General features: G+C 46.5%; 2 protein-coding genes and 1 pseudogene across 2 annotated transcripts in view; 2 read left to right on the forward strand and 1 right to left on the reverse strand.

Annotated features, from left to right (window-relative positions):
* Positions 1–859: 859 nt before the first annotated feature.
* On the reverse strand, positions 860–4,190 carry LOC130113055 (myosin-9-like; annotated as a pseudogene).
* A 369-nt stretch (positions 4,191–4,559) lies between these two features.
* stn1 (STN1 subunit of CST complex) lies at positions 4,560–29,169 on the forward strand. Its single transcript, XM_056279777.1, has 6 exons — positions 4,560–4,570; positions 19,667–19,817; positions 25,168–25,236; positions 27,073–27,195; positions 27,329–27,401; positions 28,888–29,169. Exons 2-6 carry the CDS (start codon positions 19,698–19,700, stop codon positions 29,070–29,072), a joined length of 570 nt encoding a protein of 189 aa, XP_056135752.1. The 5' UTR covers positions 4,560–4,570; positions 19,667–19,697; the 3' UTR covers positions 29,073–29,169.
* A 30,796-nt stretch (positions 29,170–59,965) lies between these two features.
* Positions 59,966–72,089, forward strand: part of sh3pxd2aa (SH3 and PX domains 2Aa) — a 193,069-nt gene continuing 180,945 nt past the window's right edge. Inside the window, exon 1 of the mRNA XM_056279980.1 lies at positions 59,966–60,069. Coding sequence (XP_056135955.1) covers positions 59,974–60,069 — 96 coding nt within the window. The 5' untranslated portion in view covers positions 59,966–59,973. The remainder of the gene's footprint in view (positions 60,070–72,089) is intronic.

Raw genomic sequence — 72,089 nt, forward strand, 5'->3', positions numbered from 1 at the left:
AAATTAGCTACATATTGCGAAATGACTCTTGTCTTCACATACCCGGTTATTGATTTTAACTTTACATAGGGAAGATAGCTCACAGTTCCTTTTTTTCTAAATTAAAGAAGTATTTAGTGAATTTTTCACCTTGTTCTAGCCACCTCCTCCTAGACCTGACAAAAGCACCTCTGGCCTCATCCTCATAAATTTTGTCCAAATCGAGTTGTAAAGATGACAGTCCTCTCAGTACTTCTCCAGATAAGCTTACTTTCCCTGATAGTGTACTATTTTAGTAATTATTTGGGATGATCTCTCCCCGTTTGCTTTAGTAACATTTTCCAAAACTGTTAATTAAATTTGCCTTCCGCCGCCGTCTTCCCACACCAGAAGCCAGAAGGAGTCACATGGTGTCTTTGTGGATTTAGAGAAAGCATATGACCGGGTGACGAGAGAGGAGGTGTGGTATTGTATGAGGAAGTCGGGAGTGGCAGAGAAGGTTTGTAATACGTCAGTTATCAATCGAGTCAACAATAATGTGGTTTTAAACACGAGTAGAGCCTGCTAGTTTAACTTTAGTAGATTCAAATAAAAATAACCTTGTCCTCTTTCATATCAAGTCTGTGTAAGGTGATTGAAACAGATTTCTGTACCAACTAATGACAAAAGACTCAACAAAGTCAAACTGCACTTTAATGATGTTTATTACCGCTTTTGACATTTTTATTCATCAACCTTAGGTGTGGGAAGATGGCGGCGCGAAACTCACGTTTGCGGCGGCCTGACCCAGGGCCGACTATGCAGCGTCTTTGTCCTCGTCTGGGTCTAACTTTGTGTCTTCATGTGAAGCTTTTTAATCCGTGTATTGTTCGTTCTTTCATTATTCCGTTTCAAAACTGAATTGGGAAAACAAATAAAACGAGTTTTAATTTAAGAGCAGAGAACCTAACCGTGGACAAAATTGCTGATAAGGAATTTTTCTGGTAAGGAGTTATGTATTTGTTTTGGATTCAAATCAAATCAAATCAGTTTTATTTGTATAGCCCAATATCACAAATTACAAATTTGCCTCAGTGGGCTTAACAGCAACGCAACATCCTGTCCTTTGACCCTCTCATCGGATAAGGAACAACTCCCTAAAAACCCTTTAACAGGGAGATGAAATAGGAAGAAACCTCAGGGTTGAGCAACAGAGGAGGGATCTCTCTCCCAAGACGGACAGCGTGCAATGGATGTTGTGTTCACGCAATTTACATAATACATAATAATGGATTGACAGAAATAATGCGAGATGAGTTGACAGAATGCGGGATATGAAATGAGAACCGAGCCTAACGTTAGCTAAGTTAGCTAGCACAGTGATGATGCACGCAGGGCAAAACAAAACAAAAAAAACTGTTTTTTTTTTGTTTTTTTTGTTTTTTGTTATTTGGTTTTTCCGTTTTGGTTTTAAAACAGAATAACAAAAAAACCTCACTCAGTTTAATTGTTTTTCCAATTCGGTTTTGAAACGGAATAATGAACGAACGAACATACACTGATTCTTTTCGTCGAATTTTTTTTTTCTTTTTCGTTTAATGACTAGGAGAGCTGGCGTTGGATCGGCTGTACTTACTGTACTTAGGCAGTCCGGCGGCGGTCTGGCCTAGCGTCGACTGTGCAGTGATTTTGTCTGCGTTGTCGTGTTGCGTTGTCAAAGGTATCTGGCTGGGAGAGCTGGCGTTGGATCGGCTGAGGGAACCTGGTCTGCTTTTCCTCATCGCTTTCAATACCGGCACAGCTAACAATCCGGTGCATGGTGAAGGGAAGATCCTCACGCCTGAGCTTGCTCTTGCGGGTGCTAACTTCACGGTTCATGGCATCCACTGACTCTGTGGCATCCTTCAGCTCCCGCTGCAGTTTCCTACGGTTTGCATTTGCTCTCTCTGCCTTTTCCTCAGCCTCTTCCAGCTTCCACTTCAGTTGCTTCATACAAGAGTTAAAATTTTCTGCCTGGTCTTTGTACTGCTCTGTGTTGCGTCTCTCATCCTCCACCTGCAGGATGACCTCATCTGCTTCTTGGTACATCTGACCAACTTGGAGGTGGCCTGCCTCTCCCTGGTCTCTATGTCCAGTTGCTCCTCCAGGTGTGTGATTTTGGCCTCTAGGGTGGATATACTGGCCTTGTACTTGGACTTGATCATTCCCGCCAGCTTCTGCAGCTTCAGCTTCAGCTCCTTCTTCTGCCGCTCCAGCTGGGCTCGAGCCCCCTCAATGCACTGGGAAGTGCTGCGCTCGGTAGTAAGCTCCACGTTCATCTGGTCATTCTGCAGCATGGCTCTCTTCAGCCTGTCCTTGACCAGTTCTGTATTGTTCTTCTCCTCCTCCAGCTCCTCCTCAAGCTGAGCAGTGCGTGCCTCAAGCCTTCTCTTCGCCTTCACAATTTGAGCATTCTTGCTGGCCTGGCTGTTAATCTCATCCCGTAGCTCGTCTCTCTCCTGCTGGGCCTGTCTTTTCACACACTCCGCAACTGCCAACTCCTCCTGCATTTGAGTCATGTCAGCTTCCATGCCCTTCAGCTTTTTCTTGGTCTCCTTGGCCTGAGCAAGGCTCTTTTCCCTGGACATACAAGTGTATTCTAGCTCCCTGATAAGTTCCTTCATCTGGGCCTGGAGTTTCTTCAGCTGCTTAAGGGCCTCATCACGGTTGTTGTTGGCCATATCAATGGCTGCCTCCAGTTCCTTCAGGTCCAGTTCAAGCTTCTTACGGGCTGCTACGGTGACAGAACGCTGCTTCCTCTCAAGCTCCATCTCTCGCACCTGTTTAATCAGTGCCCTCTTCTCCTCTTCACCCATCTCATCTCTTCCTGCCAGGTCTCTCTCGTAATGGGCCTTCATTGCCTGCATGTTGCCCTCCAAGCGCAGCTTGGCATGTACTGTGGCCTGCAGCTCATCCTGCAATTCTTCCAGCCGGGTCCTCATCTTGTCCAGCTGCTGCTCCATGCCACGCTTGGATTTCTCCAGCTTGTGGACACTCTTGTTAACATCATCCTTTAAAGATACCAGGTCCTCCATTTCAGCATGCAGCAGTTTGTTGCTGCGGTCCAATTCATCCTTCATGTCCATCAACGATTCAAGCTCATGGGTCAGAGCCAGGGCACGAGACTGCTTCTCCCTTGCCTCAGCCTCAGCACGGTCATGCTCCTCTGCATATCGCGCAGAGATGTTCTTCTCTTCAGCCAGCATCTGGTGAAACTTCTTCTGCTTCTTTTCCAAGTTGGAGACGATCTGTCGGAGACGGTCCTGGTCCACGAGCAGGTCATCCAGCTCCTCCTAGACACGCATCTTGGTCTTGTCCATCTTCTCAAAGGCATCACATTTCTCTTCCCATTGCTGGTTCACTTCCTCCAGCTCCCTCTGAAGCTTTTTCTTCCCTGCCTCAGCATTCTCCAGACAACCAGCTTCTGCCTCCACTTTCTTTTTCATGTCAGCAAGCTGAGCCTGCACACTGAAAAGCTGTTTCTCTACAGATTTATTGGCCTGTTCCTCCTCCTCCAGCTTCTCTCTCAGGCTGCTGTGTTCATCCTCCAGCTGATGCAGACGTGTGTTGAGAGACAGCTTCTGGCGTGTCTCCCCATGCAGCAGTTCCTGGACATCCTGTAGCTGGGACTCAACAGCAGAGCAATCTTTTGTTGCCTTGATGGACTTGCCCTCCACCTCACTCAGCACGCTATTGACATTGTCCAGCTTAGCCTGTAGCTTCGTCAACTTTTCAGCCAGCCCCTGGCACTGATGCTCAGTCTCTGCTTGTTTGCCTAGCAGTTGCTGAACCTGGGCTTCAGCCTTCTTCCTGCGATGCTCAGATTCTCCCTTACCCTGCATCAGTGTCTGCAACTCTATGGCCAGCTCATTCCTCTGAGACTCCAGAGCCTGCTTGGCCTTGTCAACAGACACCTTGTTCCTTTTAGCTTGCTCAAGCTGCTTGCTGAGCTCATCAAAGGCCTGGCTGTGTTTCTGTCTCATCTCGAGCACCTGCAGTTCATGGACCTTGGCCTCATCATCCAGAGCCTTTTTTAGCTGAGCTACCTCAGTCTCACGCTTGGTCGTGAGCTCCTGCTGGGCGCCAGTGGAGTCCAGTGTGTCCTCCGACTCTGCCTTGAGGGCCTCCAGCTTTTCTCCCAGGTCTCTGCAGTGCTTCTCTGCCTTGGTGCGAGCTTGTCTCTCCAGCTCCATATGTTGCAGTTTTTAACGTCAATAAATTGCTTCTCTTGTTCATAAGCTGTACGTGTATTACTACACTATTATTTGGCTTATACCATGACAGTGTCATGAAACAAAAAATTAATTGCAATTATTTGTGTGACAATCATTAACAATAATTTCATGATCGTGTCAGCCCTATCTGTAATAAGTTTTTGCTCATCACCGAATACTTCCAGCTGGAGCAAAGTCCACTGATGATGCTCAGGGAAGCTTCAACCCTGTTACTGAGCTGAAGAAGCTGAGACAGGCCCAGCAGAGCAGCTGCCGGCTGGAGATTGGAGAGCTGCTGCGAATCAGAGGACCAGTGAAGACCTTCAGACAACAGAGAGAGATCACAGCCTCTACTTTCTGTAAGTGGAGAAATGACCTCTTTTGCCATTTGGTGGCTTCCAAAATCAGCCTTCTACATAGACAGGAATCAAAAACACACCTGTATCACCTGAATCAGGGACACACTTACGCAACCTATATAATCCTCCGTTGGCACCACATGAAATCCAGAATAAGTTGCTTGATATTGCAATTTATCTTTAAGGCTCTAAATGGCCCCAAGTACAGCTGATCATTTGCATACATACATCCCTGGCCATTCTCTCTGCTCCTCTTAGACCGGTCTGTTCTCACCTTCCTCACAACAAACTGTCTCACTTTTAGTAATGGAGCTTTGTGTTGCTGCCCCCGACTACGGAACAAGCTTCCCCTATCTATGAGGACGCCACCACACTGTCAAAACCCATCTTTTTAACCTCTCTTACTCCTAGTGGTCTGTCATCTATGTTGTATTAACTTGACATTTATCTGCTTGTTTGGTGCGGGTTTAATATTTTCCTTTAGAAATGTTTGCACAAATTCTCATGAGATAGTAAATGGAAGTTGTGTGCAAATGCTGCCCAAGAAATATGACTGCAATTGGTCTGATGGGGGCGCTATAACTTAAAGTTAACTTTGAAAAGTCGTAACTCCTCTGCCGTAAGTCTGATTTACACAAAACTTGTTACAGACATCTATCCTCACTTTACAAATTTGCTTCAAGAACCACTGAAGTCTGCCTGACTAGATTTTCTGCCGTTTTGAATGTTTTTGAAAAACACATTTTTGACATCTCCTTCTAAACCATAGCTTTGAATGCTACCAATTTTTTTTTTTTTTGTGTGGATAATTTTTGGACCAAGCTTATCAAAAGTTGCAAAAAGCTTGATGCTATCTTATGTAGTTTTCAAGATATTGACCAATGAACGTCAAAAGTTCAGCACATGAATAGACCAAAGTCACCAACCGATGGGCAAGTCATCACCAAATCTGCAGGATATGTCCACAAAAGTACCTGAAACATACCCTGAAAGTTTCATTCAAACGACCTCTAGGGGACACTACAAATGCAAAAAAAAAAGAAAAAAGAAGTGGGCATGGCATTACACAAATCAGGCTGTAAATCAGAACTGATTTGTCCAGTCATTACAAAACTGGCAGGATATGTTTCACAACAATGTTAAACCACTTGTGTAAAACTTCTGAAATCGCTCAAAAGGGGAAGCCACCATTTCCAAACACGTGCATGGGCCTGGCACAGATTTGGCCATAAATTAAGTTCAAGTTCAACTTTATCATCATATGTATTGGAATACAATGGAATTCTTGTCCTCTGGCTCTCTGTGTCTTAACACAAATGACAAAAGGACAAAGGACACAAGGACACACCATCCCTACACCAGACCTACGTATGGGTGTGTCAGCTGTTCAGCAACCTGACTGCCTGTGGAAAGAAACTATTACTGAGACGGGTGGTGTGTGATTTGATGCTCCGGTAATGTTTTTTAGATGGAAGGAGAGAGGAGAGAACAGAACATGAGCGGGGTGGCTGGTGTCCTTAATGATGTTTTGGGCTTTCCTTTTGCAGCGAGTGGTGTAAATATTATGAAGTTGTGGTAGTTCCACGCAAGTGATTTTTGCTGCTGTCTTTAGTCCTTTGCAGCAGTCTGCAGTCCTGAGTAGTCAGGTTGCCAGACCACACTGTGACACAGCCTGTCAACACACGCTCCATGCTACTGCCATGAAAGCTCATAAGAGCTGTGGTACTCATACCAAAACTCTTGACATACCTCAGAAAATACAGTCTCTGCTGGGACTTCTTCAGGATGCAGTTGGTGTTGAGAGACCACGTGAGGGTGACTGTGATGTGTAAACGGAGAAATTTAAAACTGTCCACAATTTCAACAGATGACCCATTGATTGAAATAGGAATGTGATTTCCTCTGATCTTTCTAAAACGTCAACTATGATTCATTTTGTCTTACTGCCATTTAGAGAGAGATTGTTATCGTGGCATGAGTGTGATCGTACTGCCAGGGGAGGTCATTTAAAGGATGATGAATTAAAAGCATCACAGAATTTAACTGCAGAGCTAGTGTTGAGAATGCAAGAGCATGTAGGATAGTGACTTGGAATAGCAAGCTGTAGTGGGACTTTGAAAATGACAGCTTTATGGTCAGATACCGGCACAGCCACCAGATTAAGACGCTTGAGAGAGAAACCAAATGAGAGTATAAAGTCTAAGATGTGGCCTTTAGAATGTGTGGCCCCTTTAACAGATTTAACGAGGTTAAAAGAGTCTGTAAGATCCAAAAAATGTGAAGTCAAGGAATGGGAAGGACAACACACACGAATATCAAAATCACTAAGAACAAGCACCCTGTCATATTTTGGCATGACAATAGATCGGTCAGAAAACTGAGATAAAACTAACTGAATTAGGGGGCCTATAAATTAAGATGCAGAGTAAGGGGGGGGCTGTGATTAAAAAACAAAATATGGGAATATGAAAATATGCAAAATCAGGGGGCTAGCCTCAATCAGGGCAACAGTATCCCCTGGTGACAGCCATGTCTCAGTAATCATAAAAAAGTCCAGATTATTAGAAACAAAGTCATTAATGATAAAGGACTTATTACCCAGAGATCTCACATTCAAGAGGCCAAAATTGTTTGGTGTCAAAGCAGAATTAAAACCAAATGGGAGGACAGCAAATAGGATGCAAATTGCAGATATTTGCTCCAGATATTCTGGTTTTTTTTATACTATTAGATACGTCATGTGGATGAGAGGCTCGGTGCCTAATAATAGGCTGTATGGGGAAAACTCCCGGCGAGAGGATCAATGACAGATGAAGCCAGGCAGAAGCAGAGGCTCCAGGAGGGAAGCGTGGGATGTAAACAGTCAGTCGTGTGGAGAGGGCTGTACGGCGTGCTGCAGGTTGGCCGCTAGCATCTGGCTACCCAGCCTGTTTGGGTGGACCGTCGGATCTGAAGGAGAGACGAATCCCAAAACAGATTAAAATGATCAATAAAACCAATATTGTGAGCTCTGCAAACAGAGATGAGCCATGTGTGCAGGCTGAGGATTCTGCTAAAACACCCCTTTACACAGGCCAGTGTCAGAATAGGACCTGGGATAAAAACAGACTTTCCGCAAGTACTTCAAAAGCTGAAAAGGTCAACAAAATCCTTTTTGGTTAATCCAGACTGCTGATGATCTGCATTGTTTGTCCCCACATGAAAAATCACTCAATTGGTGGGGGACAGGACTGAGCGGATCAACCCCGGGATTTTATTCGGGATATCAGGGACTGTGGCTCCAGGGAAACAGTGAGTGGCTGCGTTGAGAAAATGGATGCCCCTGATTGTGGAATTCCCAACTATTAATGTGGCTGGGGGCAAAAAGGGACGAGGGGATCTTTGCTGTGGGTGTACACGATCTTCACTGTGTGTTGAAATCGCTGACTGGGGATATGGCGCCCGAGCAAACAAGCGTTGTGATGAAGTAGCGACATCAGCACTGAGAATGGATTTCTCTGCCAGCTGGGGGCACAGAAGACTGTGAGAGCATCTAATCACAGCCTCTTTCAGGATCTTATGACAGGAAGAGAAGGTCGTTACCCAGGTTGAGGGCTGTTGTTTTGGCTTCATAGTAGGATGGCGAGCCACCTGAACACTACTAGCCACCAGCAGGGTAGCTGCAGTGTTGGCAGGTGCCATTTCTTAGAAGGGCTCCCATCAAGATGTGTCGGAGCCACAGGAACATCAGTTGGGTGGGCCGGAGTGTCATCTGACAGGGTCGCGTAGCGGTTGGAGAGGCCTAGGCGAGGGCAGCCCCTTCTGAGCCTGTCTTGCGACTGCAGACCCAGGACGACTGGTGGTTAGGCGTCGAGCAGGAGGAAAGCCATAGACAAGTGGAGGGGTCTCACAGAACTGTGTCCTGGATGGTTGCACTGAGAGCGGCAATGCATTTGGACTGGCCAGAAGCTGGTTAAGAGGGAATCTTTCTTATGGAGTTCATCAGAAAGCCATTGAACATCCTCTTCAAGGTCAGCGTTTTTTCTACTTGCTTTCTTTAGTAGCACACAGTCCTCACAGGGCAAAGTTGGCATAATTGTTTGGTTTGCTTAGCCACAAGCTAGAAACAGGCCACACACAGCCCTAGTACTATCGAATCGGAGGCTTCAGTGGGATCAAGTTAGTGCAGGAGCTGATGATCGAATAAAATCCCCCAAGGGTTTAAATTGTTAGTTATTAAAGTTAAAAGTTAAAATGAAAGTTAAAAAGTTAGAAACAAGCAGGGCAACAGACAAACAAACTATCGGCTGGGAACCAATGGAAACACACACAGACACAGTTCAGTGTACACCCAAAGCTGGGGAGAGAGAGAGAGACAGGCTTTGATGGCTCTCTTTAAGTCATACCTGGATATTTTTTTGTTGCATTCCTTGTACCCTGATTTAAAAACATTGGTATGCTCTCTTAACCTTAGGCAAATGTTGCTGTTTAATCCAGGGCTTCTGGTTGGAGTAGGAGCGAATAGTCCATACTGGGATACAGTTATCCACACGGTATCTGACATAGCCAGTGAATGGGGCATCTAGGTAGCATAGCGGTCTATTCCATTGCCTATAAATATGGATCGCCAGTTTGAATCCCTGTGTTACCTCCAGCTTGTTCGGACGTCCCTATCGGCACTATTGGCCGTGTCTGCAGGTGGGAAGCCGGATGTGGATATGTGTCGTGGTCCCTGCACTAAGCTCCTCCTCTGGTCGGTCGGGGTGCCAGTTCAGGGGGGAGGGGGAACTGGGAGGGAATAGCCTGATCCTCCCACATTACGTCCCCCTGGCGAAACTCCTCACTGTCAGGTGAAAAGAAGTGTCTGGTAACTCCACCTGTATCAAAGGAGGCATATCGTAGTCTGCAGCCCTCCACGGCTCGGCAGAGGGGGTGGACCGTGGAGCAGCGACCGGGATGGCTTGGAAGAGTGGGGTAATTGGACGGGTACAATTGGGGAGAAAAAAAAGGAGGGGGGGTCCAAAAAAAAAAAAAACAGCCAGTGACTGAGTCACCATACTCATCCAAACTTGAGGCTGAATGCTCAAAGATTGACACATATGTTGATTCAAAACATCCCTGAAGTTTGGATTCGTGTTCTATAGACCAACACTGTGTTGTCCTCACACACTTCACTTTCAGATTGTAGGCATGAAGCAAGGGCACTGACAGGAGGTCGGATTTCCCAAAGTGAGGTCGTGGGATAGACCTGTAAGCTGCCTTGATTGTGAAGTAACCTGGTCAAGAGTCTTATTGCCTTTGGTTGGGCAGGTGACATGTTGGTAGAACTTTGGTAGCACAGATTTCAGGTTAAAGTGGTTTAAGTCCCCTGCCACAATTAAAATGGCCTCAGGGTGCAAGTTCTCCTGCCTGCTAATGGCTCCATACAGTTCGTCCAGCGCCGCCACGGCAGTAGCTTGCAGCAATATGTAGACAGCAGTTAACAACATGGAGGGGAATTCCCTTGGGAGATAGAATGGTCTGTACCTTATTGTTAGTTGTTCCAACACTGGCAAACAGGGCTGAGACACTATTTCCATGTCAGTTCTCCATGAATTGTTAACAAAGAAGCATACACCACTTCCCTTTACCTTGCCAGTAGTCGTCATGGAACGGTCCATGCGGTGGACAGAAAACCCTCCGGTTGCATAGCCTGATCAGGTGTATTAGGGCCCGTTCAAGTCTATGTAAAGCAGAACACACAACAGTCCTTCATGCCCCTTTGAGAGTTCATCCAGCTTGTTGTCGAGGGACTGAATGTTAGACAGCAGTATGCTGGGAATCGGGGGCCGGGTAGGACGCCATCGTACCCTCACCAGGGCACTGCCTTGTTTACCTCACCTCCAGCAGTGCTGTCTGCGACCATTAATCCATGGTGGTACCTGTTTGTTGTAGGTAATCTCTTCAGCAAGTCCCATGGTTTCCAGCTGTCAGGAACATCTAATCTTACGTCCAGTAAAGTCTGGCGATCATAGGTAATTGTGCAAGACGCAATTTGTGCAGCAAAAGTGACATATAACAGGAAAACAAAAAACATAGCAGGAGTAGCTCATAGCGAGTCCCCATAGTCATCTTCGATCTCAGCACGTGATCACCTGTCACCTGGGGCTATTTAATGACAGTTTGTCCAAACATCACCAAACTTGGTGGATATTTTTAATTAAGCTGTTGAAGCATTGGACTTCTAATGGTCTGTATGGCTTGAATCCCGGAATCACCGCTTGAGGCTGTTTTTTTTTTTCTTCTTGTCTTTACTGTATGGCTTCCTTTATGCCCCACTCTTTCCTTTGAGTTTCTATGCACCATATGAATCAAACATAATATCATGATTATACATTTTTGAACCTAAAATATGTCTAGCAAAGACATTCCTCTTCCTCGCAGAGTAAACGCATACGATATCCTACAGGGAGTCATGTCTAATAATCCTGTGTATGTTCAACTGTGTTTTAAGATAAAGTGGAGGACCCAGTCATGGCGACACAGATAGCCTGGATGATGGAGGCTCCTCAGCTTTACAGACAGTGTTATGACAAGCCACTCCAGCTACAACCAACTACAAGGTACAGACAGTCACCTCAATGTACCCTCAAAATGAACTGCAGTCCGAGCCCCAGTTTGAAAGACAGCCTTTGATAAAGTCCAGTGTTTGTCCCACAATGTTTTCCTGGTGAAACGGGTAGACCTTTGTGTGAACAGGTTAGAAATAATGAAACTTAAAGCTTCAGTACTCAAGTTTCACATGCAAACAAATCTCATCAATGATATCACAGAAAGTTGAACCAGTTCATCTGGACACAACATTTAATGATAATAATAATAATAAATCAATCTTATATAGCACTTTCCTAGTACTCAAAGTAGCTTTACAATAAATGGAGTGAAACAAGACGACAGATGAACATAACACAGACATACAGGGGTGGATGGGAAGGGGGGCTACGAGAGGGAGAAGCGGCAGCCACAGACGACGCCAGCAGTACTCTCCGAATTGGACAGATATAAAGGGAAATAAAAACAAACATCATAATTCACATAAATCACAGATGCAGGTCAAGCGCTCAGTCCCCAGCCTGCCCCAGACCAGGGGTGTATGAGCGGATGGGGGGGGGGGGGGGGACGAGAAGGCAATGGAGAAAAGGTGTGTCTTGAGATGGGATTGGAAGAGTGGGAGGGATTCTGAGTCTCTAATGATTTGGGGAAGTGAGTTCCAGAGTCTGGGAGCTGCTCTGGAGAAGGCTCGGTCACCAAAGCCGCAGAGGTTGGACCTGGGGGTAGAGAGAAGGGAGGCTGAGGTGGATCTGAGGGGCAGAGAGGGTCGGTAGGGGGAGAGGAGATCAGTGAGGTATGGGGGAGCGAGTTTGTGAAGGGCTTTATAAGTAAGAACCAGGAGTTTGTAATTGATCCGGTGGGAGATGGGTAGCCAGTGGAGGTCTTTTAGGACTGGGGTGGTGTGGTGCCAGGATTTGGTGAAAGTTAAAAGTCGGGCGGATGCATTCTGGACCAATTGGAGTCTCTTGATAGAGCTAGCACTGATGCCATAGAGGAGTGAGTTGCAGTAATCGAGGCGGGAGGAGATGAAGGCATGGATCAGTATCTCAGCAGCAGGGCATGTGAGAGAGGATCTTATTTTTGCAATGTTGCGAAGGTGGTAGAAGTAGGATTTGACCATTTGGCGGATATGTGGCTCAAGGGAGAGGGTGGGATCAAGGATCACACCAAGGTTGCATGCCTGGGGGGAAGGGGAGACAGTAGTGCCATCGATCGTGAGTGCAAGGTTGTTGATTTGGCTGAGAGTGGACTTGGAGCCAATGAAGAGGAGTTCAATTTTGTCACTGTTGAGTTTGAGAAGGTTTTGCTGCATCCAGATTTTAACTGCAGACAGAAAGGAGTCGATGTGAGATAGAGGGGTGGATTGTGAGGGGATTTGGTGCTGAGGTATATCTGGGTGTCATCAGCATAACAGTGGAAGTCCAAGTTGAAATGGTGGAGAATCTGACCAAGAGGGATGATGTAGATAATGAAAAGGAGTGGGCTGAGTACGGAACCTTGGGGGACACCTTGTGTGACTGTGGATGGAACAGAGGAGTGGTTGTGAAGTGAGATGAAGTGTGACCTGTTGGAGAGGTAGGACTGGAGCCAGCTGAGTATGGTGCCTTCAATACCGACATCTTCAATACCGACATCATTTATTGGTTAAGTGTGGTTATTCTAACTGGGTGTTTGTCAAAGCTAGAAAGACACACAAACAGTGCACCAGCTGATTAAAGTGGGAGAAGGACAACAGTTGTCTAAGTGTAAACCAGTGGTGAATCTGTATGTGGCGGGAGTGTCAGAACAGTTGAGACATGTAGTATTTTCCAACACCCCGTCTCAGTTGCTTTCAAACTTCAAAACACGCTGTGCCAGAAATTGGTCCACCCCAAGGATCGGGTCCCCCAGAACAAACGGAGCAATATAGTGTACACTGTTAAGTGCCGGGAGGATTGCCATGAATTGTACATCGGACAACCCAGACACTGGCGACGAGGATGGCACAACACAGAAGAGCTAACACGTCAGGTCAGGACTCCACGGTCTACACCATCTACAGGCCAGTGGCCGCTCTTTCAAGGATGAGGATGTGCACATCTTGGATGGGGAGGAACGCTGGTTTGAACGGGGAGTCAAAGAGGCCATCTTTGTGAAGAGGGAATGACCATACTGAAACAAGGGGGGGCCTAAGAGCACATCTGTCGCCATCTTACAATGCAGTGATTGCAACTATTCCCCAATCCTCTGTGAATAGTACACATGGCCATTGTAACTCTAGTTAATGCTCACGGCGATTTGCATATGAAAACAATCATTAGTTGGGGTCATAACTGTATTGTATATAAGGGTGGGGATACCTGCAGTCAGTTGAGACTGAAGAGGTCACTTATGCCCCTTTTCCACTACATGGTACCAGCTCAACTCGACTCGACTTTTTCGTTTTCCATTACTGGAAAGTACCAGCATTTTGGTAACTGTTACCACTTTTCTGGTACCACCTTTATCGAGGCTCCAAAAAACTGGAGCGGGTACCAAAATCAATGCAGACCAGCTACACTGAGGGGGTACTGTTACGGTAATAGAAAATGACACTCGTCAAGTCGAGTTGAGCCAGTACCATGCAGTGGAAAAGGTCATTAGATGAGTGATGAAACATTTCTCCCAGTAAACGCTGTGTCCAGATGAACTGATTCAACTTTCTGTGATGTCCTTAGCTGGATCATTGAGCATTTATCAAGACACTCATCAATAATACTTGCTATCACTATCGTGTTGCTAATCACTGAATAACCTAATTATAAATATTCGTAATTGCTAATTTTAATGGTTATTGTCGGAAAGGACTAAGGAAAACTGATACGTCACGTATTGTTTTATGTCTTTGCCATAGCAGCTAAATGCAGGGGAGTAAGGCAAGTAGTGGTGAGTTTGAAGAGGGAGAAAAGTTGTTGTGGCTAACAAGCAGATATTGGAGACTAAGCCCCTAAACTCTTAATCGAACAGAAACCACAACTTTAATACCAAAAAACAGTTGAACCATATTATTTTGGTATGTAATTAAAAAAATAATAAAGAGGATGCATTCATTTTCAATGCAGTTGCACATGCAAGAAAAAATACATGATTCACAACTCATTGACTAAAAGAAAACAATCATGCTTTAACTTGGCAGTTTTTACTGTCTAAGTTTAGCTAGACTCAATTGTATTGTCTCAATCTGGTTTCAAACAGATGATTTATTTTAAAACTTACTGGTTTTTATATAGCACTCTGTTTCCACTCTGTCAAATGTATTACAACACATAAAAGTGCTACACCAATCGAAATAAAAAAACATAATCATCTCCCAAGTACACAGTGATATTAAATTAAAACTACATAAAGTGAAAAAAGAAGACCCTTAAACTTAAAAAGGATGAAAATAGTGTTAGGAGCAATGCCATCACATGAAAAGAAGTCCAGAAAATAGAAAAGAATTCATTTTAGGGTGGCATGGTGGCTTAGGGGGTAGCCCCGTCACCTTGCAGCAAGAAGTTCCTGGGTTAGATTCTTTGATTCACATTTCCGCTTCCAGTGTGGGAAGATGGCTGCGCGAATTCGCGTTTGCAGCGGCCTCACCCAGTGCCAGAAGATGGCGGCGCAAATTCACATTTGTGGCAGCCTCACCCAGTACCGTCCATGCAGTGTCTTTGTCCTGGGAGAGCTGGTGCTGGATTGGCCGAGAGTGAGGCAGGCTAAGCTAACTGCTAGCCCATGCAGACCGGCAGTTCCGATAACACCGAGGGCGGTCTGGCAGCGGCCTCACCTGGTGTTGGCTGGTGTTTTTGATGTTGTCGTGAGGAGTGTGGGGAGGTGTGTCGAGGGTGTCTGGCTGGAGGAGCTGGCGCTGGATCGGCGGGGAGAACTTGGTCTGCTTCGTCCGGTGGCCCCGGGGACCACGGCCCCTGCATGGAGCTGCACCCGAGGAGGAAACGCTGAGGGTGGTCTGGCAGGACGTGGATGCGGGGCAGGCTAAGCTAACTGCTAACCCATGCAGACCGGCTGTTCTGAGAGTCATCCTGGCTGGTGTTTGTTCCCTTGGACAGGGATTTTTTTTTGTATGTGTTAGTTTGGGTATATGTGTTCTTGTAGTTTTTGGATGTGTTTTTGTCTTTGTGTTTTACTGCTGTGGGCTGGTGGAAACGGCATCTCATTTCATTTCATGTACGCAAGTGCATGAAGTGAAATGACAAAGTGTCCCCGACTCCTGATTCTAGTCCATCTGTGTGGAATTTGCATATTCTCCCTGCATTTGCGTGGGTTTCCTCCCATAGTCCAAAGATATGTATGCTAGGTGTAGTAGCGGCCTGTCCAGAGTATCTCCCTTCCAGCGCCTGCTATGCCTGCTGGGATATACTCCCTCCTGACCCCAAATTGTATTAAGTGGTTATACGTGATAGATGTATGGAATTTACTTTAAAAGGTTACATGGAATATTCCCACTTAAAGTCCTCTGTCAGGTTGTTTCAGAGCCTGTTCTCAATCTATGTTTTTAGCAGAGGTGGGGGACTCAAGTCACATGACTTGAGTCAGACTCGAGTCACAAATTTGATTAGTTGAGGAATTGTTGACTAACACTGATAAAATACACGACTTGACTTTGACTTGGTATTCATCAATTGAGACTTGACTTGAGACAGATGACTCAAAAGGAATTGACTTTTTTTATTAAATATTTGCATTTTCTAGAGATTGAGAAGTTATGTTTTGTTTTTTGAAACATGATTGGGTGATTTTCTAGTGCAATGTGCGCAAACATGGCAACCTACTAGGACGCGGCACACCAGCAGAGGCCAACGCACAAGGCAGCTATCGTGGAGGGGGCTAGTCCAAAAATAATAAAATTTGGATTCAAGGATTATATGTCGATGACGGTAGAAGGAAGAGAAGGTATGCAAGGTCTGTAGCTCAAAAATCAGTGCCATGACCACCACAACATCCAACTTCATCCGTAACTACAAAACCGACAAAGAAATCTATGTGAAGGTGTCTCCCTAGTTAACTTATTGGCTGGACAAGCGTTAGCTAGAAAGCTAACGTTAAGAAGACATTGTTAATGTGAAAGACAATCAGGGGCATCCGCGTGGCGTGGCGGTCTATTCCGTTGCCTACCAACGTGGGGATCGGCAGTTCGAATCCCTGTTACCTCCGGCTTGGTCGGCCGTCCCTACAGACACAATTCAATTCAATTCAATGTATTGTCATTAAAAACAATGTGCAGGCACATGTTAAAAATGAAATGAGGGCTGTGGCTTCACCAAACGGTGCAAGACAAACACAACAAACATAGTATAAGATATACACACATGAAGACCAAGAGCAAGAGTACAAATATTTAAAAATATCTACAGACATTCAGTGGGTGGCCAGGCTCAGGTGGGCAACAGCTTGGGGAAAAACTGTTTTTGAGCCTGGTAGTGTGGGCTCTGACACTCCTGTAGCGCCTCCCAGAGCGCAGGGGGGAGAACAGTCCATGGTTGGGGTGGGTGGGATCTCTGCTGATGCTGAGACCCCTTCGAAGGCAGCGTTTGTGATAAATGTCTTTTATGGCTGGGAGCTGGGTACCGGTGATATGCTGGGCCGCCTTGACGACCCACTGCAGAGCTTTGTGTTCTACTGAGGTGCAGTTGCCGTACCACACTGAGATGCAGATGGTCAGGATGCTCTCTATGGTGCAGTGGTAGAAGTTGGTGAGAATTTTGGGGGATAGACGGGCGCTCTCCTCAGGAAATGCAGGCGTTGTTGGACCTTTTTCACAAGGGCCTGAGTGTTTAATGCTCAGGAAAGTTCCTCGCTGATGTGGACTCCAAGGAATTTAAAGCTGGCCATGGCCATGTCTGAAGATGGGAGCCCGATGTGGGTATGTGTCCTGGTCGCTGCACTAGCGCCTCCTCTGGTCGGTCGGGGCGCCTGTTCGGGGTGGGGGAATGGCATGATCCTCCCATATGCTACGTCCCCCTGGTGAAACCCCTCACATTCAAGTGAAAAGAAGCAGCTGGCGACTCGCACATGTATCGGAGGATGTATGTGGTAGTCTGCAGTCCTCCCTGGATCGGCAGAGGAGGTGGAGCATACAATTGGAGATACAATTGGGGAGAAAAAGGGTGGACCCCCCCCCCCCCCAAAAAAAGACAATTAGCCGCTCTGATAGCCGAGCGGAATAAACCGCCGTTCCTGCGATCCGCTCATCATGTGGCTGGGAGGTTCGTATCCCAGACTCGCCGTAACTGGTCACGGCCAGAGTGTCCACGGGGTAAGGTAGGCGTAGATCGGTGTAGTGTTCGGGGACTCGTCGTTCTCCAGCGACCCCTCTGGCCCATCCCTGCAGCCAAGCAACCGAAAGCATTCTCCATACGCCTCCTTCGCGGCCTGAGGGTAATGCAATCCATGCGAGGCTTCAGCGTGTAAAGTAGCGAGAGCAGCCGACACGAGTTTGAAGGAAGCTGGTGTTACGACTATCTCCTTCCTGTGGAAATGTGAGCCAGGGGAGTTATTCGACAAGATTCCGGCCATATGCCATTGGGTTAATCGATGGGATAAGGGGAAAAGCTAGAAATAAATTTATTTAAAAAAAAATTTTTTTTAAAGACAATTGGGGGACTGATTCGGTGCCACATAACCAGTTAAAGATTATGGACGCGTTACTAGCTAACCCATCTGTGTGCTCATGACTAAAAGGTTACAGGTGTAATGTTAGTCTTCTCATGACATGATTGCCGTTGTACCCTTTTCTCTGCTGTTTTATGCTCCTCTTTTGTACACCATTAATTTGAATTGTGTGCCCGCTCTTTTACAGTCACTGTGCTGCCAGTGTTGTTATAGCTGTGCAAAAAACCTACCCACTCGAGACCTAGCGTATGCCTATGCTTATAATGCATCATGGTCACTGTCATATAAGAAACTATTAGAAATGGCTTCCCTGTTAAAAAGGGAATTGTAAATGAAGGGAAGGTCATTACGTCACTGTGTAGCATGTGAACACAAAGCGGTGCCACATTTGAACGCTCTCGGCGCAGTTAGGGTAGTGGTGAATGGGCAGGCCACGCCATCTTTCCCCTCTCAGTTTCACAGGTTATCCATCTGGGTGGTGCTGGCACTGGTATTTTGGTGTGTTCTTATTTAGCTAATTTTTCTCATGTTTTTTTTTCAAGGTACATTTCAGTTGATTTGTATGTTAATTCAATCATTTATTTGTATAACACGTATGTTTAATGTTATGCTAGATTTCTAACAGACTTGAGCTTCTTATGCACAGGTGATTGAGGTTAGTAACAGACTAACATTGGTAAGTTAGCTAAACTGTGATAATACCCGAACTAAATGTACTCCGTTAGCTAATGTTATGTAATGTGATCTGCAGTTTTTGATACGGTGACCAGGCATCAGGTTTTTATATACTTGCTTCTCCTGGATCGCCACCTTGCCATGGTGGAGAAGCTTGCGTGTATTAATGATCCCAAGAGCTATGCCATCCAGAGCTTTGCTCCTGGTAGGGTCACCCAAGGCGGATAGGTCAAGGGGGAGGTTCCAGATGAAGCACGATCCAACAAAGACCTCAGCAGCGGAATTGGTGGAAGACAATGGCTGTGAAGGTGGATGAAGGCTGCAACAGAGGGTGTTCCCCAGTCGTCTTGGTTCTCCATGCTGTTGGACTCTGGCCACCCCCTGCTAAGGACCATGTAGTGGCTGCAGGTGCATCAGCTACTCCACATCAAAAGTTGTCACGTCCTCCCGCAAAGATACCCACGAGGGCCTAGAAGGAGGACAGTCATACTCGACCCCGAGTAACCGCTGATGATGATACTTGTTTTTATTTTATACACTATTCAGCTGTATTTGGCTTTGCTGCAAAACTTTTTTGAGCACAGAAATAGTTAAGTAGGAAAACAATTACAGTGTCACGAGAAGCACCTTACCCTAGTAGGCCAAGGAGAAATGGTGTGACCCTCCTGAAGGGGAGCCAGGGCAGGACATTGTGATGTAGATTTTTGTGTCGTACTTCTGTTTTCACTTTAGACCCTTTAGAGCTATAGGGCTAAAATAATATTTCAGAGCCCCACTCTCCATTGTTGTTCATTTTAGGAGGCTTGTTGTCGATTGCCACAAAATGTCAAACATCAGTAAGATTTATACACGCTGTAAAGATGCTGCAGTAATTTTCATTAATGCTGAAACTAAAACTCAACTTTAATAACCAATGTCTTTTAACTAATTTAAATGTGGAAATTGGGGTAGATCATCAGAATTTCATGATTTGACTTGTGACTTGATTTGACTTGTCTTGCTTGACTTATACTGGGGACTTGCCTGATTCTCACCACAGTAACTTGAGACTTGCTTGTGACTTGCACATGTGTGACTTACTCCCACCTCTGGTTCTTAGCCTAGAATTGCTTGGGGCCAGATCTTACCATGCTTTGAAAGATATCTGCAAAATCACCACAGTGTCAACAGAATTTACCTTACGACGGTGGAAATATTAACGTGTAAATTTTTGATTCACAGTGGGTCTGCCGTTAGCCGCTGCACACAGGCGATGTGTGTCCTGAAGAATTTTTTTAAGGAGAAAGCAGTGACCAAGTTCAGACCCTATGAAGTTCAGGACCTTCTACAGCACCTGGTCTCCAGTCGTTCTTCAACATCGTCAGCTAATCAGGTATTACATAAAGTTAGGGAATGGACTGATTTTTAAAAAAAAATTTATTTATGCGAGGATTCCTCATCATACTCCTGTGAGCCAGACCTATTGTACAGGCTGAGCCTTGACTCCCTCTCATTGAGAGGGCAGTCTAATCACACTCACGTAACATGCGACTCGTGTGGCTTCCTTCGCTCACTCTATGATTCGCTGCTGCTGTTGTTTTCAGCTACACTGCCTCGCTTCTCTACAAGGCTGCCCCTTCGTGTCAGTCTCTGAAGTTGTGACTGACCAGCCAGATTAGACAGGCCTACCTTTTTCTAACTAGCTGTTAGTGAGTGGGAGGCCTGAACCAGTCTCACTAAAGGTCAGTGTGATTGACCCACAAGGTTGTTCTGACTTGCAAGGCCAAGAAGTCAGGACCTTAAGACAGTTCCAGCCTGCTAATGGAGAAATCTCACAATGGTGCCAAACAATATTTAGCAATGTTGTTTTGAAAGGAGACATCTGCTCTTAAAAAAAAACACAAAAAAACAAAAAAACAACAACAATGATACAATATGATCTTTCTCAATAGTAAAGTATCCTGGAATACAGCTTTCACAGTTATTAGATTTAAGTCAAGTCAACATTTATTATAAACCAATATCACAAAGTATGTCTCAAGGGCTGTATATATACAACAAAAATGACCATTAGTAAAATATATAACAATGTATATAAGTGAGGTGAACTACATATAAAACACAAACAATACAATAAAAACAGTTCAAAATGTGTAAAATGCAGTACATATATATACATAACAATGCACACATTTGAATATAAGCTGGATAACAGTAGTTTAACTGTAGTTTAACCTTCAACCTCACCTCACCTAGCAGAATAAGTGAGGTTACAGGCCGATGCAAATAGAAGTGTTTTGAGTTTGATTTTGAATGAGTCAGCTGAACTAGCGTCTCGAATTTGTCTAGGTAGACAACTCCAAGGAAGAGGGGCTTTGTAAGAGAAAGCCCTGCCACCTACTGAGTTTTATCCATCTATCTATCTATCGATCGATCTATCTATCTATCGATCTATCGATCTATCTATCTATCTATCTATCTATCTATCTATCTATCTATCTATCTATCTATCTATCTATCTATCTATCTATCTATCTATCTATCTATCTATCTATCTATCGCCATCTACAGGCCAGTGGCCTCTCTTTCAAGGATGAGGATGTGCACATCCTTGATTGTGAGGAACGCTGGTTTGAACCGGGAGTCAGGCCTTCTATGTGAAGAGGGAACAAGCATCCCTGAACTGGGGGTGGGGGTGGGGGGGGGGTACATCTGTCACCATTTTACAATGCTGTGATTCTGTGATTGCAAACATTCCCCAATCCTCTGTGAATAGTACACATGGCCATTGTAACTCTAGTTAATGGTCACGCCAGTTTGCATATGAAACCGATCATTGGTTTCGGTCGTTATGCCACTGTATTGTTTATAAGGGTGGGGATACCTGCAGTCAGTTGAGACTGAAGAGGTCAGTTATGCCCCCTTTCCACTACATGGTACCGGCTCGACTCGACTCACAGGGTGTTGTTTTCAATTACCGCAACAGTACCCCCTCAGTGTAGCTGGTCTGCATTGATTTTGGTATCTGCTCCAGTTTTTTTGGCACCTCGACAAAGGTGGCACCAGAAAATTGGTAACAGTTACCAAAATGCCGGTACTTTCCAGTAATGGAAAACGAAAAAGTCGAGTCCAGTCGAGCGGGTACCATGTAGTGGAAAAAGGGGCATTAGACGAGTGATAAAATGTATCTGTCAATAAGCGTTGTGTCCAGATGAATTGATTCAACCTTCTGTGAGGAGGAGATTGTTTTTCTGATTTCAAAGAAATTCTGGTTTATTTTTATTGTATCAGGTCAGAGAAATGAGCCATTCTAGCAGCACAGAGAGCACATTTATGTATAAGTAGACTATTAGACCATGCAAGGCAAAACGTTTCTTGCTTGTTTATTCTCCATTTGTGCTCAAGTTTTCTGCATTTTTGTTTTGAGACCAAGTGTCTCCGTTGTACCAGGGGGATGATTTTCGTCTGGTTTTCCTAGTAGTTGGGGGCAACTGAATTAAACCCGTTCAGCAATATGAGATTGAAGTTGTCGGTATACTTTTTAAGGCAACGTATATATGGTGGTTACAGCTCAAGTTGCTCAGCGAATTTATGAATGCTAGTTGAGTCAATACGACGGGTAGTGTAAATTTCAGGGTGATTAATACAATGTCCAGACAGTGTAACCTTAGAAGTAAGGGAGCAGTGATCTGAAAGGACAGGAAGATGGGGTGAGATAACTACATCTGAGAAGGAGAGACCACATGTCAAGCGTGTGGTCATAGAGGTGAGTAGGTACGTCAACACGCTGTGTAAAACGAGTAGAATCAATGAGATCTAAGAACGCAAAGAAAGTTGAGTCAGTTCATCTGGACGCAACGTTTATTGACAGAAACGTTTCATCACTCGTCTAAGTGACCTCTTCAGTCCAAGGGCCCTGACACACCAGGCCGACGGTTGACCGTTGGTGAGCGTCTGTGACCCTAGTTTTTGCGGTGTGTCCTGCACCGTTGGCACTAGTCGGACCCCTGTTTGCAGCTTTTCGGCAATTCGACATGTTGAAACGGCAGAGCCCGTCGGTGAGAGAGATCACTCTGATTGGCTGTTCGAATCAGTGCTAAGCTAGTGAATCAGGGCCACCGGCTATAGTCTTTGCGGTGTGTTCAAGTGCTACATTTTGGCCCTGACGGCAAGCGACGTGAGGTGACGCAACAGTTGGCCTTCATCACCGCTACCTGGTTTGGTGTGTCTGGGCCCTAAACTGACTGCAGGTATCTGCACCCTTATAAACAATACAGTGGCATAACGACCGAAACCAACGACCAGTTTCATATGCAAAGTACCGTGACCATTAACTAGAGTTACAATGGCCATGTGTACTATTCACAGAGGATTGGGGAATAGTTGCAATCACAGCATTGTAAAATGGTGAGAGCTGTACTCTTAACCCCCCCCCCCCCGGTTAAGGGATGGCCGTTCCCTCCTCACATGGATGACCTCTTTGACTTTGATGAGGATCCTCATCCTTGAAAGAGTGGCCACTGGCCTGTAGATGGGTGTAGACTGTGGAGTCCTGGCCTCGCAAACATTCCCAAATCCTCTGTGAAGAGTGCACATGGCCTTGAAACTACTTAATGGTCACGCCCATATTTGCATATGAAACTGATCATTGGTTTCGGTCGTTATGCCAGTGTATTGTTTATAACGGTGGGGATACCTGCAGTCAGTTTAAACTGAAGAGGTCACTCAGATCAGTGGCGTGTCCAGGGAGTGGCCTGGGGTGGCACGTGCCACCCCTGGAATCTGATTGGCCACCCCTATGATTGAGTATCTGCCCAGTCAGAGGCGGGTCTGACAAGCCCCAATTCCAATGAAGTTGGGACGTTGTGTAAAACGTGAATAAAAACAGAATACAATGATTTGCAAATCCTTTTTGACCTATATTCAGTTGAATACACTACAAAGACAAGATATTTAATGTTCAAACTGATAAACTTTATTGTTTTTTTGCAAATATTCACTCATTTTGAATTTGATGCCTGCAACACGTTCCAAAGAAGCTGGGACAGGGGCATGTTCACCACTGTGTTACATCACCTTTCCTTTTAACAACACTCAATAAGCGTTTGGGAACTGAGGACACTAATTGTTGAAGCTTTGTAGGTGGAAGTCTTTCCCATTCTTGCTTGATGTGCGACTTCAGTTGCTCAACAGTCCGGGGTCTCCGTTGTTGTATTTTGCGCTTCATGATGCGCCACACATTTTCAATGGGAGACAGGTCTGGACTGCAGGCAGGCCAGTCCAGTACCCGCACTCTTTTACTACGAAGCCCCGCTGGTGTAACACGTGCAGAATGTGACTTGGCATTGTCTTGCTGAAATAAGCAGGGACGTCCCTGAAAAAGACGTCGCTTGGATGGCAGCATATGTTGCTCCAAAACCTACATGTACCTTTCAGCATTAATGGTGCCTTCACAGATGTGCAAGTTACCCATGATGCCATGGGCACTAACGCCCCCCCCCCCCATACCATCACAGATGCTGGCTTTTGGACTTTGTGCTGATAACAATCTGGATGGTCCTTTTCCTCTTCAGCCCAGAGGACACGACGTCCATGATTTCCAAAAACAGTTTGAAATGTGGACTCGTCAGACCACAGCACACGTTTCCACTTTGCATCAGTCCATCTCAGATGAGCTCGGGCCAGAGAAGCCGGTGGCGTTTCTGGGTGTTGTTGATATCTGGCTTTCGCTTTGCACGGTAGAGTTTTAACTTGCACTTGTAAATGTAGCGACGAACTGTGTTAACTGACGATGGTTTTCCCAAGTGTTCCTGAGCACACATGGTAATATCCTTTACAGGATGATGTCGGTTTTTAATGCAGTGCCGCCTGAGGGGTCGAAGGTCACGGGCATTCAATGTTGGTTTTCGGCCTTGCCGCTTACGTGCAGGGATTTCTCCGGATTCTCTGAATCTTTTGATGATATTATGGACTGTACATGATGAAATCCCTAAATTCCTTGCAATTGTACTTTGAGAAACGTTGTTCTTAAACTGTTGGACTATTTGCTCACGCAGTTGTTCACAAAGTGGTGAACCTCGCCCCACCCTTGCTTGTGAACGACTGAGCCTTTCGTGGATGCTCCTTTTATACCCAATCATGACACTCACCTGTTTCCAATTAACCCATTCACCTGTGGAATGTTACAAACAGGGGCTTTTTGAGCATTCCTCAACTTTCCCAGTCTTTTGTTGTCCCTGTCCCAGCTTCTTTGGAACGTGTTGCAGGCATCAAATTCAAAATGAGTGAATATTTGCACAAAAGTTTATCAGTTTGAACATTAAATATCTCGTCTTTGTAGTGTATTCAATTGAATATAGGTCGAAAAGGATTTGCAAATCATTGTATTCTGTTTTTATTCACGTTTTACACAACGTCCCAACTTCAATGGAATTGGGGTTTGTAGTTTGAACTCTTTTAATGTGCATTGTTTTCTTTTGTATGTATCCTACTTTTGGAGGTACAATTTCTTTAAAGAATAAAGTATGGAAGCTTTATATTACATTTGTATGGTGCCACTCTGTTGTGTTGTGATTGGTAGGTCTATTTATCTTTGAACACAGGAAGTATAATGTTAGTAATTAAAGTAGATATGGGTAGTGGAGACCAAAATGGTCATAAATTGATGCAGAAAAGGCACAAATTGGTGCATAGATATTCACCAGAATGTAGGAAATGAAGTGTTCGATGCTTAAAATTTCCAGGGGGAGGAAACCCAGACGCCCCACTTGGGCAACCCCACTCAAAAAAGTCTGGACACGCCACTGACTCAGGTGGGTGATTAAACGTTTCTCTCTCAATACACGTTGTGTCCAGATGAACTGATTCAACTTTCTGTGATGCTGGAGAAACAGGATCAAGGTAGGTAAGGAGATTGACCCAGTTTATCCCATTCACTGTCCATTTAGGTCATAGATTCGCAGTCAGTACCAGCATGGAAATGGGGTGTACTGTAGTATGTTGCACGCAGCCTGGCTAGTGAGATGATCCAGAGGCCGAAAGCAGAAAACAGAAGAAACTTTGGCAGCAGTGTTTAATTGTGCGAAATGAGTCATTTATTTAGTACACATGTAGTTTTACGATTTAAAATTTAAAATTCTTGCCTACTAATACTTCTTAGTACCATCTCTGTACACCAGGGATGGCTGGTATAAATGGGCTAACAGGGTTAACCCCCCCCCATCTTTTACCATAAAGATGAGAAAATTATTGGTAAAAAGCTTGTGTCTGTCCGTGGCTAATCTTGCATACTACTGGGCCTATCAGACTGAAGTTTATCTTGCACAGTTATGACTGTATGGTCAAGAACCTCTCATGGTTGCTGTGATTCAAAACCTTTTTAAAAAAACATTTGTTCTTGTCGCTCTCTCTCTTTCTTCGTTCGCTCGACCAACACTGCTCTCTGTTGCCACCCAATCTAAGTCAGCTGACTCACAACTATGGTTGACTTAGATCGGGCAGCAACAGTGTCAAAACATTGTGTATTCAGGTATGAGCCTCAAAAGTAAATGAGAAGTCGATCGTATTTCGCAAGTCAACAAATCATTCACTGCTGATCTGAACGGGAGAACTGGATGAACCAAGCATAATAACCTCTCTTTATAATATTGAGAGGGTAGCCCGGGTACCGCCACAGCCGGGACGCGAACCCGTGTGTCCCGCACCACGGGCAACTACGTTAACCAGTCGACTTAATGGTCCGACCCGTTAGCCAAGGGCTAGCGAGTCTGTTTATGTTACAAGATAATAAAGCTGGGTAAACTGTTTACGCTCGTGCATGCGTAACTCACATCTACGGTTGATGCAGAACAGGCAGCGACATGATCAAACGTTTTTAAAAGAATTTTTATAATCAAAAAAAAATGTGAACGTTGTAAAGGAACAGTTTCCTCTAGGTTGCAGTCAGAACAGGAAGTGTTGCATATTCTTGTCGCTGCCCGATCTGAGTCAATTGTAGATGTGAGTCGCACTTGCGCAGGTGTAAGCGATTTACTTAACTTTATTTTATTATGAAGATAAAGACAGGGTTAGGGTTAAACCGGAAGGGTTGTTAGCAAACCTTTTCTTTATGGAAAATGACAGTTCATGTCAGACTTGTTCGCGTGCCTGCAAGGGTCCGCTTAGGAGGCTGCACATCCACAGACTGACAAAATGTTTTTATTAGATTTTTTTAGCTGAGTGCAGCATATTAACCCCCCCCCCCCATATTTCCCATTCAATCAACTTGGGCACTGCACAAAATCTTATAATGGCAGGAAAAACACTGGTTTTTCTTTCTGTGGGTGCGTATCTGTCTGCTGCTAATCTCGTGTACTGCTGGGCCTTGCTGGCCTAATAATTTTTCTGCACAGCTATGACTGTATGATCAAGGACCTACTGTGGCTGCGGTGATTGAAAACCTTTGACATTCCCATTATTTACCGCGATTAAGTGGTAACTCCTCGGCTGGTTTTTCACCCAAGCCCGAGCACCGAAGAAGGGGAAATATACCTGGCGGGATCTGCACTCTATCGAGTGCACTCTTCTCGTCTGAGATACGAGCTTAAGGAAAACATATTTCTCTTCCCAAATGTATTACAAAATTCCCTGTTATTGATGTGGATATGTAGGAGCCTGTGGCGGGTCCGTCTGGAGGCCAGCAGCTACGTCAGCTCCTCCAAGAGGCCCTGCAGATATTACAGGAGGAGGGCACTGTGTTCCGCAAGGTCAGGTCCCAGGATGAAGTCTATCATGTAAGAAACAAAATGACATAGATCCAGGTTTTTGTAGAAGGCCATCCATTTTAATTGACAATACTGGCTATGATAAGTACCTTGAACTGAGGCCTTTTACATATATGTCTCTGATGCTCTGATTCCCTCTCAGGTGACTGAACAGGACAAAGGCCTGCTCATCGCTGTCAAAGATGTTATCAGGAAGGACTCGAGGACAGAGAAGTGTAAGACAACTCTACATTGCTTGGCTAGTAAACCATTAAAATGTTGCTCAGTACAGATTTAATCTTCACCACCGATTAGTAAAGTGAACCTTTGTGGTTTGATATACAGGCTGCTTGTCACACTGCCAGGGTTAGAGGGATGTTCATGTTGTATATACGTATTCTGATAGTATGACGAGTAAAAATGGCTCCTTGTATGTGGACAGTGGACATAACCACTTGACTATGTCCATCACCCTCTGTGTTGTTCCACTGGCCAAGGTTCATATCCCACCAAAGCTGCCTGTCTTGCCTCTCCTTTAAAGTGTTTTTCTGGTTCATACTTAGAAAAAGACATTTTCTTAGCTGAAGCACAGCATTGGTTTCAGTCCTCACAATGGCAGCAGATTTAGTTTAGGCTTCCTTACTGTTTGAATCCTTCATACAGCAGGTCCAGCTGCAATATCATCTACAATTGGCCGAGGGAATTTCATGGAACTTTCTCCAGTTCTCTGTTTTTTTACATCCATTTTTGAACCATCTCATGGTGAAAACCAACAAGAAACTGCCTCATGTATATACATATTTGTATGTAGAACCGTTTAAACTGTTCAATATTAGATTGTTAGTTTTCTATAGCGAGTATACTGGGCCTTAACTGTCTTCCTCTCACCTGTCTCTATAAATAAAAAGCTTTAAAGTAAATAGACTGTAAAATCTTTGTAAGTGAGGGTAGGATGGACCGGGAGATTGACAGACAGATTGGTGTAGCGTCAGCTGTAATGTGGACGTTGTACCGGACCGTTGTGGTGAAGGAGCTGAGCCGGAAGGCAAAGCTCTCAATTTATCAGTCAATCTTCATTCCAGCCCTCACCTATGGTCATGAGCTTTGGGTAGTGACCAAAAGGGTGAGATCATGGATACAAGCAGCTGAAATGAGTTTCCTCCATAGGGTGTCTGGGCTCAGCCTTAGAGATAGGGTGAGGAGCTTGGACATCCGGAGGGAGCTCGGAGTAGAGCCGCTGCTCCTTCGTGTTGGAAAGGAGCCAGTTGAGGTGGTTCGGGCATCTGATTAGGATGCCCCCTGGGCGCCTTCCTTTGGAGGTTTACCGGGCATGGCCAACTGGGAGGAGACCCCAGGGTAGACCCAGAACTTGCTGGAGGGACTACATGTCCAATCTGGCCTGGGAACACCTTGGGATCCCCCCAGGAGGAGCTGGAGGGCATTGCTGGGGAGAGGGACATCTGGAGTGCCCTACTTAGCTTGCTGCCACTGCGACCTGACCGCGGACAAGTGGCTGATGATGAATGAAAATCTTTGTTAAAAAAAAAACGACATCATTGTACTGAAAGATGCTTTGCGAAATGTTTGTTGCCTCCCATTGGGTGCAAGTTTGGATAAAAAACATCAAATGAATGCAGAAGCCAGAAGAGAATACATAATCCAACATCACATTAACTTTACAGAATACCTGTGGTTGACAACTTTTTCACCCTGTGCTCCTAGATGCAGAGAAGGGTTGCCACATCCTGCATATCCTTTCTGCGGTGAGGCAGTGCTACAGTCCTAATGTGAGCAAAGCAGCAGTGGAGCGCATCCTCAACTCTCTGGAGAGCAACAGTGACATCATCAGCACCAGTGACAGCCATTACACAATATTCGGACAAACAACATCATTGGGACAATCATAAGAAAACATTAACCAGATATTACTGTATTAAGCTGATGTATACATTGCATAGCCTAAATCTATTAATATTTTTTTTAATTTGTTCTTGGTTACAGGGACATAGCATAGGGGGATGTTTGATTTCATTCTTTGTTAGCTATACTTGTGGGAAAAAAATGGGGGGGGGGGTTTTTGGATCTGTCGACTTAAAACTGGGGAAGAAAGAAACGTGAGACCACGCCCGATCAACGTGAGATTTGTGTCGTGAGCAGCAAGGGATCATACATGGAAGCGTGCTAAGCAAAGCGTCTTTCTGAAAAGTCAAGGGTACAGCTTCGAGGAGGATCTCGCCACCAGCAACAAAGCAGCAAGGAGTCGTCTGTGGCCAGCGGTGGAGAAGGCTAGAAAGGGAGGGCAAGACGGCCTACGTCAGTGGAGTCAGAGCGTTGACTGATGGAAAGTAAAGCTAAAGGAAAACTAACATGACCTCAGGATTGTTGACACTGAAGTTGATAAATGTGATGGTGAAGAAACGTCACTAAGGTTACGATAAGGGTTGACTGTTGAAGTTTAGATTGTTTATCGCTATTCAAAAATCATTGAAACTTCAAAGGTTGCAGCTGTGAATATAATTTTGCATATGTTGTGTAATTGCTAATTGTACACGTTCAATATGAGAGAATCCTATAGCCTATAGGAAAAGGTTAAGTTCCGTAATTGTTTCCCTTTGTTCTGGTGTATATGAAATCTACTTAAGAGAAAAGCTCTTTTTATATTGCAAAGATAAAGGTGTTAATTTTCTTTTCTTTTTTTCAGGAAACCCATGCACGTTCAACAGATGAATCGTTTTGGAAAAATCAGTGGGGTAGTGAGACGTGGTTTTCCAATGGCAGTAATAGCTCAGCAGGGGTCGCCATTTTACAGGATAAATTTAGCGGTCAGACGTTGCACAGTGGAAAGGACATGTCTGGGAGATGGATTACTTTAGTTTTTGATATGTCACAGCCAGTTTGTTTTGATTGATGTTTATGCCACCAACAGTAAGTTTAGTAATTTAGCATCGTTTCAAGATATTGACTCAAAAGTCTGTCATCTCTTCGATTTACCCCTTGGCCAAAGTAATATGGGGGGGTGGTTTTAATAGTGGGTTTTTTTTGGGGAGGGGGGTTATGAAAATAAAATTGAAGTTTATTGAGAATTCTGAATCCTGCTCATCCGTCCACAGTAGCAGGGACACGATAACACAGAGATACAATAACTAAAAATCTGGGCAAAAAAAATCCCATCCTTGTTCTGGAAAAAAAAAACAAAATCATAATACTTTATTTATCCCTGAGGGGAAATTGAGTTCTATTACAGACGTTCACGCTTCAATGACTAAAAACTAACAAGATAAGAAACGGAAACAAGTAGAAATAGAAATAAGAACAAAATATATTGTAGCGAATTCGGGGCAACAACGAAACCAAAGGAACTGCCGCGGCCGGGACGCGAACCCGTATCGCCTACACCGCGGGAGACATCGCTAACCGCTAGAGTAAAGGGTCAGACCCGAGAGCCAGCGGCCAGCGTGTCTTCTTATCCATGCACGTTACACTACCCCCCCCTCCTTCGGGATGCGCGTCACTCCATCCCACTTCTGACACCGATGTAGCAAATTCGGGGGACAACCACAGGAACTGCCGCTGCCGGGACGCGAACCCGTATCGCCCGCACCGCGGGAGACATCGCTAGCGAGTTCGCGTCCCGGCCGCGGCAGTTCCTGTGGTTGTCCCCCGAATTCGCTACAATATCAACAAGCAAAGAAATTAGAGCCATCTACTTCCACTAAGCAGATTCAGAATTTTACACATGGGGGGGGGGCATTTAGACTCCCTACCTCGATGTGTCAGAAACAAACAGGTTCTCGGCAGAGTGGCTGGTATTGTCACTACGCGATGACAAATAGATCCTTGGGTAATGTGGAAAAGGGGCAGTAGAATCAGTGCAGTAGTGGAGAGGGTTATAGGGCTTGGATTGTGTTAATGCCTCTTTCTCTGTGAGTCTCCTCTTCCTGGCGGGAGATGAAGCTGTGAGGGAAGGGAACAGCAATACAAACGCGGGGACACGTTCGGCAAAATTAAGCGCTAGTTACATTCTCATTACACGAGGGCATGAATGGAGGCGAGAGCCATTTCACACACGCACAATAGAGCTGGAAACAAACAAACGACACATTTTTTTGAGTGACAGTGACACAAATTGACCTTAGTTTTATACACTTCAACTCAGCCTCCTCTAACAGCACTTAACAGAATCCCGAACACTCCCCATTGGAGAGACAGGAATGTGTGCCATGTAAAACAAATCTCACAGCACCCGTGTGTTTTCTCAAGATCGTGGAGCAAATTTAACAGAATACTTTGTGTTGTGTGTGTGTGTGGGGGGGGAGACAACAATAAACTAATAAACGCCAGTAACAAGCTTGAGGAAAGAAGCTGCTCTTGTGTTTGGTGCTAATTTACCTTAAGATAAAGGTATGTAACCAAAATATTGCAGTGAATTTGGGGGAGGGGGCAGCCCGGGACCGCCACAGCCGGGACGCGAATCCGTATCCGTTAACCAGTCGACTAAAGGGTCCGACCCGTTAGTCAGGGGCTAACGTTTCTACTTATCCTTGCACGTTACAATATGATCAGATACTGCATGCTAAGGCAAGCCTTCTGAATGACGAAAATACAACAGAGGAAACGCGAGCACGTGTGCTCTAAATTGGCAATTACTATACTGTGGCGAACATAGAAGTAACGACAAAGGTAACTTTACAGCCCCCTTATTGAACTCACGCAGAGACAATAACTTACGGGAAATGTGACGCAGTACATGGGGTTCATCTACTCGAACAACAAAGTTGTTCAGGGTTTCTGAACCAAGGTTACACAACACAACAGAATGACAACTACAATTACACCACAACAAATAGTTATCACATAAACACATAAAACCACATAAAACACTTACAAAACATTTAATAACTGACAATCTGCACGCAGTGCCTGATGGGTAAAACAGGATGGCACAATTCTGACGGGGTAGCGACTTCGCTGCAATACTTACTAGCTATACTAGTGAGAGGCGGCAAGATGGCGGACTGAGCGGCTGCACATAGTCCAAGAATGTGTAGAAAAGTTCCTCTAAAGTTGATATTTAGGCAGGTTACCCCCACTAACCACTCGAAAATAGAAGTGTGACCATGTCATGCAAAAATAATAAGGGAGCAAGCGAGCAGAAAACGTGTGCAGAACATTATAGAGACACATCCCCGGCGGAGCATGGGCATGCTCAAGCTATGGAGTGCGAAGCTAGTGTAACCGGTTATTTTCTTGCCCGGTGCGGGATTCGATACGGGGTATATTGCAGCACAAGGCGACATCACTAACCGCTCGGCTAAAGGGTCAGACCCGTTACCTAGGGACTAATGTGTCTTATTAGTAGTTACAGCCGTCACCCTCCCCGGAAGCGCGCCCTCGCGCTTTGTTCTTCCCGCGCTCCGAAGAGACTTCTGAGGATCTGCCCACTTCCGGATCCCACCGCTGCCACCAATGTAACCGGTTATTTTCTTGCCCGGTGCGGGATTCGAACCGGGGTATACTGCACCACAAGGCGACATCACTAACCGCTCGGCTAAAGGGTCAGACCCGTTAGCTAGGGGCTAACGTGTCTTATTATTAGTTTACACTAACAGCAGCAAACGGCATCTCGAAGACATGAATGATTCCCCACCTGTTACACCGTCCAAAGGAGCCCACGCCCGGAAACTGACCAAAAACGACGAGCCCCCATCCTCCGCTGTGCTATCCATGCACTTGTGGCCAGATTCGACAATCAAGAGAAAAAGATGGCACACAACACGGTGATGATTGCTGATCTCACGAAGGCGATGGAGTTCAAGGCGGCGGAGGTGAAGGAATGCAAGGAGAGGATTTATACCTTGGAAACCAAAGTATCCACCTTACGCAAAGAAGTCGACGAACTCAGAGAAAGGGGGAGAGAGCAGGGCCGATAGAAAAGACGGTGGAACTTGAGGATCAAAGGAATGAGGGAGAAAATGGGTGAAAACATCACGGACGACGTGATACCAGCTGCTCAGAAAACTCGCCCCGGAATGGTCACAGAAAATGGGAGGAGGGTACGTGGACACAGTCCATCGGATTGGAAGACATGAGGAGAGCAGAACCCGCCAGGTCATCATCCAGTTTACTAAACGTCAACACAGGGATGGCATTTGGAAGATGGCCAAGGAGTCTCGGATCTGCAAGGATGCAGGAATCCCTTTCACTGAAGATTTGACCAGAGATGACGAACTGGAGAGAGAGGGAAGCCCTGTGGCCGCGCATTGAGCAAGCGAGAAAGGCAGGTGAAAAGGCAGACTTCCCTGGGCCTTTGGGACTCATAAACGGTCGCCGCATTTATGCAAAGGAGAAGTAGGTTTGCACTAGAGACATTGACTAGTTACGACACAAGTTGAATGTGGGGGGATATTTGAGTTTACACGAGGGACGACCCTTCACTCTACCTCCAAAGGAAAGTAAAAAAAGCTTAGGCTTAAGTTACTGTTTTTTGTTATTTGTTATTGCTGAGTTCGTCCAGCAGTTTTTACGTTGTTGTTAAACACAAATCTAGCCTTTATTTCGCTAAACGCAAGGGATCTGAAAGACAATGTGAAGCGGAAAGCTGTTTTCTTCATTCTGTAAAGGGCAAAAGGCCCACTGCCCTTTTCTACAAGAGACTCACTCATGTGACGCTGCTGCCCCCTGCTGGTCAAACCAGCGGGGAGAGAAAATACTATTGAGTCACAGCTCTAACCGTTCTGGAGGTGTATATGTTTCAACCGATGTCCTGGGAAGGTAGTCACGTTCAAAGCTGATGTGGACGGACATTGGCTGGCTGTTGTGTTAAATGTGGAAGGTAAATTTTTTATTCTGACTAATGTTTATGGATACAACAATAGCAACCAAAATAAGTGTGACAGATATTATTTCTGAATATAAGGACCGTTATCATACAGAATTTATTTTGACGGGTGGGGATTTTAATTTGACACCTGATGAATGGCAAGATAGATGTCCCTCTAGATATAATATTAACCAATATAATACTACAATCCTGGATTTCACTAATTCCAATTCGCTAATAGATGTTTGGAGGGACAGATACCCAGATGTTAGTCAGTTTTCATGGATTAAACCCAATGGTAGCTGTAAACCCAGAACAGATCTTTGGTTAGCTGCACTCGAAATCATGAGTTAAGTATCTGATGTGTCAATTTGTAGCGCTCCTTTAACAGATCACTGTCCAATACACCTTGTCTTGAACCCAGGAGTTAGGACGAAGCATAAAAAAGACTATTGGAAGTTTAATGCCGACCTGTTAAAAGATGAGGAATATACTCAAGATAAAAAAAAGAAGGACTGGTTGTTAAAATCCCTAGTGTTTGCAGTGCAACAGTTTCGGTTGGAATTAAACTGGAGATGTCTGCCAAGGTGACATTGCCACCACCAGGACACATTGTCAGTTGTGTACCTCAGCATCACAGGGTGTTTCGGCCATTTATCACAAGACACCCTCTGCTGAGGCAGGCCCACCACAGTTTGATCGGTCCTGGTTGTGTGACCTGTGGTTAGCTGTTCACCCTGGCAGCCCAGACGGCATCTCTCTTTTTGATCCAGATCCAGTGGCTAGTCCTCTCAGCAGTGTTGGCTAGCTCTTTGATCACTCTCCTGTGGGCCTGCTCCCTGACTCCTAGTTCCCTCAGGAGTTTTGCTGTGGAGCTGGCAACAAAGCCCCTACAACTCCCCTCCACAGGGCGCACCTTCACCTTCCAGCCTCTGTCTTCTGCTTCGGCTGCTAGGTTGGCGTACGGCAGCTTCTTACACTCGTACGCTTCATCGACTGCATCCTCCCAGGGGACTGTCAGCTCAATGATGTAAGCGAGCTGGCAAGAATTGGACCAGAGGACGAGGTCTGGTCGCAAGGTGGTTGTTGCGATCTCTGTCGGGAAGATGAGCTTCTGGCCTAAGTCCATTTCCCAATCCCTGGCTGAGTTCAGTGAGCCTAAGTCGGGAAGTGAAGGGTTGGCCTTCAGTTTATCTCCCTCCCAAACGAAAGCTGGAAAACGCTGGGGCCCTCCTTGTTGTTGAAGGGTTGGGCATTGATGGAAACCCTCTTTAGTGGAGCGGATAAAAGCAAAATTTGAGTGGAATTGTGCAAATTATGATACAAGCATGAAATTTGGTGTATTTCTTCTCCAGAGGCTTCTGATCAAATCTGTCCAATTGGCCACTTGAAAATCCAAGATGGCGGCAATTTTTCAAGATGGCTGTCAAATTAGCCTCCAAAATTGCTTTTTTATATTAATGTGTGTAGTTTTTCAGTTTGATTGATCTTGGTGTCGATTCCTATGTTTTCAAGCCTGTTGGGTTGGATTTTGTGATTTTCATATAGCAACAAATTTTATATAACAAATTAATCAGTCACATCAGTATCTGGGTATAAGATTTACACCGATATGAAAACTTTTCATTACAGAAAATAATCCAGAAAAAAATGCTTAAGATAATTTAGAAATGGTGTCATCACAGTTAGCCCAGCAGAGGGCACTCTGCAGCACATTTGACTGAGTAGGCTACGCATCATAGCTGAGCAGACAGTGGTGTGGAGTCAAGCTGTCTTCATGGTAAGTAACTAACTAATAGTAATGCATTTCTGAAATTGATAAACAATGACCCTATAATTTCCCTTAACTCTAATATACCCTTGTCCCTGACAAACATCATGTCACTCATGATTATCCCATCTGTTTGCTATATTAGCTACGTTAGCAAGGTAGCTGTCTGCAGCATATATGATTGAGTAGACTACGCATCACAGCTGAGCAGACAGTGCTGTGGAGTCAAGCTGTGTCTTCATGGGTACTACTAGTAGCTAACTAGTAGTAATGCATAGCTGGTAAGTTAATAAACAATGACCCCATAATTTTCCCTTAACTCATTTTATAATATATAACCTTGTCCCTGATAATCTTCATGTCATTCATGCTTACCCCATCTGTTTGCCGTGTTAGCAAGGTAGCTAATATAAAGAATATTGGCAGATATATTGGTGTAAAAAAATGATTTTTTTTAACATTCGTATCCTCATCGGCCGCAAAAATTTAACAGACTCTATTTTTATAGACTATATTTTCTCAATTGCAGGGTGTTAAAAGGATCAACCTTTGAAATTAAATGTCAGACCAGCCATGGATGTGAGCTCTACTAGTAAATCAAGGACCACTGACTGGACCAAGTGTTGCATATGTCAACTAGATAAGAAGGAAGATCTAAAGTCTCCCCAGACCAATCCTGTCAAAAAGGAGATGATGGGTATGTGACCTTGGCAAGGAACATTCCTCGGTTTCAATCACTTCATCAACTACCAATCAGTATAGACCCTGCAAGACTTGACGAAGGTGGAGGGATAGAGGAAACCTTGAGACAAAACAAGGCACACTATCATGAGAGTTGTAGGCTCCTGTTTAACAACAAACATTTACAAAGAGCTGAAAAAAGATCAACCCCAGCAGCTACTAGCAATGAGGGCGGTAGAAGCAAGATCACACAAAAGGCCCAAGAGAAAAAAAACACGAGTGTTTTCTGTGTGAGATTAAAGGAGGTGAGCTAAGAGAAGCAATGACAATGAAAGTGAATATAAGAATGAATGAATGTGCAAGAACACTCAATGATGGAAAACTCCTTGCCAAACTGAGTGGCGGAGATGTCATAGCACAAGAACTGAAGTATCATCCTGCCTGCTTGGTGGCTCTGTATAACAAAGAACGAGACTACCTAAGGGTCCAAGAGCAAGAGAAAGCACAGGAGCACTGGAAGGAAGCATATCCAATTGCCTACTCTGAACTGGTCACTCACATCAGTGAAAGAAAAGCTGCCAGCGATGTTACAGATCCACCCATTTTCAGGCTTGCTGATCAGACCACGCTTTACAAGCAGAGGCTGGAGCAGCTGGGTGTTGAATCACCTCAGGTTCATGCTACTCGACTGAAGGACCAGCTGCTTTGTCACATCCCCGAGCTGCAAGCTCATCACCAAGGACGAAATGTCATGCTGGGTTTTGAGAAAGATATGGGCTCAATGCTTGCACAAGCATCCAAGTATGGTGAAGCAATCCATCTGGCAAAAGCTGCTGGGATGATTAGACGAGACATGCTTAATCATAAGTCACATTCCAGCAGCATGTTTAACAATGCAGACCTAGAACAGGCTGTACCAACATCACTTTTGCAATTTGTATGCATAATCGAACATGGTGCAGACATCAAGTCCCAACTCCAACATGGAGCATCGAAGTCAGACCTTGCTATATCACAGCTCTTGCAGTTCAACTGCTCTGCCAAGTACAAAGAAGGAACAAAAGTCCACAGGCATTCCAAGGACCGTGAGACACCTTTTGCTGTCTATGTTGGCATGTCTGTGTTTGCCAAAACCAGAAAGAGAAAACTCATTGATATGCTCCATGGGAATGGGCTCAGCATATCATATGACAGAGTCCTAGAAATCTCAGCTCAGAGCCGGGAGAAGCGGTTGTAGCCCAGTACGTGGAAGATGGAGTCGTCTGTCCAGCAGTCTTGAGAAAGCAGTTGTTCACTACTGCAGCTGTGGACAACATCGACCATAATCCGTCCGCGACCACAGCTCAAACATCCTTCCACGGTACAAGTGTGTCCATTTTTCAACATCCAAGCCCTGAATATGCTGGTGAAGAACGTGAAGTACTCAAACTGAATTCAGACGTGAAGATGAAGACAGTTCCAGAGCTTCCAGAAGCATACGCCAATGGCCGCCCAGCTTACATTACAAAAAATCCCAATCCTCCTCCAGTAGTATGCCATTCCTTCCCAGCACCTCAGTCGATTCAGTCACACTTGAAGGAAGAAAATTCCTGGTTGGAAGAGGTGTTCCTCACTGAGGATGTAGCAGATGCAGTCTGCATCACATGGTCAGCCCACCATGCAACACAGAAGAGGAGCAAGCCATTTGAAGTGAGCATTTCAGCACTAATGCCCTTCATGCGAGACCAGGCTCACTCTGTTGCAACCATCAAGCATGTCCTGGAGAAGATTTGTGATACAGTGGCTTTCCTGAACCCAGGGCAGACCCCTGTTGTTACTGCTGACCAACCTTTATATGCTCTGGCGAAGCAAATCCAGTGGACATGGCCTGAATTTGGAAAGGAAAAGTGTTTGATCATGTTTGGTGGACTTCATATAGAAATGGCTGCACTCAGATCACTAGGAACACTACTGCAGGACAGTGGTTGGACCAGTTCCATTGTGGAGGCAGGAGTGGCCTCATCTGGAACAGCAGAGTCGTTCTTGTCTGCCTCAAGTGTCACCAGGACAAGACAAGCCCATCAGATCACAGCATGCAGCCTGTACAAACTAATGAAGGAAGCATACCATGACTACTGCTCTGCTGAGTCTGGTTGATCAGATCTTACCTTTGAAGACTGGTGTCAACAACGGAAGCTAGAGAGTCCACAGTTCCAGTTCTGGGGTCTGGTGCTGGACATGGAGCTCACCATTTTCTCCCTGATCCGCTCATTCAGAGAAGGAGACTTCAACTTGTATCGTGAAGCACTCTCAGAACTGGCCTCTTACTTCTTTGCGAACAACAATGTCAATTATGCACGATGGATCCCAGTTCACCTCCGAGACATGATGTCCCTTGAGCAACAACATCCAGAATTGGCCAGGGAGTTTCACAAGGGCAACTATAGTTTGCAAGTCGAGAAGAGAATTCTCAGGCCTGGCAATTGACCAAGCCCATGAGCAAAATAATTCAGTCATCAAAGGGGATGGAGGAGCCATTGGATTGACAGAAGACCCGGTAGCACTTCGTACGTGGATGGTAGCTGGACCTGAAGTGAGTCGTCTAGTAGCTGGATACGAGGCTGTGTCAAGTGTGAAAGATGCAAACAATGACAGCAGACATCATGAGCAGACACTGGGTGCCCAGAAATCTTTCTTTGAGAAGGTGAAAGCACTCTCTGAAGTGTTGCAGGAGATGGGCAACCCATTCCAAGAAGAGTCAGCTGACCTACAAGTGCTAGACACAAAGAATGTTGCAGACCCAGCTCTTGCCGAAATGGTTGGTACACATCACCAGCGGGGCAAAGATCAGTTCCAGTCATTCATGAAGGGGCTAGAGAATAAAGATGAATGTTAATTCTATCATCCAATCAAGAATAATACAGTTTCTTTCTTTAAACAAGTCTTAAAGCAACCTGGGGGCAGTTCTAAGGAGAAGGTGCTGAAAGATGACTGTCAGTTGTTCTCACGACTCTTCGTCTCATGCCAGAACAGGCAGTGTGACTTGCAGGAATTCTTCAAGCATGAGAACCAGTCATCTCCTGCATCTCTCAGTGATAGTGGCAAGCTTCATACATGTCAGAAGTCACAGCTGGCTGAAATTCTTCAAGCACAAGTGAACATCCCAGAAAGTGAACCAAGGGGAGACACAGTCATCATAGATGGCTCAGTACTAATCAATGCCCTACCTACATGCATCTCAAAGACATTTGATGACTACGCTAAAGAAGACATCATCCAGAAAGTGGAATCCTATGGTGCCAAGTACAAAAGGGTGGACATAGTGTTTGATGTGTACAAGACATGTTCTCAAGACCTGATGTCTTGAGAACATGTGGATTTCCTTTGGCCAAGGAGCCAATGTTCGATGGATTCCAGTTCATGAGGTAGTTTCTGCAATAAGGCCTGAAAAAGCTAGTGGAATACCATACTTTCATGCTTTCACTGGATGTGATGTTGTGTCTGCCTTCCGCGGTAAAGGGAAGAAGACTGCATGGCAGACTTGGAACATCTGTGATGAGGTTTCTGAAACCTTCACCAATCTCAGCCAGCATCCAACATCAGTTAGTGATCTTGATCTGCAACATCTGGAGAGATTTGTTGTCCTGATGTATGATAGATCAAGTGCAGCCACTGGTGTGGATGAAGCAAGACTGGATCTCTTTGCCCGCAAGCAGAGGCCGTACAACTCATTTCCACCAACACAGGCAGCACTCAGAGAGCATGCCAAGCGTGCTGCTTATCAGGCTGGGATCATCTGGGGCCAGGCTACCATCTCCAGGCCAGACACCAGCAGTCCTGTTGACTGGGGGTGGACACAGAAAGGAGAGACATGGCAGATATGTTGGTCAACATTACCCTCAATTGCAGCCAGCTGTCAGGAACTGACAAAGTGTTCCTGTAAGAAAGGTTGCAACCGGAGATGCAAGTGCTTCAACTCGGGGCTCCTGTGCACAGCACTCTGCAGCTGCGTATGTGACCAGTAGCAGCTAGAGGAACTTTCACATATGCACAGCTTTGAACACAGCAGTTTAAACTCACTGATAGTAGTTTTGTGTGAAGTTACAACTGAAAAACAGACAATTAGATCAGAGCAATACAGTTATATTGGTATATGAGAGTGCTTCACAGTACAAGTTGAAGTCTCCTCTGAATGAGCGGACCAGCACCAGACTCCAGAACTGGAACTGTGGACTCTCTAGCTTCCGTTGTTGACACCAGTCTTCAAAGGTAAGATCTGATCGGCCAGACTCAGCAGAGCAGTAGTCATGGTATGCGTCCTTCATTAGTTTGTACAGGCTGCATGCTGTGATCTGATGGGCTTGTCTTGTCCTGGTGACACTTGAGGCAGACAGGAAAGACTCTGCTGTTCCAGATGAGGCCACTCCTGCCTCCACAATGGAACTGGAACTATATATTGGACTATGCCCTGAAGAAGGCCCAAGCCGCTACGCGTGGGCATTTTTAGGTCCTTTTTGGATATGTCCAAGTTTCAATAAAGACATTTTTAATTACACGGAGTGCCTTGGTCAGAGAGATTTCTCTTTTTCTCATCTGAAACTACTAACCTTGGACGAAAGAGCACCCAACAAATATATTACTTAACTACAGAGAGGACTGAGCACGCCACTGACTCCAAACATATACATATTGGTGTTCTTTTTCGTTACTTTTCCAATAAAGTTATATATTAACAATCTTTTCTCCCCTTTTCCATTAATAATGTCATCTGTGTATCTATATACAAATACAATACATCGTTTAAAAAATGGACACTAATGTCATTCAAATTAGTCAACTACACACATTTCGGCTGGCTGCCATCTTGGATTTTCAAATGGCCAGTCGGACAGATTTGATCAATAGGCCCTAGAGAACAACCAAGCCAAATTTCATGTTTGTATCATAATTTGCACGATTTTTCTGTTATCTGCTCCACTATGGTGCTTCAGCGCCAAAGGAACGCTGCTGTATTGGCCCATTGTTCTGCCATTGAGCGAGGGGTGTCATCTTGGCGTATCCCTCCAGATCATGGCTGAATAGTGAGTGTTCTTCAACTGCTCGCTGCTGTTCAGTGCGACTTACATTCGCTTGAGGACGTTGCCTCCAACTAGGGAGGTTGACTTCATATTCATCCATCCAGACTGGAGGCCGTACAGCGCGCTTGGGTCGCACATCTGGGTTCTCTTCTGAAGCCATCTTCAATCCACAGAAACCACTGTAGATCACTGATCTACATCCCCCTTTCTTAGCTCATGCTCATACCATAACAAAACCATGTTGATAATTCTCACTCTGTGATTATTGAACAGTTATTTAATGTATGTCACCATCCGGCTCGAAGATGTAAAATTGTATAAGGTGATAGGTAGCCCACTCATGACTCTCTGACTGGTAGTAAATCGATGTCACCGTGGGCCATCGGTAAGAATGCACAGAGAGAGATGGTCTTCCTTTTATGACTTTTAATAAATCCTCACGCACTGAACAGTTGTCTCGTTGTACATAGTTTGTATAATGAGTTGTATGTATATTTGTGTTATGAGTTGTGGTTCTGGATTAACAGAAATAAACAATATTATTCACATTACATTACAGGCTACATAGCAATCAAATAACATTAGCCACTCCTACATATCAGTCCACCAGTAGCTAACAACTGTGTTCTCTGAACTCTAACAAAATATAAACTAATCTAGTTTAACTCTACCTAACTGCACATGTTCTTCATGGGCAGCGCCATTGTTATCCCCACGCAGGTCCAATAACTGTAGCTAGCATTAGCTTATTTTAGCTAGGTTCATTCACATCTACGTCGCACAAATCAACAGAAATACTACGGTGCTTGCCTCTCGATGGACGCACACTTCGACAAACGATGTCGAAAACAAACGCTCATTCACTATTTCTCGTTACTAATGCTTAGCTAGTTGTAGAACTTTGGGCTAATAACCACTGGTCGGCACTCGCATGTCTTCTCCAAATTTCACCGGAGCAACTGAGGACATGACGTGACATGTTAGCTACAGGGGAGGATTGACAACATAGCTAACCAATAGGAAACAGGCTATGTCACCATTAACCAATAGAAACATAGACTAGGCGGGACTTTAGGAATGAACATGAAATATAGGCCTATTCTAAACTAAAATACTACTCGTAATATCTAAGATTAATAAACTAAACAAAGACAAGGATATGGAACCTTCTTAACAAGTAGCCTACACCCTGCTACGGGACGGGACCTGAAACGACACAAGAGGTGAGTATCAAAATAAAACAGGAAGTACGAGACAAAGAACACGGGGAGGAACAAAAAGATAACTTAACTATCCAGCCGGGGCGTGACAATGGCTGAACAGTTCACAAATCATCCTCGCCAACTGAACTTGATCAAGGTGTAAACTACTGTCGCGGTTTTTCTATAGCCCGGATAACTATGGATGGAGGCGGGGACTTTTAGGTGCGACAAACCGGGCTTCACCACCGTTAGCTAGATAGCTGCGCCAATGCTAGGGCTGGCCTGCTAGTTAGCTAGTTAGCCGTGTGCTAATGGGTTAGCAAGCTCACCTTGGGACCAGGGCTGGTGATGGAACAGGGCGGCTGAGCTCTAGGCGGGGCGGGAGATGGATGGCTGCTCTCCGGGGTGCGTGTCTCTCTCTCTCTCCGTACTCTGGCTCCGGCGTGACCGGGTGAATGTCTCTCTCAGTCTCTCTGGGGAAGCTCACGGGGGTAGTCAGCTAGCTACAGGTACCGAGGCAGTCTGCTGCTAACACTACCACTGCTAGCCACCGTATCTGCTGTCTAGCCCAGGATACGCTAGGTTTCCCTGCTCTATCCCACGCTAAGGTGACAGTCTACGATATGGTTGCTAAACAGTTCTGGCCTTTGTCTCCCCCGCGGTGTCTAATATAGTTGCGTCTGTGACAGCGCGAGCTAACCTGTGATTGGTCCTCTAGCTGCACGTGCCCAGTGCAACAGTCCAAGTACATCCCCAGGCATTTCCCACTACACTGCCCCCCTCCAGCACTGTTGAGTCCCTTCAACATAAATGAACAACAGACTACAAAGATCAGTCTGATTAATCTAACACGATAAACGGGACAGAACACCCGCGAAATGAACTAGGCCCGGAACAAAGGGCGTCAAACAAATGTGGGTGGTCGCTATCCATACTGGACTCTTGTGACTAGCCTAGTAACCCCCAAGTCAACTAGTCACGTCCGTCAAAGTTAGTCTAGGAGCCAGGCGGGCCTCCGGACTGGCCGGCCCCGTCTGGTGGTGTACGGGAGATGGGACTCAGCGGCGTCGGCTTCGTCTCCTTCTGGGTCAGGGGCGTTGGACTGCCCGCCCGGAGCACAGGCTGCTGTCCCACGACGTTGGGTGATTGTCGACTCGCCTGAAGAGTAGCTGGCAGCAGTGTGTTGGAGCGGCTGGAACCGAGCCGGGGAGCCTGGTGTGCTGGGTCCTCCATCGTCGTTTGCGTGGAACAGGTCCTCCAGCCGGAGATCAAGGTCTTCATCGATCTCCTCCTGCTCTGTCACTCCTTCGTACTCCTCTGTTCTCTGCGCCCCCGGCTCCTCCATGTCAGCAGCGGGAGGACCTCCTTCAGGTGTTTCCTGCGGCCCTATGGCTGGTGCTGGAGCAGACAACAGAGCATGGCGCCTGTCATCTGTGCCCCAGATCTTCACCAGGCAGTCATCTGAGCCCGTGAAAATGCGTCGCCCGGTGCGGTCGAAGGTGACACAGTAGACAGAGGAGAGATGTCCCAGAATCCTCTTGTGCATCTTCATGTGCTGGTAGACAGCTGTAGGCAGTAGCTGGCGTAGACGGTAGGAGCCATTGAGCCGACGCCCATTGCTCGTCTCCACGATATTGGGTGGACTCCCATAGATAATAGGAGGCTCTGGGGGTCGTCCACAGTGCAGAGCAGCCAGCGCTGAGCCCTTCCACACAACATGCTTGCAGCTCTTGTTGGTACGCAGGAGGTTCTGCCTGCCGGCTCCCAGGATGCTGTGGAGACCAGGCACGCTGGCAGGAACCTCTTTCTCCAGCAGTGGACATACTCGAGAACACACTTGGAGTAGGTGGTCTGGGCTGATGTGCCTGTGCAACTTCACCTTGTTAATGTTGTCGATGCCACTGGCCAGGGTCTTGAGCTCGGGGGTGCTCAAGCTGTCTCCTACCGGCGGAGGACTTGGAGAGCTATCGCGACGCCGCTCGTCTTCCCATGCTACTCGCCGGACTCTCCCCCCTCCTTCAACCTCTCGCCCCAGCGTCGCTCCAAAGTCATACTCGCGTGCCTCAACCTTCCTGATTGCTTCAGCTAGTGTTTTGGGTTCTGCCCCCAGGACTTCATACGCGATGTTTTGGTTCTTCAGCCCGCGCAGAAAGGCTTCTGCAGCGTAGGCCTCCTGCAGTGTAACACCAACCCGCGGGTATGCCAGTGTGACAAGTCCCCTCACTTCCTCGCCAAACGCATAGAGGGTCATCTCTCTGGCCTGCTTAACCTCGCTGAGTTTACGGCGCGCAGTTCCCCCAGGCAGCTCTTTACCGTAGCGGCGGCGTAACTGGGTGATGAGCGCGTGGTAGTCATCTTTTATCGGAGCCGGCTGCGCGATGACAAAAGACATGGCGTTGTCCCTCAGTCGGAGATACAAGGCGTCCAAACAGGTCTCGTCGGTCCAGCCCCTCTTTCTCGCCATCCGTTCGAATGGTCCAACGAAACTATCCCAGTCGCCCTTACCATCAAAAGTGGCGAGGAGCTTGATGTCATTTTCGTGTCCTCGGTCGGGACCTTGTGAGCTTCGGTTGCCGCTCCGACTTTGAAGGTCTCCTGTCTGGCTCTGTTGACCTCTAGAGGAACCTGCCTGCCCTCCAACGCTGTCATCCAGCAGGTTTCGGCCGCCGTTGCTGTCCAGGGACATTTGGCCACCCTGCATCCCGTCGGGGGGTGGTACTGCAGTCGCTCCATTTTTTCCACCATGACCGATCGGAGTGCTGGTAAGTGGTGCGGGCTCACTGGGTCCATTTCCTGTATAGCGCAGGGCTGCTGGGGCCGCTTTGCTGCTCGGCCTGGCTGGCGTCTCCTCATTGCGCCGGTCGCTCAAGTTAGCCACTGCGCCCATAGCTGCTGGCAACAGGTGATCAGCGCCATCTCGCTGTCTGGCCCCTGGGTTCTCCCGGGCCGGGGTGAACTGCGAGAGTAGGCCCATGTCTTGCACCGTTCTGCTAGTTCGTTCTCCGAGCACAGCCCCTGCCGACCCTACACAACTATCGCTTTGAGGGCCACCAGGAGAAACCCCCTGCTTCACCACTTGAGCGATGGGCGACAAACCGGGAGGCTCACCCCGGATATCCGAACGATGACGGGCCCAATCGGCGCGCTGAATGGGAGGTGTGGGGGGACGAAATCGCTTAGCCACCGCCTCCGCTAGTCCATCGATATGCGCTGTGAGGGCCTCCATCTGCATCTCTATCTGGCGTTGCATCTTAACCTGGGCCTGGCGTTCCACGTTTTCCATCTGGCGTTGCATCTGAACCTGGGCCTGGTTCATGGTTTCCATCTGCGCCAGGAGGAGCTTCATCCAGGCGTGCTCTCCGGGGTCTTCGGTCCCCACACCAGCACCATCCAGACTCAACTCAGACTGTTCTTCTACATCTCCCTTGTCCTGTGACATTTTCACTTTTCCACTGATTTACGTGACTGCTGAAGAAATTACAGTGCTTCACAAAACGGCTGACTCACTCAGTTGCTAGCTGGGTTAGCTCACAGTGTGCAGGCTGAATTATGCCGCCATGTGACCGGGGCAGGATCCTCCGGTGTTGAGATTATGGCGAATCCCAACCTTTTATCCCACTTCTGACACCACTTGTCGCGGTTTTTCTATAGCCCGGATAACTATGGATGGAGGCGGGGACTTTTAGGTGCGACAAACCGGGCTTCACCACCGTTAGCTAGATAGCTGCGCCAATGCTAGGGCTGGCCTGCTAGTTAGCTAGTTAGCCGTGTGCTAATGGGTTAGCAAGCTCACCTTGGGACCAGGGCTGGTGATGGAACAGGGCGGCTGAGCTCTAGGCGGGGCGGGAGATGGATGGCTGCTCTCCGGGGTGCGTGTCTCTCTCTATCCGTACTCTGGCTCCGGCGTGACCGGGTGAATGTCTCTCTCAGTCTCTCTGGGGAAGCTCACGGGGGTAGTCAGCTAGCTACAGGTACCGAGGCAGTCTGCTGCTAACACTACCACTGCTAGCCACCGTATCTGCTGTCTAGCCCAGGATACGCTAGGTTTCCCTGCTCTATCCCACGCTAAGGTGACAGTCTACGATATGGTTGCTAAACAGTTCTGGCCTTTGTCTCCCCCGCGGTGTCTAATATAGTTGCGTCTGTGACAGCGCGAGCTAACCTGTGATTGGTCCTCTAGCTGCACGTGCCCAGTGCAACAGTCCAAGTACATCCCCAGGCATTTCCCACTACACTACTAATAAGACCCGTTAGGTCTGACCCTTTAGCCGAGCAGTTAGTGACGTCGCCTTGTGGTGCAGTACACCCCTGATCGAATCCCGCACCGGGCAAAAAAAATAACCGGTTACAAAGGCAACAGTTAAAACAAGTTAGACTATACTGTTGTCACAACGAGGTCATTCTGTTTCGATAACGAAGCCTTCCCCGACTCATTTGGGATTTTAAGAAGCTCTCCCTTTGAGAGTTTTCGTTCAATTTCAAAGTCATCCATCTCGTATGCTACAATTATTAGCTAGCTACACAGTACACACGCTCTTCTTCCTCTCTGTTTCTGGCGCCCGTGTCAGTTAGCGACACACGTGACACACGCGCAGAGAGAGAGAGAGAGAGAGAGAGAGAGAGAGAGAGAGAGAGAGAGAGAGAGAGAGAGAGAGAGAGAGAGAGAGCTCCTCTCACTATTGAGTCAGTGACGACTGAAAGACAGGAGTTGAGCTGAGTGAGGTGCCGATTCACTTGATTTGATTAGACTTCGTGCAATGAATGATTCTGCTACAGTAATAGGATCGTTTAAAACACTAAGAAATGTGTAATTGAAATATATTATTTCACACTGACCAGGCAGCCAAAAACATATAAGGCAGCTGCCATACCTCGCCATACTCAGTTGACGCCCCTGGATGGATGGATGGATTTAGGTACTCGGCAGATCGAAGAAATAGCTCCTTACCAAGCTGAATACGTTACGAATGTTAATAAAGTAGGCGGCGCAGTGGTTAGCGCAGTCGCCTCACAGTAAGAACAGCCTGTGTTTGAGCCCCGGGGTAGTCCAACCTTGGGGGTCGCCCCGGGTCGTCCTCTGTATGGAATTTGCATGTTCTCCCCATGTCTGCTTGGGTTTCCTCCGGGGACTCCGGTTTCCTCCCACAGTCCAAAGACATGTAGGTCAGGTGAATCGGCTGTACTAAAGTGTACCTAAGTGTGTGTGTGTGTGTGTGTGTGTGTGTGTGTGTAGGCCCTGTGATGGCCTGGCAGCCTGTCCAGGGTGTCTCCCTGTCTGCTGTGCCAATGCCTGCTGGGATAGGCTCGACCAAAGAGCATGATGACAGGGTGCATCAAGTGTTGCAAAGACTGCAGCAGCGGGGCCTAACTCTGAATGACAAATGTCAGTTCGCAGCGAAGCAGGTCAAATTTCTCGGATACGTTGTCAGTTCAGAGGGCATACAAGCAGATCCTGAGAAGATTAGGGCAATTAGAGAGATGCCACGACTCAAAGATGTGGCTGATGTAAAACGCTTCATGGGGATGGTCAACTATGTGGGAAAATTCTCTCCTAACATCGCAGCGCTCACTGGGCCAATCAGAGAACTCCTGAAAGCAGAAAACATGTGGATGTGGGGAGCAGTGCAGCAGTGTGCCTTTGAAAAGGTGAAAAACGAGTTCAGCTCATCTACTGTCCTTGCCCATTACAGTCCAGAGAAGCCGACCAGGGTGTCAACAGACGCATCGTCTTACGGATTAGGAGGGGTCTTATCTCAGCTTCAAGAACCTGGAGACTGGAGGCCAGTGGCTTTCATATCTCGCAGCATGACTGAAACAGAGCGCAGATATGCCCAAATTGAAAAGGAGGCCCTTGCTGTCACCTGGGCTTGCGAAAGATTTCAGACCCACCTCCTGGGCCTACACTTTGTGATGCGAACCAATCACAAACCGTTGTTCAGACTTCTCAGCTCAAAGCCGCTGGATGACGTCCCGCCTCGTATAATGTGCTTCAGATTGAGACTTCTGCGTTTTTCCTACTCAATCGTACATGTACCAGGGAAAAATATTATTGCAGTTGACGCTCTATCAAGAGCTCCACTCCAGCGTACTGCAACAGAGGAAGACCTTGCGCTTCAGAACGACATCACAGCTCAAATCAATAAGGTCATTCAGCAACTCCCGGCCTCACCTGAGAAGTTGCTACAAATAAGAAGAGCACAAGAAGAAGGTCCAGTGTCTAAGCAGCTGTCCTCCCTGATCCACACAGGATGGGAAAGAAGCAGTTCTGCGCCACAGTTAAAGCCTTTCTGGCAATACAGAAACGACCTGTTGATGGTGGATGGCCTGTTGATGAAAGGAAAGAGAATACTGATTCCAGCAAGCATGCAACAGGACATCTTGGACAAAATTCACCAGGGTCACCAGGGAATAGTGAAGTGCATGGCCAGGGCCCAGGAAGCAGTGTGGTGGCCTGGGCTGACAAAACACATCAGAGAGAAGGTACGTCAGTGTGAAATTTGTGCTAAAGAGAGTCAAAATGCCACAGAACATCTGATGACCACACCCTTGCCATCACGCCCATGAGAACGGCTAGCAGCTGACTTATTTGAGTGGAAGAAGGGTCAGTATTTAGTAGTCATTGATTACTATTCAAGATACATTGAGGTTGCCAATTTAACAAGCACTTCAGCAACAGCTGCGATTGTGAAAATAAAAGCTATCTTTAGCCATCACGGGGTGCCGGATACACTCGTCACAGACAATGGACCGCAGTTTGCTGCCGCAGAGTTCGCAGATTTTGCTAAAGATTACAACTTTCAACATATTACCAGTAGCCCCCGTTACCCGCAAAGCAATGAGGAAGCTGAACGTGCAGTAGACTGTGAAATCCTTGTTGCAGAAGAGTGAGGACCCTCACAAAGCGCTTATGGTGTACAGAGCAACTCCTCTTGCCCATGGAGTATCACCGGCACAGCTCCTGATGGGGCGCAGCATCCAAACACCCCTTCCGGTGTGTCCACGCACTCTCAAACCAGCAAGGCCAGACTTGAGAGCTTTTGAGTTGAAAGACCAGGAGCTTAAAAGACAACAGGGTGAAGGATACAACAGATGACATAGAGCACGGGAGACACCACCACTCCAGCCAGGTCAGAGAGTTTGGATACGGAAAGTTCCACACACAGGAGTCGTCTCTGGATCAGCAGGGACACCACGTTCATACGTAATCCAAACCTCAACAGGCAGTCTCTGAAGAAACCGTTCTCATTTGAGAGTAGTGCCTTCACTGCCTGGAAGCCAGCCGGACCCTGGACTACACACCAGAGTTGGCAGGGCAGTCAAGCCTGTTAAAAGACTGAATTTGTAGTTTAGTGTTGCGAGTATACACGGAGCAGGATAACCTACATACCACAACAGAGAGGATCAGGTAGTCTTCCCTACCTCTCAGTTAGGTTATGTACTTGTCTTGATATGTTCATAGGTCAAAAAAAAAAAGGAAAATGAGATGTGAAATGTGTGTCTAGAGATGAGATGTGAAATGTGTGTCTAGATATGAGATGTGAAATGTGAAGTTCATTTAACCAGTTTACATATGCTCACGTTTACAGAGATGTTTAAGGCGCCAGCTGTTCCCCTGCCTTGTTGGTAAAATCAGCATTAGGCTTTATTAACATATAATTTAATTTTTCTGTAAAGATCCTGAAAGTTTCAGTTCAAAAGGGGGAGATTTAGTGAGCAGGTTTTGATATTGTAGCGAATTCGGGGGGGGGGGCAACCACAGGAACTGCCTCGGCGCGAACCCGTATCTCCCGCGCTGCGGGAGACATCGCTAACCGCTCGACTGAAGGGTCAGACCGGTCAGCGAGCGGCCAACGTGTCTACTTATCCATGCACGTTACCCTACCCCCCCCCCTCCTTCGGGAAGCGCGTCCCGCGCTTAAGCATATCAGCTGCTTCACGCCTCTGGGCGCATACGCTTCCGATGGCCTTACGGTCTCACCATCCCACTTCTGACACCAATGTAGCGAATTCGGGGGGCGGTCCGGGAACCGCCACAGCCGGGGCGTGAACCCGTGCCTCCCGCTCCGCAAGCGACAACGTTAACCAGTCGACTAAAGGGTCCGACCCGTCAGCCAGCGTGTCTACTTATCCATGCACGTTACAATATGTAATGAGCGCGCATGCGTAAGCGTTGAGCCTTGACGATATGCTAGTAAAAGGTCAACATTATGCCGTGGTCTCCGGTCCATTCATTACTAATATATAAGTACTATAAAGTACAAGACAGTTTTTGTTCCAACCAGGCAGTTACACACCTGTGTCTCCTAATCAAGTTCCTCAGCAAAGACTCTACTGGTTGATTGGTGGGATGAGGTGTGTAACTGCTTGGTTAGAACAAAAACCTTCACCCACACTTGCCCTTTCTGGAGAAGACTGCCCACCCCCGAGTTAGAACATGTCTCTACCACAGCAGACATTTGGACTGCGCATAATAAAAGTTTGGATAAACAAACATTTGATATACATTGGATAAATAAATGCAACATGTAACGTGGGAAAGCAGCGCTGGCATGCAGAAGATTTAAGGGTCGGCATACATATAACAATATTGCAAGTGAGCTCGATATCATCCACTCATCCCATGGCCTATCTCGTAAAATCACGGCAACTGTCACGGATAATGGCTCTAATTTCGTCAAGGCGAAATTAGAGCCATTATCCGCCACACAATACCAGGGTTCTCAGAATCCTGAACGGAACCGGTGCCTGAACCAGAGCTACTTTCTGGGTGTTGTGGCTACATCCCACTGAAACCCACTAGCTAGCAATAATATGGCATTGTGGTAGTGCAGGAATGAGGAGACGGAGAGATCGAGTCGAGTCAATTCCGTTTACTCGCCACACATAACACCGATACAGCACAATCCCTCGTGGCGACCAGCTAGCCGCTAGGCTGCCTGCAAAGATGGCTCCCCGGAAACCCCAATCAGAGCTACGTCAGCACTCTTAAATGTCTGCCTTAAAGGAGCAGCAGCCCCTGGTGAATCTATCCTCAAATGTGTACACCACAGCATCATATTATTATGTCATCCAGCTCCACTTTTGGACAACTCTTTTTTTATCGTCTCGGTAGTCCTTCTTAATTTTTTTTAACTTGTTGATAATTTGTTCTTGCGTTCGAGTGAACCCATTCTTGGCCATGCTGACCCGGACTAGAGATGTTGTTGGGCGGTGGAAAGAACACTTTGAGGAGCTCCTGAACTCGGCTAACATGTCCTCAGTGGAGGAGGTAGAGTCTGAAGACTCGGGGGAAGCCCCACCCATATCACTGGCAGAAGTCTCTGAAGGAGTTAATGTGGCGGAGGGCTAAGACGAAGAAAAGGGCCAACAACGCCACCTGGGGAATTGCACCTCAGGAAATACCATTTCTCTTTAAAACCAGAATTAAGGATTTGAAGCTTAGCCAGGCGAACAGATTCGCTACTGAAAAAGGACAGAGATGTGGTTCAAAAATATAAATACTTTGTTTAATTAATCAAAATAAGAAAGGACCGGAACTGGAGCTGCTAAGGAAATCAAGAAAAAACCGATTAAAACCAACATGAAGCCATTGACTCTATTACAAATAATTTGTAAAAAGGATCTTTTAATACAATTAAAAAAATGAAAAAAAGCCACTTAAAAACACCAAAAAAAACCCAGCCTACACAAATAATGATAACCAAACTAAAAAGCTAGGCTGAGGCCAACTGTGGAAGGCAGACTAACAGGTGTGCCCAGGGGTGCTACCAATACTCACCTTCCGTGCAGCACAGCAAACCCACAGCAAACCTCACAGCAGACTGGTGAACTCTCCACACGTGTCCCAGTGCTCCTACTCACGCACACACACGTGAAGGGATCTCACCACAAGTGCCTAGCCTCCCACAAGATGACACTCAGGCCGCTGAGAGAAATAAATAACAAAGTAAATCAAATAGGTCAACAAAAAAAACAAACTAAAGAAGGGCCAACCCAGTTAGTAATCAAATAAACTAAAGCAAACAAAAGAAACTAAGGCAAAACAGCAGCAGGTGATCCAGCTCTAGCAGGGAATCTTGACACCAGGAAATACTCCTGATAACCAGCACAACAGTGGCAGCAAACACTAGGGGTTCCACGCTAGAAGTTCAGGAACTGCAGCACCAGCTACCAGACACATGCGAGGCCGAGGAAGAGAGAAGGCAAAAAAAGGACTGCACAAGTGGTCACAGGTGGCTTAGATAACCCGGCCCTGATGAGGCGATTGGCCGAGGGAGGAGTCAGGCCTGGAGCTGCATTCACAACCACTCAACCTACCAGTGAAGCATTCCCCACCACATTAAGAAGCTCCTCGGTGGCAAGTAGCTGGGTGTGGATGAGATTCGCTCTGAGATGCTGAAGGCTCTGGACGTTGTTGGGCTGCCTTGGCTGACACGCCTCTTCAGTGTCGCGTGGAGGGGACAGTACCTATGGCGTAGCAGACTGGGATGGTGGTTCCCAGATTTAAAAAAGGGGACCGGAGGGTGTGCTTCAATTATCGGGGCATCACACTGCTCAGCCCGCCTGGGAAGGTCTACTCTAGGGTGCTGGAAAAGAGGCTGCGACTGATTGTCGAACCTCAGATCCAGGAGGAACAATCCAGATTCCATCCTGGCCGTGGACCAACGGACCAACTCTTTACCGTTGTGAAAGTGCTGAGGGGGGCATGGGAGTTTAACCAGCCACTCTACATATGTTTTGTGGACTTGGAGAAGGCTTACGATCTTGTACACCGGGGCATTCTGTGGGGGTACTGCAGGAGTATGGGGTATCAGGGCAATTGCTACAAGGCATCCGGTCCTTGTATAACCAAAGTAAGAGCTATGTCTGTATTCTCGGCACAAAGTCAAACATGTATTTGGTGGGTGTCAGACGCCACCAAGGTTGTCCCTTGTCTCCGATTCGGTTTGTGATGTTCATGGACAGGATCTCAAGGTGCAGCCAAGGTGAGGAGTGTGTCCATTTTGGGAACCTCAGATTTGCATCTCTGATCTTCGCAGATGGTGTGGTTTTGTTGGCTTCATCAGAACGCGACCTCCAGCACGCGCTGTGGCGGTTTGGAGCTGAGTGGGAAATGGCCGGGATGAGAGTCAGTGCGTCCAAAGTCTGAGGCCATGGATCTCTACCGGGAAATAGTGGATTGCTCCCCCCGGGTTGGGGATGAGTTGTTGCCTCAAGTGAAGGAGTTCAAGTATCTCGGGGTCTTATTCATGAGTGAGGGTAGGATGGACCGGGAGGTTGACAGGAGGCTTGGTGCAGCAGCAGCAGTAATGCGGACATTGGACCGGACCGTTGTGGTGAAGAGGGTGCTGAGCCGCAAGGCAAATATCTCAATTTACCTGTCAATCTTCATTCCAACCCTCACCTATGGTCATGAGCTATGAGTAGTGACCGAAAGTGTGAGATCGTGGATACAAGCGGCTGAAATGAGTTTCCTCTGTAGGGTGTCTGAACTCAGCCTTAGAGATAGGGTGAGGAGCTCGGACAGCCGGAGGGAGCTCGGAGTAGAGCCGCTGCTCCTTCGCGTCGAAAGGAGCCAGTTGAGGTGATTCGGGCATCTGCCTCCTGGGCGTCTTCCTTTGGAGATTTTCCGGGCACATCCAACTTGGAGGAGACCCCGGGGTAGACCCAGAACTCGCTGGAGGCCCTACATGTCCATTCTGGCCTTGGAACGCCTTGGGATCCCCCAGGAGGAGCTGGAGGGCGTTGCTGAGGAGAGGGACATCTGGAGTGCCCTACTTAGCTTGCTGCCACCACGACCCGACCCCGGAGAAGCAGATGATGATGATGATGATGATGATGATGATGATGATGATGATGATGATGATGATGATGATGACTATGACGATGTGCTGAATTGGTTGAGAAGTTATTTAAGAAACAGGCAAAGATTTGTGAAGATAGGTGAGCATAACTCAACATGCATGGATATTAATTGTGAAGTCCCTCAGGGGTCAGCATTAGGCCCAAAATTGTTCATTCTGTACATAATGATGTATGTAGAGTATCAAAAATATTAAAATTGGTTCTATTTGCGGGCGACACCAATATTTTCTGTTCTGGGAAGAATTTAAGGCAGCTTTTGGAGGTGATCACAACAGAAATGAGAACACTAAATTTCAACAAAACAAAGATTATGTTGTTTAATTGTAAAATAAACACTCAAGTACAAATGATGATAAATAATGTCAACATAGAAAGAGTGTATGAAAATAAAGTGTGGTAATAGACCACAAAAGCTGCTGCAAACCTCATATAAAATATGTGCGAGCAAAGCTGGCAAAGAGCACTGCAGTCCTGGGAAAAACAATGCACATTCTGGATCAAAAAGCGCCATAAAGCATTAGACACATTATATTGTTTACTTGTTTTGCCATATCTGAATTACTGTTTGGGGAAATGAGGGTAGCACCTTCAAAAGCAACCTCCATCCATTATGCATACTGCAAAAAAGGGTCAGAAGGATAATTAACAATGTACGTTTTTGCGAACACACTAACATGCTGTTTTAAAAGTCACGTGCCTTGAAGTTCACGGATCGACTAGAATTTAACACAGCACAAATAATATATAAAGCAAGAAATTATTTACGGGGGGGGGGTATAATTTGAGAAGAAATTTTAAGGAAACTCTGTGTTCATACAACTATGTGTATTTCCATCTGTAGAGTGACTTTGTGGAATGGCTCGGATGTGGAGTTCAAATGTTCAGTTCAAAAAGATGTATTTTTAAGAGGTATAGGGATGAGGAAGGGTTGTGATAACTTTGCATGTTCTCCCCGTGTCTGTGTGGGTTTCTTCCCGAGTGCTCCGGTTTCCTCCCGCCATCAAAAAGACATGCATGTTAGGGTTAACACGCCTGTCTGTGCCCCTGAGCAAGGCAATGGAGAGAAGAACTGGAGTTGGTCTCCGGGTGCTGCAGAGGACCACTGCTCCTCCTACAACAGGATGGGTTAAATGCAGAGAACACATTAATTGTGTCTATGTACAAATGACAAACAAAGTGTGTTCTGTATTGTATTTTCACAGGTATTGGACACAAAAACGGGAGAGAAGGGAAACGATGCAACAAATGAGTATTCTTTATTTCCCTGTTGGGAGAAAATACATTCTACTTATCCAGCCATGCACAATTAGTCATTTAGTCAAACTAATAATGCACACTGGCCAAGATTGCTTCCTCTGAATCCAAGCTATGCTCCTCCATCTCTTTTCACTGGCAGCAAACAAAAACAATGTGTGGACGGTGGATTCTTGTGTGTTGTTTCTTCAGGCCGCTCAGTCTCGCTTTGCCCCCCCGGAGAAACCTTTGTGCACAAGCTCCTCATATTTGTAATATGTTTGGCTGCCTATTGTGTTTTGGAAATTCTTTATACTTTATGCCGAGCGACATTCAGCTACGGTAGTGCTTTTGCTTTGTGCTCCTCGGTCCCTGAAATAATTTGCTGTTGGCAGCCTTTGTTGGATCTATCCACAAACCAGCAGCTTCATCAGCTTCTCCAAGAGCCCCTGTGGAGAACCGGGGGGGGGGGCACAATTTCTTGCAAGGAAACTTCCAGAAGGAGGTCTATCATGAAAGGAACAGTGACGGCTGGTGGTGATATTTGTTAACCCACCCGGGTAAATGCATCATACCCATCAATAGTCATGCTGCAGCAACAGCAGCATCACATCCCAGATACCACGTTACAGCAACCACACGCTATATACCTCGTTATAACAAGTGTTATACCTCGTTATAGCAAGTGTTATAGCTTGTTATAGCAAGTGTTATACCTCGTTGTAGCAAGTGTTATAGCTTGTTATAGCAAGTGTTATACCTCGTTGTAGCAAGTGTTATAGCTTGTTATAGCAAGTGTTATACCTCGTTGTAGCAAGTGTTATAGCTTGTTATAGCAAGTGTTATACTTTGTTATAGCAAGTGTTATACCTCGTTATGGCAAGTGTTATACCTCGTTATAGCAAGTGTTATAGCTTGTTGTAGCAAGTGTTATGCCTCGTTATAGCAAGTGTTATAGCAAGTGTTATACCTCGTTATAGCAAGTGTTATACATCGTTATAGTAAGTGTTATAGCTTGTTATAGCAAGTGTTATACCTCGTTATGGCAAGTGTTATACCTCGTTATAGCCAGTGTTATAGCTTGTCACAGCAAGTGTTATACATCGTTATAGCAAGTGTTATAGCTAATTATACCTCGTTATAGCAAGTGTTATAGCTTGTTATAGCAAGTGCTGTACAACACTGTAGAGAAGTACCCACAAGAATGGCCTGATGCCAAAACATCCACTCTCCATCTCTCTCTCTTACTTTATCTCCCCTCCCCCCTCTCTCTCTCACACACACACACACACACACACACACACACACACACACACACACACACACGTTTCCTAATTTTGTCGGATAAATGTTTCAAATCCACAATTCCTTGTTGGGTCCTGGCCGCGTCTCCTCCGAAAAAGCTATCCTGGGAAACAGAAGCATAAAGCTAGCATGGGAAACAGAAGCATAAAGCTAGCATGGGAAACAGAAAAGGAATTCTTAACTACACTTGCCGTTAGCCAGCCCCTTTGTTGAAACCAAGTAACACAAATTTAGGATTTTTGTCGTTTGTTCTTTTGAGCTATTTGAACATTATTTGGACGATGTGTCCCCAGTCTCTTCACTTCCTCAAGGCGTCTCATTCACTACGAAGGTGAATGGAAGCTAATACTACTGTGTTTTTCTTGTGACTATTTGGTGCTGTTGCTATTCTAGGTTCCACCAAAATAAAAAATAAAAAATCTTCTTAAGGTTTTTTTTTAACAATGCTTTTCTCATCTTTATTGTAAAAGATAGTGAGGGCATAGTCCTGTTAGCCCATTTACACCAGCCGTCCCTGGTAAGAAACATAGCAGATGGATCCTGGACTTCATAGAATGTCACGAGTTTCAGTGGGTTTGCATGTGGGCAAGTCAGTTGATTTTTGTGAGATACTTATTGATTCCCGTAGGGAAATTACGCTATGCATTTAACCCATCCTGTGTAGCTGGGAGCAGTGGGCAGCAGCCGTGCTGCACCCGGGGACCAACTCCAGTTCGTCTGGCCATGCCTCGGTCAGGGGCACAGACAGGAGTATTAACCCTAACGTGCATGTCTTATTTTTTTGATGGTGGGGGAAACCGGAGCACCCAGAGAAAACCCATCCCAGACACAGGGGAGAACGTGCAAACTCCACACAGAGGACGACCTGGGATGACCCCTAAGTTTGGACAACCCCGGGGTTCGAACCCAGAACCTTCTTGCTGTGAGGCGACAGCGCTAACCACTGGGCCACCGTGCCCCATTTGGCTACACGATGCTTTGATTCCCTTTCAGATGACTGAACAAGAAAACGAAATACGGGAAGGACTCGAGGTCAGAGAAGTGAAAGATCACTTCAGTGACATTAAGTCAGTTGTCCAATTTTTTTTTTATATCAATCTCCTTGTGGTGCCAGGCTCAGTGTTTCAGTCAGCCATGCTGCCCCAGGTGCAAGTTCCAAGTAATAACATAGTGTAAACTACTAATAAGACACGTTAGTCCCTAGCTAATGGGTCTGACCCTTTAGCCGAGCGGTTAGTGACGTCGCCTTGTGGTGCAGTACACCTCGTATCGAATCCCGCACCGGGCAAGAAAATAACCGGTTACATTGGTGGCAGCGGTGGGATCGGGAAGTTTATTGTTGTATGGTTATCTCTCAAACTGGGGATTTGGTATTCGGATAGTGTAGACAGCTGGAAAGATCATAGGAACTTGCTCTCCCATCCATCCAGGATATCTATGACGCACGGTGCACCCGGAAGGCTCTTAGCATTGTGAAGGACCCCATCCACCCTTCCCACATCCAACTCACCCTCCTACCCCCTGGCAGGAGGCACCGGAGCATCCGCGCTGCATCCACCAGACTATGCAACAGTTTCTTTCCTCAAAGCTGCGAGGCTCCTCAACAGCCTGAACACTTAGACCTTCCATAAAATGACTTCGTTGTCAGGTGTGCTTGTGATGTTTAGGTCTGTGAAGTAGTTCTGTTTTTTAACGCACTTTTAAAAAAATTTTTATGTGTGCTATTTGTTTTTGTGTGGCACCGAGGTCCTTGTGAAATTCCCTTATACGTTTGAGACATGCGTATAGGGCAAAGTTCTGAATAGGCTTTACAGACTTGCTTGGGTTTCCGTGTACGCAAGAGGGCAGTGTCGAGTCGCGGGATCGGAAGCGAGCGCTGATTGGCTGCCCGCGGAACATCTGCATCCATAGCCCCGGCGCGGCGACCTGTCAGCCAATGCGCTGGCTGTGACTCAGTTGCCGGAGCGGGATAACGTCCAATATTATGTGCGGCTCTTTACGACGGGCCGTCCTGGTACACGCCTCGAAACACGGGAGCGGGGCAGATTACGTCCGAGGTGAATCAACCCGATGTTGAATCGCAACCCTTGTTGTTCGTGTCACACGTTAGGGGCTATAACGCCTACGTTCAAAACGACACGGTGTAATTAATAGACGGCAAAAGTTATGAGCCGCATAGAGGCGGCGGCGTTGCCCGTGTGACGAGCACAGCCCCACCGCTCAGCCCCCCGATATAAACACACCGCTTGACGTCGGATCGTAAAACTGCACTTTTTTTGGGGGAGCAATCTCGTGTTGCCACGAGGAAGACACTCTCCGGGGCGCCTCGCGCGAAGTTGCCCCGGGGGGGACGCACGTCAGGCCCATCCCACTCCGGCTCGTCCAAATCCGCTGCGTCCGGCGCACAGCGGAACGCGGCCGGCGGTGGCTTCGCCCGAGCTTTCGCCCTCGACCCCGTCCTGTTCTGACCCAACTGAGATGCTTTTCCCTCCCCGGGCGTCGTGGTCGGCACAAAGGAGCGCCGCTCTCCCCCGCGTAAGGTGACTTTACCCGGCACCCCCCGCAGAGTCTCCTGCGTCGGGAAGGTGAAAATCACGGACCGAGTGTGGATTTGTCGGTCGGCGTTGAAGGAGCCGTCGCCCAGCGTTGAGATGGACCGCCAATAACGTCCCGATCGGGTCGACGCACGTTGCGTCAGCGGAGCGGAGTCCAGTGTGTGTGTGCCATTAACCGCAAGGCGGACGGATCCATCTCCGCGCAGCGTTATGCTGCCTTGACACAGCGTTTATCCGCGTTGCCATTTTCTCGTGATATCGGGTACCAGGTGGCCCCGTCTTGGGCTGCGTTAGACCCGCCATCCCCGCTATTTCTCCCATGCATAGCCTTTGCAGAAGCAAAATGCAGTTTCGGACCGTGCAGGACGTGAAAGTGGTGGACGTGGAGAAGAGGCGCAGTCCGTCTAAACATTACGTGAGTTTCCTTAAATCTGCTCTTCAGCATCCACCTCACTTTTGTCAAAGAGCATCTGGCCTAGACAGTTAGAAGGGGGGGGTCCAACGAGCCCTATTTTAGCCCAACCATGCTCAAGATTGCTGAGAACACTATATATTACTGTCTGCTTGGGTAATAATAATAATAATAATAATAATAATAAGCTAATCTCAGCAATGGCATCACTATTGGCCCAGAGTGTTCCACAGGATGTGGATGGTCTTTGCAGCAGCGCTGTCACAACTCTGAGTTACAGTCAAAAACACCAACGACCTTCCGCTCAGCAGCTCCCTGGGCTATGATAGTCTGAGTAGAACTACCGCGGGTCTGAGTAGAACCACTGCGGGTCTGATAGAACTACTGCGGGTCTGAGTAGAACTACCGCGGGTTTGGGTAGAACTACCGCGGGTCTGAGTAGAACCACTGCGGGTCTGAGTAGAACTACCGCGGGTCTGAGTAGAACCACCGCGGGTCTGAATAGAACTACCGCGGGTCTGAGTAGAACTACCGCGGGTCCTCCCGACGTTGCTTCTCAGGGGGTCTTGTACAAGTCACAGTGAGAGCTACTCGTGTCTGTAAATCAATATCCCCAAGACCTATCCTGGTCGTCCACTGAGGACAAAACTAATTAGATTTGATTCATTGTCTAGCACGAAAGCCATGGCAGCATCACCTTAGATGAAGGACAGTGATTGGTTGCAAGTGCTCTTAACTTATTCCAGATTCTCGTCATTGAGTCCTTGCGCGTATTTACGAGAAGTAACAGCAGCCGGTGCTGAACCAAGGTGGTGCATTGCACTGTGAATAACATGGCGTGCTGAGAAGCGCAGAGAACTCTGTAGGGCTTCGTGGCGTTCTTCAAATCAAGTGTTCTTTCCTGCACACATCAGCTCTCTAGAATTAAGCCTCTAGTGAGCTCTTATTTTGGGCAACGCAAGGTAACAACTGATGTGGGAGACATTTCCAAACGTAGAGCAGGTTCTTTATCAGTGACGTATAATAACCTCTCGCCTGTATGGCGGTCCTAGGTTATGTAACCGGTTATTTTTTTGCCCGGTGCGGGATTCGATCCGTGGTGTACCGCACCACAAGGCGACGTCACTAACCGCTCGGCTAAAGGGTCGGACCCGTTCGCTAGGGACTAACGTGTCTTATTTGTAGTTCACAGTCGTCACCCTCTCCCGGAAGCGCGCCCTCGCGTTTTGTTGTTCCCGCGCTCCGAAGAGACTTCTGAGGGTCTGCACACTTCCGGATCCCACCGCTGCCACCAATGTAACCGGTTATTTTCTTGCCCGGTGTGGGATTCGACCCGGGGTGTACCGCACCACAAGGCGACATCACTAACCGCTCGGCTAAAGGGTCAGACCCGTTAGCTAGGGGCTAACGTGTCTTATTAGTAGTGTAACGTGCATGGATAAGTAGACACGTTGGTCCTTGACTAACGGGTCGGGCCCTTTAGTCGACTGGTTAACGTTGTCGCTTGCGGAGCGGGAGACACAGGTTCGCGTCCCGACCATGGCGACGGTTCTCCCAGACTGCCCCCCGATATTCGCTACAGTAGTTTACAGTTACCTCACACACCGTGGGTGTCCGACATAAGCCCGTTATAACCCGTTTACCGCTGAGAAGTAATGCTTTTCTCACAAGTACTCCGCAGCGCATCATAGCAAATCACTTAAGCAAGACCAGAGTCTTGGGGAAATAAGGTCGTTTCCACGTCTCCCTCGGGGGTGAATGAAGTACTCCGATTCTGATTTCGCAAGCCAGTGACCTTTCCCAACCCAAATTACCCACAATCCCTCTAAAGGGATCATTCGGTGTTTCTTCCTCTGGCGTGCTGCTGGCAGTGGGTTTGCTGGTTGAGAGGAATAAGAGAGACACAAGGCCCCACTGGGGAAGATGCTGCCCATCATGTCTACTTGCTTAGCATATTTAGGCTGTCATAAACCACGTGATAATGCTTTAAGAGAGAAATCTACAACTGCTGCACCGTTGGAGAGAAAAATCCTTTACACAAGATGTGATTTTGTGACCCCCCCCCCCCCATTGTGAATACCTGCATTTTGAAGGAAATTCAAAAGCAATATTTGGGAACATTCGCATGTTTACTCGTGAATTTAACTGGGATAATTAGTGCCTGCCTTGCTGGTTTTAAGTCAGGGTTTTCTGTGGTTGCTGCTGTTTGGTCCTCCTCGTTGGGATTCTGGTCTTGACTTGATAAACCGATCATAGTAAATGACCAGTTTGACAAGAACACAGTTGAGCTCCACACGGCATTACAGTTTCAGCAGCCTCTTGGGTCAAATGATGTGAGAACAGCATCAGCACTCGTCCCGGCCCTCTGTGAGCCTCCTGTCATGTGTCCCGCTCACGAGCCGGACTACAACAGCGGATTGTGGAGGTGCTTTTAGTCCAAGTCTTCCTCTGTCTGGGGAATGGCTGCTGGTTTAGCCGTGGTTCCTACAGCACAGTGAGGTGTCATGTGACATTTTGGGCATTAACCTATCAGTACACACGTTTTTGACTCCGTGGTAACAGTTTGTGTTGCCCAATATGATTCAAGTTGCACCAAAATGTATCACTGCCTGCCAAGGTTGCTCAACAGTCACAAGGCAGGCCTGCATGTACAAGTGGAACACCAAGGCACAAGTTGATCAGTGCCTTTGTAATCACACGTTCTGCGATCCTGTCTGTGAGAAGAACTATAAGACCTTTACTTGCTGTGTCTATATTCTATATTCTGTCTATGTATGTATATATGTATATCCATCCATCCATCCATCCATTATCCCAACTGCTTATCCTGCTCTCAGGATTGCGGGGATGCTGGAGCCTATATACATACATATTATATACTATAATATTACTATTATATGCTATATATATCTTTATCTATCTATCTATCTATCTATCTATCTATCTATCTATATGTATATTCTGTCTATGTATGTATGTATGTATGTGTGTGTGTGTGTGTGTGTGTGTTTGTGTGTGTATATAAATAGCTGTAGGAAAAAACAGTAAAATATAAAAATACAACATCTAATAGAAGTCACATTTGTATCATCTAATGGAGGGAGGAGGAATAATAAAGACATTGGTTTACCCCCCCCCCCCCCATTAGACGATACACATGTGACATTTATTAGATGTTACATTTTTACTGTTTTTTTCCTACAGCTATATATATATATCAACACGGATACAGGAAAGAAGAGACCACTCAACACCATTGACGGTTTCGGAAAAAAATGCTGTGTGTGTATATACACTGCTCAAAAAAATAAAGGGAACACCTAAAAACACAATATAGACCTCGATGAATGAAATATTTCAGCTGAAAATCTTTATTTATTAGACAGAGGAATGTGTTTAGAGCAAAATAACCTAAGAATGATCAATGGAAATCAAAATCATTAGCCCATTAAGGTCTGGATTCAGAATCATACTCAAAATCAAAGGGGAAAATGAGAACATAGGCTGATCCAACTTCTGTGGAAATTCTTCAAGACGATTCAAAATGAGGCTCAGTAGTGTGTGTGGCCTCCACGTGCCTGTATGCACTCCCTACAACGTCTGGGCATGCTCCTGATGAGACGACGGATGGTCTCCTGAGGGATCTCCTCCCAGACCTGGATCAGGGCATCGGTCAACTCCTGGACAGTCTGTGGTGCGACATCGCGTTGGCAGATGGTACGAGACATGATGTCCCAGAGGTGCTCGATTGGATTCAGGTCTGGGGAACGTGCAGGCCAGTCCATAGCATCAATGCCCTCGACATACAGGAACTGCTGACACACTCTGGCCACATGAGGACGAGCATTGTCATGCATGAGCAGGAACCCAGGGCCCACTGCACCAGCATATGGTCTGACAAGGGGTCTGAGGATCTCATCCCGGTACCTAATGGCAGTCAGGGTACCTCTGGCTAGCACGTAGAGGTCTGTACGGCCCTCCAAGGATATGCCTCCCCAGACCATCACTGACCCACCGCCAAACCGGTCATGCTGGAGGATGTTGCAGGCAGCAGAACGTTCTCCACAGCGTCTCCAGACTCTCTCACGTCTGTCACATGTGTTCAGTGTGAACCTGCTCTCATCTGTGAAGAGCACAGGGCGCCAATGGCGAATCTGCCAACCAAGATGTTCTCTGGCAAAGGTCAATCGGGCTGCACAGTGTTGGGCTGTGAGCACAGGCCCCAATTGTGGACGTCGGGCCCTCATACCATCCTCATGCATTCTGTTTCTCACTGTTTGAGCAGAAAGCTGCACATTAGTGGCCTGTTGAAGGTCGTTTTGTAGGGCTCCGGCAGTGCTCCTCCTGTTCCTCCTTGCACAAAGGACCAGATAGCAGTCCTGCTGCGGGGTTGTTGTCCTCCTGCGGCCCCCTCCACGTCTCCTGGTGTACTGGCCTGTCTCCTGGTACCTCCTCCATGCTCTGGACACTGTGCTGGGAGACACATCAAATCTTCTTGCCACAGCACGCATTGATGTGCCATCCTGGATGAGCTGCACTACCTGAGCAACTTCTGTAGGTTGCAGATACCGCCTCATGCCCCCTCTAGCGGTGAGGGCACTAGCAACATGAAAAACTAACCAAAGATCGGCCAGAAAAGATGAGGACAGGCAAATGGTCTGTGGCCACCACCTGCAAATCCATTCCTTTTATAGGGGTTGTCTTGCAAATTGTCTAATTTCCACCAGGTGGAAATTAGACAATTTACCAACAGGTGAAATTGATTCACAAATCAGTGTTGCTTCCTAACTGGACAGGTTGATATCTCAAAAGTGTGATTGACTTGGAGCTACATTGCATTGCTTATGTGTTCCCTTTATTTTTTTGAGCAGTATATATATATATATATATATATATATATATATATATATATATATATATATATTTATATATATTTATATATATTTATATATAAATCATGGGTGCTTTGTAAGCGATGAGATACTAGGCGGCTAACTGCTGTTGAACAATTTAAAAACCAACACCTTTTCTTGCAAGAGAATTCTAACACACAACATTTGAAAATATAGTGTTGTGGATTTTTCTTATCCTTTTAATGGGCCCTTGCCCCAGCAACCTCTGGGAAGAATAATCATCAGACAAATATTGGAGAAAACAGACAATCTTTAATGCATCTGCAGATGGAGAGTCATATAGTCACAGAAGTCAATCTGTGAGGTTGTGCTCTCCCTTGAGCTGGAGGTAGTGGTTTTTTATAGAGCAGTCTGTCGCGTCATACCCTATGTTCCTTGCATTAACCAAGGTGTTGTCTTACTAAGGAATGCAGGAAAACATCTACGTTAATCATGTCCTGTGTCCGGTGTGTTTCTGTGGGTCCGTTGCACCTGTCTTCGCTGCACCGGGCAGTTCCTGGGATGTGGCAACGGGGAGGCAAGCGTGATAACAGTTGGTATGTGGCCCCATCGGAGGCAAGCATAACAGTTGATATGTGTGTCTGCAGTGAGTGAGAAGTTTCATACACACAGAGAAGTGGAAAACTACACAGTACATACGGAGTGCATATGGAGTACATTTTGTACTCCACAATTCCCCCCTTTTGTTCATTATTGAACAACGAGAGCAATAGGTGACATGGAAATAGTGGAAACCAGCACACATATCACGCGCACACAATAATAAAAAGTAACACGCAACTTAGAAATAATACAAATCGGCACACATAACATGCATATACAGAAATTATATACAGACATGAGAACAACCGGAAACGAAAGGTTTAACCAGTGCTCGTCATAAAGTATCATTCAAACGGGGGAGTCGCTGTCATTGGAGGAAGTGTAGGAGGATTCAGAACCGAAGTCCTTGTGGGGGGGGGCGGGGAAGAGGGGAACAGCAGTGGTGGAGAGGAGGGAGACGAAACAAGGTCCCCATCCTGTTGGGCAAGGAGGTGATAATACACGAGCTGAGTAGCAATGAGGCCGCGTATCACACGCCGAACTATGGGCACAATGCAGCAGGTGAGGAGTAGCAGGACACCCAGGAAAAGTGGTGCTGCTTCGGCCAGGCGAGTAAAAGACATCAGGACCCATTATCTGCATCAGCATCTCCGACATGAACTGCACCGGATCTCTACCGGCCGCTCCACCTTCAGGAATGTTCAGTACATGGAGATTGGCCCTCCGAGATCGGTTCTCGAGGTCGTCGATTCGGTCCTGCAGAGACAGGTTTTGGGTTCGGAGCATTTTGATGGTGGACTCAGCTGCAGTTAAACGTCCAAAGTTGTCACTGGTTACAGACTCCACAGAGGCAAGGCGATTTCAGACTCTCAAAGCCAAACCCAAACCTGTGGTCTCCAGAGCTAGGAAGCTGGTGCTAGTCTCATCTAGACAACCAGAGGGTCTTCATGTGTGGAGGATTGGCTGGGCCAGGAGCAGACCACCCTCACCTCCTCTCTCACCCGGAAGCTGACCGGGACACCTTAGAGACCACCCTCACACAGACACGGCTCCTAAAGCCGCGTTATGTGGCGGGTTGCTCTTTGTTCTGTGCAGCCGGGAGGTTGTCTTCCCGTGGAGCATACCCCGGGCCCCTGGACCCGGTACCACGGGAGTGGGGGTGTTACCCAGCTCATCTGGAGGAGGGGGAGGAGCAGGTGGTGACAATATCTGGAGGGAGAAACTTTCAGAGAGAAACTGCACAACACTGAAAACACTGTCATTCTAGGATCCTGAAGATTCGTAGTCAACTTGATTCAGTGTTCTTCAGATACTTCCGCTATGATCCAGGTTCGTATCCGTTTGCTTCTTATGAGGTAAAAAATCAAAGAAAACTGTACAGAAGAAGGCTCACAACCGTTCTAGATTTCAATTCCTCAAAATCAAAGAAAACTGTACAGAAGAAGGCGCACAACCATTCTAGATTTCAATTCCTCATTCCCACTACCCCTCGTTTTACACAAGAACAGAACACATTGTGTCAACCCATTTAACCATGAAGAACAAAAATGAAATTAGGATATGATCAGTTTGTATGTTAGTTGTTAGTAAACCACAAACAATTTCAAGCAGTGAAATGAATCTGACTTTCATTTCATCCAAGCTGTTTACAAATGTTCTGAAGTCTGTAATGTTGTAGTTATCTGAAATAAATTCTATTTAAAACTAAAACAGACGAGGGATAATAAAGATAGTTGTTGTCTCAGATCCTGAACGTCCAAATAAAACCTAAATTAATAAAATCATAAGGTATCTTGTAAATCATTGAAACAATGAGCTGTTTGAAGACAAGAAACAAATGCCCCCCACCTTAACTAAATGAAACAACAAGAAGCCCCTTTCAAGGCCCCAAAAAGAGGGGCGGTGGGGTTTCAAAGGAAAGAAACACTCAATGAACAATACAAAGAAATTGATGTACCCAGCCAAAACCAAATAAATCAAACCAAAAATGAGTCTTATGAGGAGGCTCAAACTCATGGTAAAAAATAACACAAACATAGCCGTAGCATAAACATTTAAAACACATGACTCAGTAGGTTTCATTCATATTCAAATAAAATGTAATTGTCCTCCACACAAGAAATTGTCAAAGAAATGAATACCCTCTAAAAAAAAAAATCCTAAAATTCACACCTTAGTGTTGAAAAACAAAACAAGTTCAATTTAACACAGAGGTAAGTCAACATAAAACAAATGAAGCAATGGATGTCTTCTAATGGAAAGAAAAACAACAGCTTAACAACATAACTGTGGTGTACATTGTCCCTGTTACTCTCAAGGCAACCCCCCATCCCCCCAAGGTGTGAAGTGGGTAGGCAGTTGGTTCCCACCAGTTATTCTTAAAAATCTCAGTAACAGAAAGAAAAACAGAATAAATAAAATGAAAATATTGCAACTGTGGCGTTGGACATAACAGAGTTCTGCTTAACAGTTCAGAAAATGAAACAGGAACAGGAAATCCTTCGGTTTAGGGGAATCCTAAGAGAAGTGAGGACAGGATCAACTTAAAGTGAAAAATACACCACAAAAACTTTTTCAATGTAAAAAAACAAAAAAACAAATGGATATATCACATTTTAAATGAGGTACCTCAGAAAGAAAAGAAATAGATTTCTTGAAAGGATTTGAATAATCAATGCTTCAGGTCGGTGACTTTCTAAAGCCAGTTGTTAATCAAACAGGAACAAAAACAGGGTTGGGTCTGGTACGGATGCTAAACGAGGTGGTCTCCGAAAAACCCCTCTCACACCCCAATTGTCAGGAAAACAAAAGGTTTGGAAGAGCCAAAACAAAACCTCCCCCAGCTTTTATATCCCCATTTAAGCCACTCTCAAGGACTTGCAACTTCTGAACAACACAAAATGGCCAGACGGACAAACACCACAGAACAAACTATGAACACACACACAGACAGACAAGTCATGTCAAACACAGAAGCCAGTCAGGGTCAGTCAAGGTGCGGTTTGGTACCAATGGTTTCATGTCATAGTCCTCTGTAGCTTTTCTCTTTCCCTACTTTCACGCTCTTTCTCCCACATTCCCAACATTCTTCCTTGCTCTGCCACATACTCCAACCATGTTGTAGGAATCTTTTCCCTTTCTAAGACCTTCGCTTTTCCCTTTTCCATGGACTGTCGGACTTCCATTAGTTTATTCTTGCTCAAAGTTCCTTCAACAGGAAACCCATGATCCTGTATCCAGTCTAAAACATGTTTTACCGAGTCTTCACCATATTTCCTTATCATTATCTGGTAGATCGCACCCTCCATATCTATCGGGGGCAGTTTACTGCCCTTGTTTCTTTTCTTTTTCTTTTTTTTTTCCTCCTAGTTTTTTTTTCTTTACTTAATCCTACCAGGTAACCACTCTGATTAGTGCGAGACCGAGGGTAAACAGCCGCATTATTATCGTCAGTGCACGACCTCATACGCGTTTTAAATGATCATTTTATCATTTAAAGAATCCTGCTTACCCGTGCGATGAATCTCCCAGGGTTTTGCTGAGGAATCTCGGCGACACCGACCAAACGGACCACCCGCCTCTCCCTTTCTTCCTCTCAAACCTGCTGAGGTTATTGGGAGATCGGTGACTATGTCCTCGTCCCGAGATGATCAGTCAGCCGGTTGTCCGTTGGCGAGCGACGTGAGATCCCACTTCTGACACCAAATTGTTGTGGATTTTTCTTATCCTTTTAATGGGCCCTTGCCCCAGCAACCTCTGGGAGGAATAATCATCGGACAAATATTGGAGCAAACAGAGAATCTTTAATGCATCTGCAGATGGAGAGACATATAACCACAGAAAAGTCAGTCTGTGAGGATGTGCTCTCACTTGAGCTGGAGGTAGTGGTTTTTTATAGAGCAGTCCGTCGCCTCATACCCTATGTTCCTTGCATTAACCAAGGTGTTGTCTTACAGAGGAATGCAGGAAAACATCTACGTTAATCATGTCCTGTGTCCGGTGTGTTTCTGTGGGTCCGTTGCACCTGTCTTCGCTGCACCGGGCAGTTCCTGGGATGCGGCAACGGGGAGGCAAGCGTGATAACAGTTGGTATGTGGCCCCATCGGAGGCAAGCATGATAACATTTGGTATGTGTGTCTGCAGTGAGTGAGAAGTTTCACAATAGATATGTACTGTAAGTTGTGTGTAGTACAATAATAGGGCTGTGGGTAACCAAAATCATCAGTTGACAAGATAACACTTTTAATGGCTTGGCTTTTGTTACCTTTTGAGATAAGGTTCAATGAATTTATTTATTTGTGATTTATTTTGCTATTTGCTTGGTGATTTATGTATTTTTTTAACGTGGACACATAGCAATTCAGCAATGCACTCGTCCCGGAGACTTGTTCTGACATGGTGCAGAACTGGTTTCCTTCACCAGGCAGAGCAGTGCTGCAGGTTCTGGGCCACTAGCTAGCTAGTAGCGACCGTTCCGTCCATACAGCTGACGCCAGCGAGGCACAGCCGAGTGTAGTGGGAGCCTTTTCACGGCCAAACTGAGCAGCTCGGCTGTGTTTTGGGGCAGTTGTGTCTCACCAGTCCAGCCCGTGGCCTAGTTTCCCCGGCTAGCTCCTCACGCACCAGGCTCCCTAACTGTGAGAAGAAACCGGAGAGGTTAAGAGATGGAGGGGAGGGAGGGCGGAGGGGTGAGAGGGAAAAGGAAGAGAGAGAGAGAGAGAGAGAGAGTGAGGGCGAGCGAGAGAGAGAGAGAGAGAGAGAATCTGTGACGCCCATTGAATCCCATTGAATCTTGCTCGTTCTCCTTGTGAAAGCAGCTGGAAAAGCTTATCTGCTGAGAGAGGGGGCATGAGAGCCCGGGCTTTGTCGTACGGAAGTGCTGGTTGGGCCATGGGGGGAGAGCTGGGCGGCTGCTCAGCAAACATGCAGGACACACATGAAACCCCCCTCTGTCTCGGTGAAACAGTGTGCTCCTCCCGTTGGAGGTGAACAGAAAGCAAGGTTAGATATGGCCGTATTTACTTAAAGCCTCTTTTGCCCTGACGAGTCCTGGTCCCGTGGCACTTCGTTTTCTCGAGACCCCCGTGTGCTGCTGCAGTGCAGACCAGAGGCCGATCATGTTACTTAGCCCCATAGCACAACCCAACCCAACTCAAGTCGCTTTTATTTGTGTCGCCCATTATCACACATTACAGATGTGTCTCACACAACATCCTGTCCTCAGACCCTCGCCTCGGATAAGGAACAACCCCCTAAAAAAAACCCTTTAACAGGGAGAAAAACTAGGAAGAAACCTCAGGGAGAGCGAGAGAGGAGGGATCTCTCTCTCCCAAGACGGACAACGTGCAATGCATGTTGTGTTCACACAATTTACACAATACAACACTGAACGGGGATAACACAATTATAACGGGATCATACGATATATGAAGAATATGATGAGGAGGATGCCAAGCGGTGTCCAGATGCCACCGGAACAGCCCGGGACCCGAGCCACGCGACCACCATCACCATGTAGACCTGACAGGAGGACAGACCACACATCCACACAGGGGAGACTCACATCACACCAGTCACACACACGGGAGAAGAGACAAGGACACACATTGGTGACACGTCGGAGTGAGAGAAGGATATAACGTTGAGACAGGATGGGGATTTATGCGATCCTGAGGCGTATTTGTAATTCGTGATATTGGGCTACACAAATAAAATTGGCTTGACTTGGTCGGCGGTTTGGATAATGGATGGGCGGATATCGAAACTACTCAAACATCAATTAGCCTGTCAAACACAGAGTCATATCTGAGTGAGAAGGGTCCCTGTTTGCTAAGGCTTCACCCCAAAACCGGGGCGTCCATGTTGCACGTGGGTTTGTGATGCCGGGGTCTCAGGATGAACCATTGTTTGGCAGAGTTTAAAAGGCTACATGGTCTAACAGGATGGAAGGCAGGACTCCAGGGCTGTGTGTGCGTGTGTGTGTGTGTGTGTGTGTGTGTGTGTGTGTGTGTGTGTGTGTGTGTGTGTGTGAGGAAGTCAGTGAAGTCATTGTGCGCGGTGCTGTTGGTGGAGTCCTCATGCTGTCACCGATCCCGCCAGAGGCCATGGCTGTGTTTGTGTGCGTCTTCAACCGAGTGCTTGACTCAGACAGCAGATGTTGTCTTTGTGTCGCGATTTACCGCAATTTCACGGACACGTTGGGAATTGTTTTCCTGTGTCTGACGCAAGATTTGGCTTCTGATCATGGACATCTTTTTACGGGAGCCTTAAGCTCCCTACGGCGGTGTAGAAACAAAAGCGAGACGTCTCCCGCGCTTTCCCCTCTGCCTCCTCCCAGAAGCTCACTTTAGAGAGAGTGAAAATGACCTGCCCCCCCCCCCCCACCGCTCTCATCAACTGCTTGCTATTGCACAAATGATTGCATCGTTTAAGGGCAGCTGTGTAGCACAGTTGGACAGACACACGCGTGCCATGTGTGGCATGGTGTGTGGCATCATGTGTGGCATGGTGTGTGGCATCATGTGTGGCATGGTGTGTGGCATCATGTGTGGCATCATATGTAGCATC

The sequence above is a fragment of the Lampris incognitus genome, chromosome 5, assembly GCF_029633865.1.
Source record: "Lampris incognitus isolate fLamInc1 chromosome 5, fLamInc1.hap2, whole genome shotgun sequence".
Classification (NCBI taxonomy): Eukaryota; Metazoa; Chordata; class Actinopteri; order Lampriformes; family Lampridae; genus Lampris; species Lampris incognitus.

Excerpts from the sequence above, each read along its gene's own strand:
- stn1 (XM_056279777.1), top strand. The coding sequence starts at position 19,698 with ATGTGTGTCCTGAAGAATTTTTTTAAGGAGAAAGCAGTGACCAAGTTC. Across the intron at positions 19,818-25,167 it reads CAACATCGTCAGCTAATCAG|GGGGAGGAAACCCAGACGCC; the intron begins GTATTACATAAA and ends TAAAATTTCCAG. Across the intron at positions 25,237-27,072 it reads TGGACACGCCACTGACTCAG|GAGCCTGTGGCGGGTCCGTC; the intron begins GTGGGTGATTAA and ends GTGGATATGTAG.